This window comes from Diplotaxodon limnothrissa, linkage group LG23 (genome assembly GCF_057381915.1).
Source record: "Diplotaxodon limnothrissa isolate DT_005_m linkage group LG23, D_limnothrissa_male_GT1.1, whole genome shotgun sequence".
NCBI lineage: Eukaryota > Metazoa > Chordata > Actinopteri > Cichliformes > Cichlidae > Diplotaxodon > Diplotaxodon limnothrissa.
The window spans coordinates 30414481-30486569 of record NC_140617.1 but is presented as its reverse complement, the minus strand read 5'-3'; positions in this window follow the sequence as shown (position 1 = coordinate 30486569).

The following is a 72089-nucleotide window of genomic DNA, read 5'->3' as shown; positions in this document are numbered from 1 at the left end:
AAATCCTGTTATGTAAATCTCATTGTGTTTGCGTAGATCTTCAAGAAGAGCAATCTGTGAAGGTTCTCAGTCATTCAGGTCATGGTAGTCTTGAATACTTGAAATGAAGATAACTGGATGTTTTCACCTCTTATCCATGAGGTTTCTACACTTCTAAGATGAATGACAGTTCCTGATGGATAGTTCCAGGTATTTGTCCCAATACTCTGCCTCACTTTCAAGCGTTCAGTTTATCATGCTTGTCTGCACTGTCTTATTGTTGGTCAGGTAAAGCTTGACAATTGTTGAGCCAACATCTGGCAGTATTTTTGCAATGGTCAGATAAATCAGATAAGAAGGTCACCTATTTGGACTTTAGTTTGATACAGCGTGCAACATCAAATCTTCAACCATTCAGAAAGGCTCAGCCGAGACTGATGCCCCTGTGTTATGTGTAAGGATTGCTGAGGCTTACTGTGTATTACAGAGTACATGATCTGCAGCCTGGTGATGATCTGTTTTCATAAGCTGATCTCTTTTTGCAGACATGACACATACAAGATGTAAATTTTAGAATGTGTAAGAAGAAATAAAACCTCCCTTAAAATTGAGCTGCTGTGCTTCTACCGGAAAACAGAGATCTTATTCAGTGTTTTTACTGCATAGCATTTTACTCCGAGTCATTTCTGTGACTCTGACTTTTTCTCCAGCAGAGCTGACAACTTTTACTGTGTTCCTACTATAGAACTGATACCTTTTACCTCAGAGTAATGACATCTCCATGGGGGCACATCTTTCTCTAATAGCTGAGTTTCTGTTGTGTAACATCCTACGGTCGTCGTCTCACAGGTGAACAAACATCTTTTATTCAGAGCAGTGTTACCGCAGTGTATCTGTCCAACTTTAATGCAACAACAGTTGCTCCAGCTGCAGGAGCTGTTTCTATCTGATTGAGTGAGAGTGCCATTGACCTTCAGCCATTTTACAGAGACTGTATTAAAAAGGCCCAGCCAGAGCCCTGATTTTATGGCCGAGCCTTCCCAAGGTCCCACTGACCTGATGGATATTACGAGGATAAATCAAACTTTCATGCCAACACACTCATCCACAGTAGGGGATGAAGCATGACTGTGTGCTGAAGAATGGCATGACTTGGAGTTAAGGAGGGGTTTGTGCATCTGTGTGTCACTGTGTGTGTAAGTGTGCCTTTTATGATGTTTCCAGTCCTGGATTCAAAGGAAAGTAGCTGGTTGGCCATTTTATTTTGATTGGCTGGGCCTGACGATTGAAGTCTTTAATTTTTGGACTTTTTTGAATCGAACAACGAAAGTACTACTTTCTTATTTACTTATAAGTAGCACTTAGTATTTATTTAATCAGAGATTTCTTTAAAATAAAAAAAATAAAAAACATATTTACTGTACATTTCAACAACTGATGTATGGACAAAGGTGATGCCGCAACTTAAAATTGCCACGTGTCATCATATACAGGCCTCTGATGATTATGACGATGCCCAGCATTGAGATGGCAGATTTTGTTTATTGATAGCTATAAAACAAAGTGACATTTGACAACTTCACCAGCACCATGAGAAGAAAGAGCCACATACTACTGTATATTGTTTTTTTCTCTAGTTTTCATGCATTGGTTTTTAATACAAATGGGAACATTTGACAAATGTACAAATACATCTAGCTGTAAAAAGTAAGACCTTGACATCACTCTGCTACGGTCTATTACAGCATGCTGGTAAACATATAAATATCTAAAAAGACTACCTGTCAACAGTGTAACCGTTTGGCTAGTGTTAGTAAGGTGAATGAGGTAATGAATGAGGTAAATACTCAGAAAAGTTACTTGGCACTCAAGGGTAAAAATCATTAAATCCAATTATTGCTGCAATAGAGTACTCAAAAAGGGGTCCATTTTGGTACTTTAATTATAAGCTTTTACTTGCCAGGATGTATTAAAAATAAGTGGTCCTTTTCAGTTCTTGAAACCTCAGGTGAACTACAAAACATGAAAGATTACATTGGATATTTATTTCTTTAACAAAAACTAAGTCAAAATGCACAAGCAATATTAAGAAAACTAAGTATACCCTTACTGATTCCGTAGAAATTAACAGGGTAAGTAGCAATCAGGTGCTGCTAATGAAATACACTTGATTACTTGATCATCAGCGAGGATTAGCACCCAGTGTGCAAACAATCTAAAGTCCATCATTCTACAGTGACAAAGATTATTTGCCAGTGGAAAACATTCAAGAGCAGTGCCAGTCTTCCCAGTAGTGGATGTCCCAGCAAATTTATCTCAAGGTCAGACTGTCCAATGCTCAGAGGAACTGCAAAAAACCCAAGAGCTACAGCTCAGACTCTACAGCACTCGATTAGCATGTCAAATATTAAAATTCATGACAGTACAATGAGATCACTGAAATGGCCTCCACAGTCGTCAGATCTCAGTCCCATATCGCACCTTTAGGATGTGTTAGGACGAGAGATTTGCACTGTACAAATCTGCAGCAATTGTGTCCAGGATTTCTGCAGAATGTTTCCTGCACCTTGTTAAATTCACGTTATGAATTAAGGCATTTCTGTTGGGGACTCCAACCCAGTACTAGCAGCATGCACTTAAGAAAATGTTTTTCTTTATTTTTCATTGTGTTTGCGGGTGCCAGTGAAACGCATTAAAAAATTAACAAGTTAGCACATAAACACTCAGATTTGACAGCTGCTGCATGTATAATTTGCCAGCAAGCAGCCTGATCTGTCCTAATTGTGTTAACTGGTGCCGTGGACCACCTAAAGGAGCGGTGTCATTACTGTAAAAGCATTGAAGAAAAATGTTCTTTAATGTGGATACATCAAGTTAACATTAACAATGCTGACACACAGGGTGAGTGAGAGGACAGTGGTGGATGGCAGCTCTATTTTCAAACTGTCCAGAGTCTCACATTCAGGGGCATTCAGGGTTTGTTATTCTGGGATTTAAGCTTCAGTGTGTGTTGACAGCTTGATAATGCTGCCCTGATTCAGACAGCAAGCTGTGCTCCTCTGGATTTACCAAGAGCAGATAGTCTTAATGAGATGTAACTGTAACTTCCAGTTTCCTGATTATCACTCCTAAAAGTCTTCTTGTGGCTACAATATCAGACATGAGCAAGTGTTAGATGAGAGGAGAATACTTGTTAGACATCTGACAAAACCAACAGTTTTGGTCAAAACTAATTTTATGAAAGTTGGGTAAAACATTAAATGATGATGTTGAAGCTAGAGGATTAAGCAATCCAAAGGCTACCATCTGCTGCATGCTGTCCACATATACTGTTAAGGACTCGCGCTTCCAAGTAATTATAATGTCTTTGTTTTTTTCCATAGGGTAAAAGTGCTCTTATATTGCATAAACACAAAAGCAGAAGAAAAAGAAAGCCTAGAAAAAAACATCATTAGTGAAAAATAAATTGAATCTGTTGCAAGACTTTAAAAAAAAGAAAAGATTTACTGATTTTAAGCTGAACTTCAGATTTTCACCACAGTGTCAGACGGGTTCACTCAGAACTCGGTGGTCAAGTGCTTTAAACATATGATTACTGATAATGTACTCCCAGCCGGCTTTGCTAATCGTGGCCTCTCTCAGCATCATGTGTGCTTCCTCTGCTTCCCTCCGTGTGTCATTCGCAGAGATGAGAACAGAAGAGAGAGAGAGAGAGACAGACACAGACGAAGTGATGATAATGTTTCTTGAGCTGATGACAGCTTGTTCCGAGGTTATGTAGAAGCTTAACAACTTTTAATCCATTGAAATGGTTTGTTTGTCAAGACACTTATTTAGCCTCAAATTCCACCCATTTAATGCACATAAGAAACTTTTGGTATGTGTACTAGTTTTTCATGCCTCTTTTCCTCCTGTGTTTCTGCTGGAACCTCCTGATGTACCACGTAGCATTGAGCTGGTGCTATGTCTCCCTGCATATAGCAAAAGAACTTCTGAGTGGGACTCACAGATGTGGAGATAGTGATCCTATGTTGTTGTGTTGTGGATGCAAGAATATTCATAAATGAGGCTGAGGTTTTCAGCACTGTGCAAAAATTTTGAGCCACCCGTCATTTCTTTATTTTTTGCTTTCCAGAAGCCAGACTTTCTAGACTTTTTAAGTGGTTTTTGGGATTAATTAATTATCCAGACCTGGATCAGATTTTGACCCACCATTCAAGACCAACAGCTTCATTTTACAGCATGACAATGATCCCAAACACATTGCAAGTGCAGTAAAACCATACCTAGATAGAAAAAAACCCCGTAGTGGAACACTATCAGTCATGGATTGGCCTCCCCAGAGTCCAGACCTCAACTTTATTGAAGCAGTGTGGGATCATGTTGACAGAGAACAGAACAAAAGGCAGAAACATCCAAAGAAGAGCTTTGAATGTCCTTCAAGAAGTCTTGAGAATTATTCCTGAAGACTACTTAAAGAAATGACTATGTTAAAGAATAAAGGTGGTCATACCAAATACTGACTTTCTGACAGTTTTTGCCTTATATACTGTTTTTTGATGTATGTTTGCATGTTTCAATAAATCACTGCACCTATTTCTGAGCAGAATCTCAAAAAATGAGGAGTGGATCAAGATATTTGTACAGCACTGTAGATTGACAGCTAAGCCATTTAAATGTTTAAACTTTTTATTTCATAGAAAATATTTAAAAATATGGGACTTTGATGAAAAGCTGTGTAATGTCAGAGTGGTCGCCTCTACAAACAAATCCTCATCAAGCAACTTCGCATTGCGCCTCTCGGCTCAATATTGTCATGGATCGCTGTGTGGCAAGCAGGAGGAGGACCCAAATGCATAACTCACAGACACGGGGATGAACTCGAGAAACACAGCTTTAATGCTGGCACGGCAGAACACAGGAACGTGAACACATGAGAACTAAGAATACTGGGCCAACATGGCCCAGGATCATGACAAATATATTGTTATAGCTTATTCTTCCTCAAAGCATCACCATCACTTTTGCGTCCTTGGCACTGTGGCAAATAAATGAGAGCTATCATTTCTTGTTTTGTTTGTTTGTATTTTTGGTGTTGGAGCAGGGAGGCTGGGGGAATAATTTGAATAATAATAATGGCTAGTAATCTTTTACTAAAACAGTCTGTTTTGCAAGCAAAAAATATATATAATTAGCTTCAAAAATTCCTGTCCATAGTTCACTTCCTTTCCCCAAAGACGCTCTCTCTTAGTCGCTCAGTTTCCCATAGCAGCATTTCCTGTACCTTTTTATCATAAATCCATTTCTGTTGTTATTGGGTCAGACTTACTCTCCAATGGGACTTCATGTTGCTGTAAAAACCAATAAAAGAGAGCCCCTGGCAAGTTTCCAGACAATTTATCATTGCTGCTAAATGTAAGCAGGGCACTGTGGTGTTTTTTTTTTTTACAAATTTAAAGGCAGGTTATGGAAGACTGTGAGTCTGTGTGTGGAAGCTCACACAATTTCAAACACTGTTTAAATGTGTCAGTCAGGCAATGTTTAAGGACTGATCAGCACAGACTCACAGTGTATCAGAAAGATGTGGAGATATCAAGGGGTATCAGCTGGGGAAGGGTGACATACTTTTCTGTGCAGCTTCTAAAAAAGTACATGTTACTTGGGTAAAAAAAAGATTTCTTGAAATAATGTTAACATTGAGGCAAAGACAGTAAATATTCCACAAAGACCAAAAACTACTGCACCGCTTGTTGCTTGGATTGATGACAATTAATTGAGAGTTTACTATTTAATGAAAAATTCTTTTGATCTAACTTCAGATTTCTTTTTTAATTCCAAACATGGGTCAAGCTGTAAAAAATGCTGGATCCTACAACTTTCCTAATCCTACTCAGCAGCCCCTTTTATTATGCGGTGCTCCTATCATATCAGTATTTTCATTATTATGACTTCCTTGCTCATAGATAGTATTCATATCTTTGCCCAAGTCATAATTACTCCAGGTAATCTTGGAAGGAATGGTGGGTATGCTGAATATGGATGCATGATGTCAGTTAAGTCCAGTGCTGAATACAATTAAGGAAGACGTTTCACATATAGATACATTGGCTAGCAAATTACAATAAGTTACACATATTCACCATTTAATAAATTCTTATTAAGTGACACATTAGTGTTCTGTAAGTCATTTGTAGATTGTGATATCTGATACTGTTAATAAACTGTCTCTTTGTGTCTCCCTGCATCAGGTTAACCACCTGTCCAGAATGTACCCTGCCTTTCACTCTATGGTAGCTGGGATAGGCTCCAGCCCCCAACAACCCCGATAAGGATAAGCAGAAGAGGATGGATGGATAATAAGCACCCAGGTTTCATATTTTAAAGTTGCCTTCTTTTCAAACGAAACTACTACACTTACTAGAGTGTATTCTTGAGTGATAGGTAACACCTTTAAAAGAGAGTGAGAGAGTGCTCTTCAGATGTACACATTCTGTTGCCATTCAGTGGCAGAAAACAGCAGGGGGAAACTACTACTACTTTATTACTGAAACACTTTGGTTTCTTGACATTATCTGTTGGAAAAAAAAATCAAGGGTTTTTTTTTCTGTAAGAATAAATGAGCAGCCTAGATGTGGAGCTGTATAAGATTTTATATGTAAAGTTAAGTTGTGGGCAGAGGTTTTCATACACTCATCATGAGCATGACCTGTTCTTTTTCCAGGGTGATTGTGCAGCATACACCTTTAATGACTTAAAAAGCTAAAATTGGGTGAACAAGTATTTGTTCTAATCTGCACAGTGTCAAAACTACACATACAGACTCTAATATATGTATACACTCAATTTTTTAATAAATGGTTCTGAGCTGAAAGGTCAAGGCCTATTAATTTCTCATTCTCAACTGGTAGTTTGTCTTTGCCAGCATAAAAAGGATTTGTTTGACAGCATTTACTGGACTGATCAATGCTTAAAACAATGGGAAAGTCTAAGGAACTCATTGAAGATCTAAGGTCTAATGTGAAGACCTTCCAAATGTCTCTTTGAGCCATTTCCAAAAAACTGCAGGTTCAAAAGATCATCAGTTTAAACAGAAAGAAGCTTTTGCTCCAAAACCTTTAAGCTTGACTAAAACTTCAAATGCCTTCCAAATGCCTTCTGGAGAAAGGTTTTATGGTCAGGCAAGACAAAGATTTTAGTTATGTTTGAGAAGGTGAGGCTTTCAAACCTAAGAACACTGCATCAGCTGTCGAGCATGGTGATGGGAGCATCATGCTCTGGGGTTGTTTTGTTGCAAGTGGTACTGGTACATTGCATAAAGTAGATGCAATAATGCAAAAGAAGGACTATTTACAATTTCTTCAATTTGACCTCAAATCAAAAGACAATTAAAAGTTTGACACAGTTTGGTGATCCAACAGGACAATGATCCCAAACAAAAATCAAACCTAATCATGAAATGGAAAAAGCAGACTATCATTAAGCTTCTGGAGTGGTCTTCCCAAAGTTCCAACTTCAATTTATTGAAAATGTTTGAGACTGCATGTGTACTTTTGATTAGAGAAAATTCAAAATACATTCAAACTTGTGCACCTAATTCTTGTTTTTCAAAGTCATAAATGATGTATACTGAACAATCATTCCACCAAAAAAAAAAAAAAAAAAAAAAAAACAATTCAAAGAAATCTTTAAAAAACCAAAGATAAGCATGACACTCATGCCCATTAAACTTTTGACCACAGCTGTATCTCTAAATATTGTGATACTGGACTTATGGATTAAATGGTGTCAAGGTGGACTGGTTAAAAAAGATGTTATGTTTCTGAAACCTAATCACAAATTGCTTCATTTTAAACTGACTATTAAGATTTATGATAAATACAAAGATGTCATATTTAAAAAAAATATAAAAGAGTAATGGCTGCTCTTGTGGTACTTCCGCCTTATGAGAGTCACACTGAACAAGCCATGGTATTAATTCATGTATAAAAGTATGCTATGAGTGCTCTGCTTGGGTTTAGAGATATTTAATAAATACATGGTATGGGTGACTCAGTTTGTTGACCCATCTGTACGCTACAGTTCAACAGCTATGATTTCAAAGAACTAAAACAGGGATGGCTACTCGTCAGTGGTGCCTGCAGCAGCAGTTAAAAGGCTTTTCAGGGAACACGTTTAGTTATTGGGCTAACAGATGCAGAGCATGGTAGCGCAGAATACAACGTATACAATTTTAGCTGTCTGATGTAGATGTGAACACACAGCCATTATGTTTGTCTCTCTTCATCAATATCACCCATCCGATGTGAGACCATGTGCTTCATCATGACACTAGTATCACAAACTGGGGTTCAAGTGAAGTCGCACACTACAATAACCAAAAGGTGATGAATAGTCCTTAAATAACAAAAAGTCCACAACGATGAATAAAATTCAATTGAAATAAGGCATGAGATCAAACCAGGAACCTTAGGAGAACCTGAGATTAAAGAAAGGTGGGGGATCACAAATATTTCCAAAAGTTTCACATTTATAATGAATACTGGCCTGACAAATATCATTGTAGTCAATTTTTTTAATCAAAAATTGAAATTATTCCATGTTTTCAGCCTTTCAAACGTGAGGATTTTCTGCTTCCATTGTTTTGAATAATAGTAGCTTTATTACCTCAATTAGCTTTGGATGGTTGGTTGGACAACAAATAATCTGAATATGTTATCTTCAGCTGGGGGAAACCATGATCGGCATTTTTACAATTTTCTGACATTTTGCTGATGATCCATGGTCAATTAAACGTTTAATTGCACCCCTAAATGATACACTTGACCTAATCATTTAATCAAGTATTTTCTTATTTCATGATTTAAAATTAGGCCCTTGTAAGAACATGTTTCTGATAACATGTAGTAGAATATACAGTACAGAACATTCAGCATGGACTCCTTTAACAGAAACAGACATTATATATCAGTAATCCATATTCAAATGAAAATGCAGCTCTGAGATGAGGAAAAACTTACAGATAATGTTTGAAACTGTTTTCAAGTCTGAGTTAAGTCAAGTCAATGTCATTCATACACAATCGCACGCTCGCTTAAATGTGAGAATATCAGCAAAGTCCACAGGAAGGAATGTATAAGGAAACTATTCTTAGTCGTTCTTGGAAATAGTTTTACAGCAAAACAAATCAAGCACAACCTTGGAGTTCTGCTGTGGCACAGTGAAATGCTTCCTCGTTGCATGGGTGGAGGAATGAACATGACATGAACACCAAAGAAGGAAAATTATGATAAAGAGTGCGGACAGGTCCATCATGGTTAGTTAAAGTAACACAGGCTCAAATTGAATTTGTTTTGACTCCTCCTGTCAAGAAAATCACTAATTCAGGGAGGATGGCTAAACTCTTGCTAATGAAACAAGTGTGAGTCCATGTGCCTTTGGTTTATAAGCACAGTTCTGTTTTTTATCGTGGCTCAAGAGTTGGGCGTTCGTCTTGTAATCGGAAGGTTGCCTTTTCGAGCCCCGACTCCGACAGTCTCGGTCGTTGTGTCCTTGGGCAAGACACTTCACCCGTTGCCTACTGGTGGTGGTCAGAGGGCCCGGTGGCGCCAGTGTCCGGCAGCCTCGCCTCTGTCAGTGCGCCCCAGTGCGGCTGTGGCTACAACGTAGCTTGCCATCACCAGTGAGTGAATGGGTGGATGATTGTGTATAGTGTAAAGCGCTTTGGGGTCCTTAGGACCAAGTAAAGCGCTATACAAATACAGACCATTTAATGCGGCAGTGTGAAAGTGAATGAATCAAATCTGAAAAAAAAAAGTTTTTTCCAAAACAGAAAACAAAAGTGTGATCACACACAAACAGGATCAAAGTCCCGTGGTGAACTGCACCAACGAATAACCTGCATTCAGCTGCCAAGACGGAGATGTAGCCCTGCTTTGACATTTGAGAAGAAACAAAGCCAAAATACTGTATGCATGACTGACAGGATGTTGGGGATTTGCCCTTTGTGAGAGCTTCTCTTATTGGCTCGATGATTTTCAAAGAGGTTAGAGAATGTCAAGCAAGGAAGCTATAGTAGGCTCTGGCACTGCTCGAGAATAACACCAACTTGTGCTACAGACTTATCAAAGCGTTGTTTTTATTAGTTGAAAAGAAAGTTGAACGCTGTAGCTAAAATGAATAAAAGATCAAATACGTGATTATATCTGGTCGGGTGATTATATCCAGCCTTAACTGCACTGTTATATTGCACAATGATCCAAAATATTGAATGTGAAATGTCACCAAGACTAACGACTCCATTTCCAGTTAACTGTGAACATTTTCTGGTCATGATGGATGTGTTTATAGTGTGGCAAATGACCTTGACAACAGATGGTGATTATACTTTCACTATTTTTTCCCCCTTTTCTCTGTAGCCTTCTCGCAGGCCAGCAACACAAAGCAATTAACGGAAATACACAGCGAGCTTCAGAGAGATAGCGCCATGTTAAATACTTGACAAAAGAATTAAAGTCTTCAGTGTTTCATAGAGTTAGCCAGAAATAAATTCACCTGTCTTCACATGTTTATATGCACTGCTGGGTTTAAACAAAAGAGTTTAGGTTCTCATTGCAAAATCACCAGCCAGCCTAGAAACCAAAGCTTTTTGCTAATGTCATCTTCTTTTTTTTACAGATTGGACCAACATGACTGGGGGATAGGACAGGGAGAAAGAATGAAAGAAAGAGAGGGAGACGAAGAAAAATAGAGGGGAGAAGAGATGGTGAGAAAGGGGGGAAGAAAAAAAAAGAAAAACAAACAAAACACCAGGATCACCTGTATGGAGATAACAAAACAGAAGAGAAAAATAAAAAAAGAGCAACATAATAAACACAACACCATCACAATAAACTAGCTAACAGTGGATAACAGTAGATACTAAATATTAAATGTTATTTTGCAGCACGCAAGATTGACAGAGCCCAATGTGCTTTGAGGTAGCAGCCAAGAAAGGTGTGTGCAGGAGGAGATCCAGGCACCAGACATCCAGAGGCCCCAGAATACAAGGACCCAAGGAGGACCACCAAAGGGGCAACTGTGCCACCCTCCTAGGAAGAGCTGAGGAGAGCCCCAAACGAGTGGTCACCCAGCAGCCACGGAGCAGAGGCCAGAGGGGGTTGCAGTGACGTGCCCGCGGGCTCTGCCGGCAGCCAGCTGTGCCCAGGGACCAGGCCCAGGGGCCAGAGGCCTGAGAGCACCCCACCCCCCCGGAAGCTATTTATTTAGCTTTATTTATTTAAAGCTAAATAAATAAAAGCTCTAAAACATAGTAGAAACACCTTTGTGGAGCCTGAAATGAAGTTAGTTGGTTCTGATGGCTGGCAAAATAACACAACGGCTGAGAATTAAGAGCTGAAAACTTTGTTTAAACTGTTTCTTTGTAAATATGCATAAATATTTACATATTTAAATATTTATATATTCATAAATATCGAATCAGCAAATCAAAAGCTAGCTAGCTACATACATTGCCAAAATTGCTAGCCAATACGATGTTATCCCATTTTAATGCCTCGACTGTTGTATTTTAGACATTGCTATATTTATTTTTGGGACCGAGAATTAACTGTAGTTGGACCAGACGCTGGAGTGCTAATTTGTAAGGAAATGCTACCAGATGTGTGGGCAACATAGTCGATGAAAAACAAAGCCAACGCAGAGGTGCTTTAAAACAGCATTCTTTATGAAGACCATCAGATGGCTGGTGGTTGGAATTGATTTTCAGTCCTATGGAAAATGTCTTGACCTCTGTCAACACTGTCATGATGAGTCAGTCATTCATTTTGACTATTATATGATATAATATAATAATAATATAATAATTATAATAATGATATTAGTCAATAATGTCGCAAGTGGTTTTACAGTCAACCCTGCCCTTTCTCATCACATCTGTTTTTAATTTTAATTTTTTTAACCAAGATAGTCTCCAGACTTCAAAATGGAACACATCGATCTCATGAAGATAGGTATAGCCAGCTTTTACAATGTCTGTGGTTAGCAAAGTGTTCCCCATAGAGACACAGATACCTTCTATTACTATGTAATATGCGAATTTAATTCTATTTAATGCAACAAAACATAAACACAACTTGGTCTGTTAGTGTTGTAGTATTTGTCTCAGCTGCTCTGTTATTCAGATGGGGTAAACAGCGGGTAGCTCTGCATTTTTGATTTGGCAGACTTTTATGCCCATGCCCTTCCTGACACAGCCCCAAAGGGATTTGTGTTTCCTACTGGAACCAAACCAGGGATCTTTTACTCATTAGGTGAATGTGAACACAATACTATTGATACTTGAATAAACACTGCTCCAAAGGGCAACGGCATCACCAACAGAACTGATCGCTTCTGGCCTTGGTGGCGTGGACACTGAAAGGCTTAATACAATTTAAATAAGTGGGACCATCCCCCCAATATAACAGGCTATAACATGTTTATTTCTGTGTAAAGTAGATTACACATTAGAATCTACAGGGATTGACTCACTTAATTAGCCATTCAGGGAACTGCTGCTTTTGCGGTTTTGTACCTGCGTGCTGTTATTTCACTGCGAAACAATTACTGGCAGTCAGGGTTGCTTTCTTGGAGTTAACTTACCCTCATCCACTCAATTTGAACTATGAGGGCCACAGTCATTGCCTGCCTCAAGGCAATTTTCAGCTACATTTCTAGGGAGGTACAAATGAGGTTGCGGCATAGGCTTTCAGAAGGGTTTGGGATTACGATGTACACATGGTGAAGATTTAACACAAAAGTTATGGTTTAGCTTCATTTTGCAGCCCTGGAAGTTGTGGCTTTGGCACAAAGACAAGCTGAGAGAGATGGTAATGTCATTAGTTTAAGTTATGAACCAAAACAACAGAATAATTTCATAGCATTTTACCGTGCAGTTATAGAGAAGTTCAGTCAAAACCACATATATCAACCACAAAATAATGCTAAAGGAACTCAACGGATTACAGCAGTCTGTAGGGCTGTCTGTGAATTAACTGTCTGTGAATCATAAATGTCTCCATAAAATACCATGGCGATTTATCTAGTAATAGCTCAGAAATTTCAGTCTTGACCAAACTGGTGGACCACCCAACAGCTTCGTATTGACGTCCCCAGAGCCATGCCACTAGCATGGAAAAAGAATTAGGTAATTTACTGTGCCTGAATGTCACTTGATCAGATTGCTTGTGATTGTGCATCTTCTTTTCAAGCAATTTGCCTCTTAACCCAAGCCTTTCATATATTTCAACACAAAAAAGCAACCATAGAGAAGCAAAGCAGCTTTTCATACACTTAGGTTTATATGTATTTGGACAATGAGACACATTTTGCAGTTTTTCCTTTGTACACTGTGACAGTGGGTTTTTAACTCAAACAATCAAGATGAGATTTAAGTGGAAAATTAAGAGTGTTTTCAGCCTCTAAAGCAATTGGTCAAACTACCATAATATTAAATAGAAGTACTGTTTTTAATACTTTGACTGCAAAGGGTTTTCCTCCTTGTTTGTGGGTCTCTCGGCCATCAGTTCTTCAGTAACTAAAAAGCATGCTTTATTGGGTTGAGATCCGGTGACTGAGTTTGCCATTGAAGATTATCCAATTTCTTCCCTGGAGAACATTTTGGGTTCCTTTTGCAGTGTGCTTTGACTCAATATGTTACATTTTCTGGACTTCCTGGTGGAATTCATTTTAAAATTGTATTAATAACATTTAAAGCTCTACATGTACAAGTATATAGCAGAGCTACTGACACCTTATAAATGCAGCTGGCCTCTCCAATCATCTGATCAGCTTCTCCTAACTGTTCCACAATCTTTTAAAACCAAAGGTGATCACATCTTTAAGGTTGTAACACCTAAACTCTGGAACAGCCTTCCTCAGGTCAGCTTAACCTGTGGTTCATTTCAAAGGACTCCTGAAAACTCATTTTGTAGCTTAGCTTTTCTTTAATCTTTTGCCCATTGTGTGTGGCCTTTTGTTCTCCTAATATGTATGATCATGAGGTGTTTCTCTCTTTCTTTGTATTAAGACAGACTGTTTTTTTTTAGATATTTTCCACCAAAGTTAATTAATGTTGGAGTCTTGGACATTGATATGCCACCTCTAGTGTTCTTATCTTGGCAAGATATTATGAAGAGTTTCTTTTTACCCATTTTTATTTGCAACATCTGTTTGGAAAATTCCAGGAAAGAGCTTGTGCACGTTCAATACTTGTAATCAACTCTACTTATAATCAACCCTGTGGCTTAAGTTGTCATTGATTAATGAGGAGACGGACATCACCTGGCCACTAAAGCGCTTGTCAGTCAATTTTCCAATAATTATTGAGTCTGAAAACTGGAGAGTATTTAGAAAAAGTCTGTCATTCCTAAAGGTTTAATGCAATTCTTTTGTCAGAACCCTTGAATTAAAGCTAAAAGTCTGTAATTCAATCATGCCTTAACTGTTTAAATCCAAGTTAACTCTGGTGGTTTACAGAAACAAAATTATAAAACTTGCATCACTGTCAAAAAATAGATGGACCTAACTGCTTTTTGGGGTATTTTAAATGGTGAACATGCCCATGGTTGATACAATTGCTGAATAAAAATATAGAAGTTAATTTACATGTAAACCAAAGTAGCATGGCAAAAATTGCTTGTTTTTTTTTTTAATGTGTGTGATGTGTGAACCTAATTTAAACGGGCTAGTAAAACTCATGTTTAATTACAGATGTCACTAATAAGCAGCCAAATGTCAAAGACTGTGTGTGATATGCCCCTCATTTTCTCCCCTTTCTCTCCTTACATGCCTCATTTACTGATTAAATATTGATAGCTCATTAACCAGCTTCACGTGTAAGTGTTTATGTTAATCCCAGCACATCATGATAGTGTATTTTTTTTTTAATCTTAAAATGTTAAATTTAGTATTTGTCTTGTGATGCCAACTGTTAATACAATATATAATTACTCACATGGAAGTTCAGTGATGACCGCACTGATTTGAGATATTTTGCCCCATAAAAATATGATGTTTTGAGGTGATTTCTTATTTTGGTCCACTCTTTCAGGCTGACATCCATACCCAAGCTGAAAAATGGCTGGGAATGGGTGTAAAAGCAGTGTGTAAACACTAGATGTTTGTCACATCACAAATAATTAGCTTCCCCCGTGCCTCAAGTTCAAACATATTCAAACAGTAACTCACCTCACCTTTATTTGATAAAATGCAGCAAACCTGGAGTCATTTACTGGAGCATGTTTATGTGGAACAGTGCGTTCCAGACACTGATGTCAGGTAAAGAAAATGACTTTAAAAACTATAAATAAACAAGTCTTCACTCTTTTTGGAAAACAATTTCTGCTGCTGCCAGGCAACTAATGAAGAGGGCAGAAATGTGTAGGAGAAATCTAATTTCATTTAAAATTTCAACACTACACCTTAAGAAAACACAAGGCATTCAATTTAATTCACTATGTGCTCCCGGATAAACAAATTGTAAAGTTTTTCAAAAAACAACCCCCCCCCCCCCCCCCCCCCCCCAAAAAAAAAAAAAAACCCAAAACAAAACAAAACATCGCTGAATAAAAGAAAATGAAAAATATAGCCAGTTACCATGGCGCTTTTTGTTGTTGTTGTTGTTGTTATTCAGCAGAGTTTCTGATTATGAATCAGGATTGGGCTTCATTATTTAGCACACAAAGACTGAGAGCAAGCAAAACATCCACCCACCTCCTGGCCTGTGTGTTACCAATAAACAACACAGTCAAAAGGCTTTTCACTCCAATAAAAGACCTCAGAATACACAGCAGACAAGCTTGTGCATAAACAAGAGGATGCAGAGCAGAAAGCCTGATTATTACCTTCACTTGAAGAAATATTCTGCAAGTGGAGGCTGAGCTAAAACCGCTGATTTTTGTCCCTAATAGTATTGAGATCTAAACAATTAGAAATAGATTTTTGGATATAAACAGCATGCTGAGTTGTGGTAAGAATATTTCCCATTGGCTACAATGTTAACCAGAGGCAGAGGCAGACATTTGATACACCCGGGGCTTAGCCCTAAAGGGTAGTATGCATGTGGGATTTGAGGGGGGTGGGGTGGGGGGGGGGGGGGGGGGGTAGAAATGACTGAAAAAATCAGAATCAGAATCAGAACTACATGATAGTAGCACTAAAATCATAGATCATCATAGACCTGCACTACACTTATTTTTTTAATTCTACCAAAGTACAATATTTAGATTGAGAAAAGTTTATATAATTATTGAGCCTTGTTGTGCAAACAAGCCTGCATAACTTAATAAATGTAGAATTTGAAAAATAACAAACCTAAAAAGAAACACTAGGTACGAGATACATGAGTACCTATGATACGGTGATACTTTTGGTAAACAACCATTTGACTAACATCTGTCTCACCTGCTCTCTCTCCCTCTCTGTTCCTCTCTCTCCCTCTCTGTTCCTCTCTCTCCCTCTTTGTGCTGACAATCAAGCCAAACACCAACATCATCAAGTTTAATTGTAAATGGCACCAAATTGTATTCAAACTTGAGCCACACTTATGGAGCTCCACAATTCTTTTCCTGGTGTTTTGGTTGATATCTCTTGATTTTCCCATGTCAAAGAAACTGCTCTGTGTTTTGCCTTATATGCATCCACAGCTGTGCCACCAGTTTACTCTCATGGACTCTACTAACCTATCAGAAGCTTCTTCACCTCAGAATGGAATCGTCTGGAGTTTTCTTATTAATTAACAATAAACTTGGTGTATATGTACTCCTAAATTTGATGAAAGTGATAAAAATAGACAGCTCGCTCTCTTTATTCTGACATTTAACTAATTCAAAAGATATTCCAATATTTATTTATCCAAAACAAAACAGGTTTACTCTAAATTCATGTTGTACAGTAAAAAAATGTTCTTGTGTTTTCCATAAAGTGTATGTAAGTATCTGGTTTAAACTGTGGATATACTGCTGTGTATTGAAATTCCTCTTGTTTTACAAAGGAATGTACTGAACAACATACAAAGCATAATATATAAAATAACATCTACCAGAGGTTTTTCTTTGAAAGAAGCCCCTTATTCTTGTGTATCAGTGCATTACTTAAACCGATTTATTTAGCTGTGGAGGGTAACAACTGAAAATATGAAATAAACACACATGTAAGCTAAGACTCTCTAAAGAAACAGCATTGTTGTTGTTCGGCTTTTCATTTCGCCATTTGTTGATTCACTTGAAGAGCAAGTAACGTAATATGGGTGAAGTGATCAGTTTGATATCAATCTTTCGTGATACACCGTCATATTTACATTATTTGTACAGTACGAATGATTTGCTTTGGTACCTGGTAAACTTCACTCTGCCTGGCTGCGCTTCTCCAACAGCGCACTCGCAGGCAGCAGCTCCCCCCGCCCCCTCGCTCCGTGTCTAAGCTCGGATCATACCAATATTAGGGCGGATTTACGCACAGTCGTAAATTCCCACAGTGTGCACTATGTGCTTCGAATATTGTGTGTAGTTTTTGTTTTATACAGTTGTCAGTCAGGCATCTAGCTATGAAAAAATTACACTCCAAAAGACCCCGGGCTTCTGAAAAAACAACCCGGGCTTAAGCCCAGTAAGCCACCCCCCCGCTCCGCCACTGATGTTAACATAGACACTAAAGCCCTAAAATGCAGAGCTATAGATAGCCTTAAGCTTGATATTCAGGCATAAACATTTCACCTGTCTTTATCAGATATGTTCAGCAATATAGGATAAATCTTTGAGGGTGTTCCAGAGGTGTTATGTTGAAGCCATTCAGCTTCCTCAACTTGGGAATCACGCCAAAGTTGGAAAATTTGTTCTTATTTTTCTGAAATATACTTTACACCAAATGGTAAATGGCCTGCATTTGTATAGCGCTTTTCTAGTCCCTAAGGACCCCAAAGCGCTTCACACTACATTCAGTCATTCACCCTTAAATTCCCACACTGGCAATGGCAAGCTACATTGAAGCCACAGCTGCCCTGGGGCGCACTGACAGAGGCGAGGCTGCCGGACACTGGCGCCACCAGGCCCTCTGACCACCACCAGTAGGCAAACTTGGGGTTAGTATCTTGCCCAAGGATATTTGGCATGCAGCCAGGAGGTAGCCTGGGATCGAACCACCGACCTTCTGATTAGCGGTTGACCTGCTCTGCCACCTGAGCTACAGCCACCCCATCACTTTTTTTATTAACGGCTCAAAACTATATGTGTTTTGAAAAATGCAAGTGAAATACACAGTACAGAGGGGATTTTGGAGCAGCTCTCTTATACTTTGGAAAGTCGAATGGATGTTGAATTAGCCTAAGCATAGCTTTGGATAGGCAAAATCAAATCAACGAATATAAGAATCAATGGGAAAAATGGGAAATAGATTGTCAATTATACTTGAATAGGTATTTTACTGTGAAAAAACAATGAAATGGTAATTAATGAATTTGTTTGGTAACATTTATAATATAGCCTGTGACAAAGGGTGCTATTCCCTCTAATTTACTTTGTCTTTTGTGTGTGGTTTTTTTGTTGTTGTTGTTGTTGTTGTTTTTTTTTTTTACTAAAGTTACTACTTTGTTATCCTTGTTACACTAGGGTAACAATTCAATATTTCACAGAAAAAAAAAGTCTAATTAATTATAAGTAATGTGTCACTTCTGGATATTTTTTGGGAAAAAACAAATGTTTTACACCTTGAATACTTTCAAGTTCTGGCTGTAATATGGAGTGCTTTTACCTTGCTTTGATACATTTATGCATTATATTAATGTACTTGATAGGGGTTTAATTATTAACTATTTAATCCTTGTTTTACAAATAATAATGTGATCAAGACTGTCCTTCATACTTACAGAAAAAACTAAACACAGCATGGATCAATTTGATCTTCTAATAATCAACTTTTATAAAAAGAAACCAAACAAAAAAATGGACTTCTTATGGATATCTTATTTGTGTGGTGCTTCCACAAATAAGCAAATAAGATATTTATTGTAGATTATTTTTCAAGCACGTCAATAATTTAACATAGCAAACCCTTTAAAACATACAACTCTTTTTTTCCTTTTCAGTAAAAACCTGAATTATTTACTTGATTGTACACTCAAAAGTATTTATGTCCAAAATGCTGACGTCAAGTAACTTGATTACATGTAAATTGTTACTTGTAGAAAATGTTAAATATATTGGCATCAGGTTAAATGAAATGCACTGATTTTATACGTTCAGTTTATACCAAGCAAATTTCCCCTAATCATCAATTATTTGACTAAATAAATAAATCAGCTTTTTAAGTTTTTATATTTCAGCTGCATTTTATTCCAAATTATTGCTTTAAATAAATTAAAATATTCCCTTTATTCTTTTTTTTCTTTTAAAAAAAAACCATACTTATTAATTCCACTTTAAATCGGGGTCTTTAATCTTGGGTAGTATTATAAAGTTCCCTCTAGCACAGATGCTGTGACTGTCACTGTAGTAGTGACATTTCTCACATTTAGATCCAAACTATGTTCTTTTCCTACATCCAGCCAAACAGCTAGCTTTAAAGCAGTGTAAACAAGCTTACATGAACACAAAACTGTCTGAGCTAAAGGTTAGTGGTTTGTATATGATGGTTTTTATAAAGCGTTACCAAAGTTATGTAGTCAGGACTTGGCCAGATAGTGGCTGGTGTCAGTGTGGCCCATCACTTTTGTAATCTAATAATGTTTTCAGAATATGAAATAAAATGGTAAGAAGAGAGGAATTTCAATATGTAATATAATTATGTAACTAGTTTGCATAATTTTCAACGTTTTTGTCAGATGTATTACTTACAGATAGTAGTCTTATATTATCATGCTACTACTTAATTTCCATAGAGGTTTATTTTTTCGTTCTTACAGCTAAACTATGTTAATAATGTTAGCACTTGAATTACGCAATAGTATTTCACTCTGCATTCACACCCTCATCATATTTGCAGTGGTGCATTGCACTTCTTAAGTTAAATCTGTTGTACTGTAATGTGGGAGAGAGAGTGAGGTCTGGGAAGTGTGGCTAACTGAAGCTGGTAATGAGCCAGGAGGAGAATCATCCTATTCCTGTACTTTAAGTGATGTTTTGAGCAGAAACTTTGATGAGTCAGAGCTGACTCATTTTTGCCCATTTACCTTTCATGCTTAATAAAATGTGTCCAAATATTCCTCTTTCAGTATTAACACTTTGCAGTAATACAGGAGAACCTGCTGAAGAGACATGAGTCAAGGGAGAAGCAATTACAAGTATTTTACACAACAGTGATCTTAAGGTAGCAAGGTCAGGCAAAAATACAAACTGTAGTTTTAGAAAACTGAGTCAAAAACACAGACAAACCCGGAAAGGAAGACTGATTTTATTAGACAGAAAATAAGATAGGGGTCTTAGGAAGAAAAAGGGGGAGAGAAATCAGATAGGACAACACACACTAGAGAGAAGGCCAGGGACTATTTTAGATGAAGGTCTTTCCATTTGTCTCTCTTCATTGTGGCCGCTGCTACACAAGAAAAATCATGCAGGTCAGAGCTGTTTCAGACCAGGTGAAGTCTACAACTGATTTTAGAAAATGAGTTTGTAATTATCTCTCCACATAAGCTCAGGGCAGATGTTTGTAATAGGGTTGTCCTTTTTTTATTTTTCCATAATGAAAAAGGAGCTTTGACACACACACAAACATAAAACGTCCAACAATACTTTTGAACAGAGAGTCCTTGACTTCAACCCAGTTTGCCTCTGGATGTTGCCATGAGGGCTTTAGCAATAACTACATGGCCACGTTTCCAATAGATGTTCTTTTGTTGTCATGACTTTTAGTGCATTTGGCAAATGAAAAGAGAGGGGAAAAATGTTTCTGCAGGCTTGTACAGAAGCTTTAATGTTTTACAGATTCATGACTACTTCAAGCTAAAATGCACTCATTTCATTACATAAACCTGTTCTGCTGCACATTTACATAAACATCTAATCCATCAATCAAACAGCATGGACGTGCTTATCACCTGCTGAAGTTCAAATCAAGCATCAGAGTAGTGAAGAAAGGTGATTTAAGTGGCTTTCAACCTGACCTGGATTTCGGCACCAGATAAGTTGGTCTGAGTATTTCAGAAACTGCTGATCCGTTGGGATCTTCCCATACAACCAGTCTGTAGGGTTTGCATATAGAAGAAAAATATCCAGTGAGCTGTAGTTGGCCAGAATGCTTTGAGCAGACAAGAAGTTGACAATAACTCAAAATAACACATGTACAACCAAAGTGTGCAGAAGAGACTGCACAACGTCTCGAACCTTGAAACGGAGGCGGAAGACCACACCAGGTACCACTCCTGCCAGCTAAGAACAGGAAACTGAGGTTTCAATTCACACGGACTCCTCAAAATTGGACAAGAGAAGATTGGAACAATGTTGCTTGCTTTGATAAATTTCTCACTCTGGTGTGGTAGGATTGGATTTGGTGCAAACAATGGATCCATACAGTTGAGCTGGTGCTGGTAGTGTAACGGTGTGAGGACTGTTTTCTAGGCACACTTTGGCCACCACTAACTCATCATTCGAGCTGAGTAGTGCTCCCGACCACGTCTTTCCCTCTATCACTTCAGTGTACCATCTTCTGATAGCTGCTACCAGCAGGATAACACACAATATCACAAAGATCAAATCATCTCAAACTGGTCACCAGATTTCATTGAAATATGTGCTTTTATTTTCACGTTTAGCTAAACTCAATCCCTCAGTTTGATTTTGCCTATCCAATCCCTAATCTGAGTTTAATCACCAGCATCCCACCTTTAATGAGCCTTTTTTACATTAGATATTTGAACATGTCATTACAGAAAAAGCAGACACATTAAGAAAGACTTCACTCTAAATGGGTGTGTGTGTTTCAGAGCTCTGTTTATTCTCACTCAGTCTTGCTGGGACACTTAATGGAACTGAGCCATCACTAATGTTATTAGTTACACCTGTGCTTGTCTGAAACAGCCAACGTGCCTGCTGTGAAAAAGGCTTCCTGATCTGCCACAAACATATAAACATACACTTTTAAAATTTCTGATTTGGAAGATCAGAACAGATTGTTTTTTCCCCTCTTTTTTTTGTTTTTCACAACTTTCTTACTGTCTGACATTTGATACTAGGCAGGCAGTGTGCAGTCGATTTAGCTGGTGTGTTTTTTTCTCGGCTTGCTTTAGCTTGAAACAAGGCTGATAAGAACAGTTACACTAAACCAAAACAATAAAGTTGTGGGTTATAAAACTAAAAGACTCAGCTGAAACCCACCAGAACATTTAGTTCCTTTCAGAAGTGCAGAGTCAGATCATAATCATCTGTAGGTTTGCTACTTTAGGCTTTCTCTTATCTGATACAAACAACATAAGCTCTTTTCAGACATCAGACATTGCTGGCTGATCCTACAATGGCCTTGATTGCTGGAACTATCCAGAGTATTCAAGAATTTGAGACTTCCTCATTACTCATTATCGCAGGATTTCATGATCAAAGTTATTGTCAAAAGCCAACCTTCAACAGGAGCTGAAGTTTTGTTTGCTGCCTCCAGCAGCATAGCAGTCTTTCCTCTGAGTTTATTTAACACCGACAAAAAGGATTGCTGATGATCTTCAGCGTGGTCATTTATGGATGTAACCCAACACAGCAGGGACTCCTTTAATTACTCGTAATTATCAATTATCCACAACATGAAGGCGGGACCTGTCAGGATCTAGGCATACACATTGGGTAGTCTCTTTGCCACCAACACACACAGAGGCGTTGTTCTGAGAGAACAAAGCATACTGACTTGACGTACAGTAAATTCAAGGTTAAGCATGTATTAATGTCAGTGCACCTGACGTGTGCTGTATTTGCATTGGCTTCCTGTGTAAGCTTTACACCTTCTCTTAATCTTACCCTCTGCCCTAGGAGGTTATCCTTCAGTTCTTAATAACTACAGGCCCAATGTGAAGATACATTTATATAATAAATGCTGCATTCCATTTTTCTCTCAAAAGGTCTCTCTTGAAAAAGATTAAAAAGCTCTTTGACCATTTTACCTGTAAAATACAGAAATAAAGATTATGATCATTAGCAAGGCCATATTTATTTACTGATACAAACTTTATTAAACTTTAGTGAATGGATCAGACAATATGCGATGCATAAAGTCTGATGAAAGTTCATCTGTTTGTTGCTGCTCAATGAGCCTGTCTCCATGTTGGAAATGATGTTTTTATCAGTTATTGCTGATGGCTATAGCATTCCTGTGTCTCATGTGTAAATGCAGAAACTCTCCTATCACTCTGTATAGGCTCATGCTAAAGCTTGAAAACTACTTTAAAGTCTATCTGTATTCTGGAGTGATGACCGCACCAGTGAATGATGGAACACTCGACATCAAAGGAGAACGTGTTGGATATTCACGAAGGCTCTGGGGTGTGTATGGACTCATATAGGTGCTGAAAAGTGGGAAAAGCCTCATATTCAGACAAAACTGACTACATAAATAAAATAAATGAAAACACAAATAATTAACTAAGAATTTATTCTTCTTCCTGCTCCTTTTCATGCATGGAAACAGTGTTACTTTAATTGAAAGGAAGGTTGTGTATGGGAATGCATTACTGCTGTACCATGTGTGAAACAAAAAAATAAAATAAAAAATTTAAAAAAATTAATAAAATAATACAATTATAATAACAAATAAAATGTCTGTTAAACTTACATGCCAAACTCAAACGAAGTAAGCCTGAAATGTGTGATTTGACGAGTGCAATTTCCAAAACAATTGTGTTTTTGATGAGCTCAGTAACTCACAGAGATGTACACACTGCATGTCTGAGTAATAGTTTATGCAAAAAATAAAAAGATTAAAGAAGCCTTAAGAAACCATGCCTTTGCATGCATACAGTCTGCTTTTATAGCTGTTTTTAACATTCGCCACCATCCACACGCTGCCAACACTCAACTTTAGTGATTACATAATTTTTAGTCGTCTGACCTTTTCCCAGGGGTTTTCTAGAGTTAAATGCCTGACTGAATTTACTTGCTCGGTCAAGCCCTCTGTGTGCCTGCTTGTATGCAGATGTGTCGCCGCGTTTCTTCTTTTCAACATCTCTCTAAGTCGATCACTGCGCACACCATCTGTAATTAGATGCCAGTCATAATGATGAGAATCTTTGTAGTCGTGTTTGAATTAGATTAAGGTAGTGTGTGAATTAGATTTAAATCTCCCAATAGCCCGGTGTAGGCGAACGTCATTAGGCCTGCTTATGAAGCCCTCAGCCATTCCATTAAGTTGTTTTCTAATTAATTTCAGAGTGTGTGTTCAGTGTGTAAATATCACAGAAAGAGGAGACGTTAAGTTTGAAAAGTCATCTGCAGCAGCTAATGTATTCTCATTGAGTCTCCGCATACAGAAAAGATATAGCACAGAAAAAATCCATCCTGGCCTGTCTTCAGCTCCTAGAAGACGCAGAGGAATAACACATATATCTTTATTGGACCTGAGTGAAGGAACACTTTATTCTACATGTGACTTTCTGATGTGGATATGTGCGTGCAGTACTAGCCGACCCTCCTGTTTCACAAGCCCTGCGATGATCCACAATAATTTGCATGTTATAGCAGTAAAAGAAAAGAGATGTGTTCGAGTACTTTACATAAGGTGCAGTCTGCCTCATCAATCAGAATAAACACACCAACAGAGCTCCAAGGAGGCCGCTTATTAATGTTAACTGAGTGTTCTCTAAAAGCTGGATAAAGATGTTTTTGCACATATCTACAAATGTGTTTAGTGGAATAACAAATGAGTCATAAAAATGTGCTTTAGATGCCATTTCCAGAGGGAAAATGCACACTAGACACTAACAGGTGACGGAGCTTGCATTTCTGAGACTATTTTGTGGTTGGTGGTGCAGATAACTTGGCAAAGGGGCAACATGACATTACATTAAGACATTTCCAGAGGAGCATTTGATGGCAGAAAATGATTCTAACAAACATCTGCAGAAGGAGCAGCAGTTCTTTTTTCTTTTTTTTAGCATCAGTCTTTCAGAATCAAAGAACGAGAGCTTCTTCCCAACACCGTCATTTCACACGAGCATTCAGTGATCACACGGGGAGACATTTATCACAGAGGAGGTACCGCCAGCAATTTCCTCACTGGCAGCAGCCTCAACAGACCGAGATGCAATGCAGCAACTGCTGCTATTAATGTTTTCCTTCAGTTTGTAGTTTTTAAATTTGCATCGAGCCATTTATTTATTTATTTCACTTTGTATGTTGATAGTAGAGCTGTCACATCTGATTACTTATCTCTTTTTTTTTTTTTAAATCTAACTGATAAAGTTATAGTAAAAGACAAATTCAGAACAAAGCAGTAATTTATGGTGTAGATTAACATCACAGTGCAGGGTGTATCAAAGAGAATTTCAATTTCTGATTTCAAAAGGATATTTTTTTTAAAGTAATGGCTTGGAGTGAATTTTAAGTTTTACATAAAAATGCTTACAATGTTGACAAACGCTCAATATGTCCCCCTCAAGATAATCAAACTCATCATGCACCTTTTGTTGATATGAGCCAAATATTTTACTGCTACTATTCATAACCATCATCATTACCATGGCATTAATAACATAATCTACAGCATTGATATTGCATTCAGATGTTTAAACATAATGGCACCATGTTAACCTTTATTAAAGGTGCAGTTATAACTATTTTTATACACACGTTACAGTTTGTGCTTATTAAAGAGTTAAAGCTCAGTCAGTAATTGAAGGTCAGAAGCTTCGTCCGGCGCTATGTCCAGACGATCTATTGTGCAAAGTGACTTAGAGCTATGGAAGGATTGCCTACACGCTTACAAGACACATATGCCATATTATTCATTATTATCTTGTATTCGTTTATATTCTTTTTATTAAGCTTTGAGTGGTGGCATTTGATTAAAGCATTTATTCAATATATTACATATATAGTTTCAGTTAGGTTGTTACACATATGAGAGTGGCTCTGTCTGGTGAGAGGTCATGAGTCGGCGAGGTGAGACAGAGTGCATTTGAGGTCAGACACACACCCACACACACACATCGTAGGTAGATTCATTTCTAGGTAAGAGTTTAGACATATTTTGCAAGCTTGCAACTGCATTTTGTGCCTGCATAAGTGATAGTTTGTTGTAGGATGTGCTCTGATGTTCCGGAGATAAGTGAGGGTAAGATGAGCTACCGGATGCGCCTGGCATGGAGATGAAGAGAATGTTCCTTTCAAATGTGTCAAAAGTCGTTAACAGAACATTTGTGGTTTTAACTTATGCATGTGATGTATCTGCTTGACGCATGAGGGGGCGTAGGAATACCCTGATGTTATAAAAACAACTGCTTGTGTATTTTTGGGCGAAGATTGATGCTGAGTGTGTGACAGTCTTCATCTCCCCACACGTGTGTTCATTAAAATCATCGTTTGACCTAAACTCTCCTGGACCATCGTTGTTTTTTTCTCATCCTCAATATTCTGGACACGCGACACTTTGCAAGCATGCCTGGAGTCACTGATGTTTTTTTCTACCTACCGGCAACCGCGTGAAACTCCCAAATCTGCTCTTTCTAACATTACATGTTTAGATCGTTACTGCAGAATTAAAGCACTTTAAAATGGATGACTGTGTTTGATAACCACAGTATAACATGGTAAAATATTACAATTATTGTGGCATTATTGAAGAAAAAAAAGGGGGAAAAAAGGGGGGGGAAAGGAAAAAAAAGGAAAAAAAAAAGGAGAAAAAAGAAAAAAAAGAAAAAAAAGAAAAAAAGAGAAAAAAAGAAAAAAAAAAGGAAAAAAAAAGAGAGAAAAAAAAACAATTATTGTGGCACCCTAGTAGGTAGTGCAAGTTGTACTAAAACAGCATGTGGCTGTCATGATGTTAGTTTCTTGTCAAGTATGTGTTGAGTTTTGGTTCTTGTTTTTAAATGATCTCTTTTCTCGTGACACTAAAACGTGTTGACATTCTCCTGGTGCCTGTGCTTTTCCTTCTTTGTCTCCCTGTGTTACTTCTAACAGTGTCTTGTATGTGGCATTCTCTTCTGGCTGCTATTCTTCCTTTGTTTTCACCCTCCTTTTTATTTCTTACCACTGTTGTAGTCTGCTCCACCCTAATTGTTTCCACCTATGTCTCAGTTTCAATCAACCCAGAGTGTGCATACATACTTTGTCCCATGTTCCCCCCTCATTTTCCTTGGTCTTTGTTTCTAGTGCCATATTTTCAATTTGGGTTATTCATTTTGGGCAATGCTTTTTGCTTTTTGTTCTTTGTCCTCATGTGTTCTGCATTCAAGCCCCCCATTTATATCAAATCACAAAAGAGGGAATCCTAGCAAAGAAATGTTTGCTGTAGTCACTTCCATATGCTATCACTTCATTGTGTTAAACTGCATGTTAACAGAAATATCTAATCCAACAATCAGATGGTAGGCTTTAAAAGGAAAAAGATGCTTGTCTGTGCCTCTGCCTTTGTCTATGAATTTGTTCATTTTACATGTTGTATTAGTTTTATTGTTACATTTATGTCTAGTGTCACCTCCCTGTGGACATATGATTGTCATATAATACTGGCGATCAAATCTGTCATGGATATTTTCAAAACTGGGGAGTATTACCTCCTTCTGTCCTGTCTGGAGCTCTCACCAACATTGATCCATCACTGCTGTCTATTATTAACAGCTCATGAGGCAAGGTTGCATGCTACTTTAAACATGCTGAGGGAACACCTTCACAAATAACACTTAATCTTGATGACAGTTAATTTGGTAATTTTTTTTCAAAGTGTAGAACATCAGTTTAAGTCATTATTAAGCAAATTACAGATTTTTAACCCTTTTCAGTCTGGTTTCAAAAGCAGCACTCCACCGACACTGCTCTATAGCAATCTTTTATTGGCTTCTGACACAGGGTCAAGGTCAAGTTTATTTATATAGCACATTTCCAAACAGTCAATGTTGCACAAAGTGCTTAACAATGTAAATAGTAAGAGGATATGTTCTTTAATCATGTTTTAATCTCAGTGCAGCCTTTAATACTGTTGAGCATAATATTTACAGATATTTTACTTACTAAGATTTTGGTATCTCTGGCTCTAAGTTACATTGGTTTTCTTACTATTTAGAGTTTCTCTGTCATCGAGAAAGTTCATCTTTAACATTGCCTGTCAACCTGTGGGGCCTTCCACAAGGTTCAGTCCTGGGTCCACTATTATTTTCTTTCCACATGCTTTCCTTAGCTGCCAACATTCAATCTGTTATTAACGTTCCTTATCAATTCTACATTTGTCTGTATAAGACTGATCTCCCTAGTTATCTGTTTAACCTGAACTAGTAATTGACTCTCTAGAAGTTACCTTGTTTTAAACACCAACAACACTGAGACCATTATTACTGCCTCTCTTACTGCTATATCCTGAATCAGTCAGGCTCTTGCTTCTTTTAGTTTATTTGCTAAGTCTAGCATTCAAAATCTTGGCATAGTTCTAATCTGGACCTATAGCCTATGTGTCTGCATCTTTCATTTAAGAAACCTTTCTAAATTGTGAATTATTCATCATATGTATCATCGGCCTTAGACTACTGTCATGTCCTGTATAAACAAATCATCTCTATAACTCCAAGCTATACAAAATGCCGCAGCATAATGTGTATTATTAACACATTCTAGCAAGCGAGCTCACATCACTCCCATTTTATGCTCTTTACATTGACTCCCAGTTGATTTTGAATTCTTTTTCAAATTCTTACATTCAGAGTACTAAATGGCCAGGCTTCAGATTATCTGTCTCAGGTTCTTGCAAAATGCACATCTGCTTGCAGTCTTCTTCACAGGCTAAGAATTTGTTAAATGTTTCTTATGCACAACTGAATACTATAGGGACACAGTTTGTAGCACCAAGGCTTTGGACCAATCTACCATTGCAACTTCAACTCTGTGGACTCTTAAATAGCAGTTAAAAACCTTTTTGTATAAACAGGCTTCCTGTTGAGAATTTTATTGATTGTATTTCATTGTCTTATTTTAAACTACCTGTTTATTTTATTGTGTCTATTTGTTTCTTTTTATCGGCATCACTTATTTTCTTATTTATTTTACTCTTTTCAGTTGTCACTGTGAAAGGGGCTCAATAGATACATTTACTTACTAATAGCGAGTTTTTTCATTACTTAATGATTAATCTTTTTCAATGTCCTGTGTATCGATTTTTTGTGTGGCTCCTGTGACTGTAACTAAATAAAATAACTAAGTGTTGTATAGTAAAGTAGGACAGCTTATAATTAAGATCCTTAATTATAAGCAATAGTACATAAATAATAATAATAATTAATCATAATACTATATTCTATATTTAAAATATACATTATCAATAATATTATTCATAATGCATTCAATGTTACCAGCAGACAATATTTTAATATAAAATGTAACTTGTTTTGACTGATTTTATTCAGCTGGGTAGTTAATCTTTAATATTGTCTAGAATAAATTTTTGTAATTTAAAAGCCTGACGGGAAAGACTTCATAGTAGATTCAGCTGGATGTCTTGTAAACATAGCATTACTTCTTCCTATAATGATGTTCATATCTACTGTCCCAAACAACCTAAAAAGGAAATAAAATACAAATAATCACAGGCTGATGAAATATATGTATGCATCTGTAGCTGCAAGGGAAAAGCCAGGGCAATCCTTCAGTCTGAAATCCTATAGAGAAGAATTGTAAAGCTGGAATTGAAATACCTAAATATGAAAGTACACATACATCAAACTGGGATTCACAACACAAAGTTACTTTTCTCCGCTGGAGACAAACAAACAGATACGAACTAAATCAGAACACGAGCATGACGGATGAAGGTGCACCGAAATAAGTGGGCCAGGTGCCACAGGAGAAACTCACTGACGCTTCCCTTCACAAATTCAAGAGAGAGCGGTTCTTGTTTTGAAGTTTGAATTACTGAAAAAAATGTAAATGAAGGTGCTTTTATTAATAGATGAGTAGGAGAACACAGTGACTTCACTCGGGAAATGTGAATGTCCATTAATGGAGCATAGAGCATTAGTCAGCAGCATGAGGAAGCCCCACAAGTTCAGAGAGCTTTGTGAATAGTCCGATTGTTTTTATAATGTCAATCTGTTACAGTAGCTAAGCAGTAAATAATCTTTTTGTATTTTATGTAGCAGTGCATACTATTTCTACATTCAAAACAAAGTGCAGCTTATATAGGAATATTTTACAAGCATAATTTCTGTTTTAAAATGCAGAGATTAACAGAAGTAAAAACAGGAAGGTATTATAGTGCTTTTGATGATATTTAATCACTGTTTGCACTTGTGTGACAGAATATGGTATACTTAATTGCTTTTCCTTTTAAGAAAACAATGCAGCTTTGGGTTTTCTTTAGGTTTTCTTCTGCAAGGTACCCTTTTTTGTTTATCTGATATGAATGTGAAGCTATCCTGCATATAATTAGCGTAGTTTAGCATTAATACCTGGAAACAGTGGAAATAGCTACTCTGTGTCTAAACCTAGATAAGGATGCCATCAGAACTGATACTTAAAATACCTTTTGATACCAAAAGTCTGATAATGTAATGCTACTGTTTTATGTACCAAGTAAGGTTGTTAAAAAAATATACTTGGATACTAATTGATATTAAAAGTAACTATTGAAATAGATTCTTGTTTGCAAAGGTATTGATCCCACCAGTGCCATCTCGTCCAGCTGGCAGAGAGGTGCATACAGGCAGACATACAGCAGCTCACTAACAGCTGAACACATGAACAGCAGCAAAACAAACTTGGCAAACTATTTCAAAGACTGATAGCCCCGTCTTCATGTGAATTTTCATGACCATTAAAATGTTAAAATGTTAACATATTGTTAGCAATTTAACTATTAACAATTACCTTGTAGCCACTTTAGCATATAACATATAACACAATTATTTGTGTCTAAAAAGTGGAAAGTTTCTCTTAAAATTCCAGATAAAGATAAAAAAAAAAAACCCTCTACCAGCTCTATTTGATGAGCAACAAAAACATGGAGACCAGTCACAAGAAGGACAAATGAATTCAGCATGGACCAGCATTGTTCTAAAATTCTATGGTATGAGCATTTTACTGGGCATCGGTATCAACTTTGAAATTTTAATATTATGACCACCCTAAAAGTGAATATGTTTTATACCCTTTTATTTAGTTACTATATTATGCACAACATTCACATATCTATGCAGAGGGATATATAGGTGTATATAAGCAATAAGCTTTGCTGGGGCTGCAAAGACATGGTAAGGAACAAACCAGCACAAACAAGAATGCTGGAAATTACCTAATCACTGGAAATTTCTAGCTAATAAACTGATTGTCTTTTCCCCCTTTTATGCATCAAGTTTGATTTATGCTAGGGGAGGTATTAAGGTTTATTTGTCCTGCATTCATCAAGGTGCATAAGCGCTTTGGTTATTTGTATGAAAGAGACAAACTACTTGGTGAGTGTGGGAATCCTAGAAAGGCTTTTAGAGTGATTTATGTGTATTTAAATGTAAGTATATTTGGGTACAAATATAGAAAAATGCTAAAAGAATCTATTATTCAATGACAAATACTCAGTTGCTGTCAAAAAATATATTTTTTATGTCTAAGGTTAAAAATATTTTGGTACTGATGGCTCCTCTCTTACCTAAATTTACATACGGATTTGTTTTGCATAAATGCCAAGTACTTGAGCAAAAGGATTTTTATGCACTTTGTAGGCAGGCAGATGCATTTGTCTCTTTTTTGAAAAGCAACACTAAATGTCAGTGATGCAATGCAAGGGAGATAGAAAAACATTTCCAATTAACATAAATTGTAGTTTCAGTGCGCACACATCAATTTCTGAGTAGTGAACCCACATGACCAGCAGCATAATCTCACTGTCTACTAACCTCATAGTCATTTTACAAGAGAAATGACCAACACAGAGAAAAAAAAGGATACTGGGGCAAGTTTCGTCAATTATGATGATAGATATAGAAAAGAAGTTAAATGAAGCATGCCACAAGAAAAATCAAAAACATGGATGAAATGTTATGCACCACAAAATGCAACTGGTATTTAAATGGCAACCTCAGGGAGGATGATGAAAATGTTAACAATTTAGTCACCTGAAAAATAACATCATGATGATCATAAAAGGCTTTGCAATCAGTGTGATTAATTCTTACAAAGCATGAAAGGCAGAGTTGCAGGTTGCAGAGCGGCTTGCAAATGCTTAATGGCTATGGTCAGAATAAAGGAACTGGGATAGAGTTCAAAGGGTGACATCGAGGCCACCAGTTGATGTGAACTGCCCACTAGCAGACTGCCATGGTCACTCACGGTTTACAAGGAAGATAGCAATTGGTAGATAGCTAACCACCAAGTAGTAGAAAAACTGTGAAGGAAAAAATGTGAAGGAAACTGAAACAGAAACCGTTTGTCTTCACAGTAAAAGTTATGCCTTTTCACTAAAACCAAAACATTTCAAAAGGCACAGCTTTTACTCAGAAGATGAACAGTCTCCTTTTCTAGTTTGGGTTGGGCTCTTTGCCATTTTAGAACAGCTTAGCAAGCAGTAAACAAGTGTTTGTAATCCAGTCAGTGCTGTCCATACAAACTATGGGCAACCGTGGTAATCTCCTAGCAGCCAAAGCAATAGAAAAGAGGTTTTTGGTTCAACATAGTATACAACTTTGCAACCAATTTCACCTAGTGACTCCAAGTAAGCACTTGCAGCCACTCACTAGTCAGTCGGGGAATAATAACTTTTCCCTAGGAACTAGTAGCCACCAACTAGTCTATTGGCCTGTGTGACTGGAGTCAACGATCGGTTGTTATCAGCTCTGTTTATTTTGTGTCTGAGCTGAATTATGTAAGCTTGTAATATAACATGTGTTTTATGTCTACTGCTAATTCTGACATTGGAAAGGTAAAAACCTGGCAGATTAGACAGACTTAAAATAGAAACCCTGTTAGACCACATTTCAAAACTGGAAGGTGATTAACGGGGAGAGATGTAATAGCTATATTTTTCCTCCCTTTGGCCAATTGGCTGTTTTGTTAGAAAAGAGATACCAGAATTAGAGGATATTCTATCTGGAGTCAGGCTTCCTCAGGGCCATGTCTGTTTCAATGCGGCTGCCTTAATGCCTGGTTCAAAGACTGAACAAAGATAAAAGCCTGGAGAGTGGGGAAGCACAGGAGGGGTGGGAAGTAGATGATGTTGTTTGTCATTGCTTGTTAAAAACAAACTGCTGAAGATCATTGAAGGTCCGGCGCTTTCAAAACTCAGACCTCAGGCCTTGAACAAAGCAAGTGAGGGAATGAGTCCCTCCTAATCAAAATGAGAGTCCTCTCGCCCCCATATTGTTTCCCTCTTGGGTGGTGACTGATGTTGCATGGGTCTGAAAATGCATCGTGCAGTCCATTTCGAGGCATCCTCAGGCCATCTTGCCATCATGTTGTGGGTCAAAACAGCTCTTAAAACAACATCTTCATAAATTTAGGACATCATTGGAATGTCCCGGACACCTGAAAATGTTTTATCTTCAGGCATCTAGCCATCTGAGTTAAAAAAAAAAAAAAAAGGTAGCGATGTCCAGTGGCTGCAGGAAAGAGCATTACTGAATGTCTGAACACCTCAGCTCAGCACAGCAGCAGCAGCCGTGTTAGAGGTATAAGACTGAGACTATTGGAGGCAAAAATGATGTAAATTATGGAAAAGTGCTATTCAAAAGCAGCATCCAAAATCAATGGAAATGACTTTTGGGGGACATTAACTTGGTACGATTTCATATGTTGGTTAAAAGGCAATTTCCATTAGTGTGTGGTCAAAGTGGAAAGAAGAAAAAAACCCTGCCCTGTCAATCTACATCAGCCTGAGATTCATTGGAAATTCAAGCCATGAAAATGTAAATGGGAATTTTTCCTTTTTATTAAATGGTTGTAATTAATTCCTTAAACAACAGAGGACTTCTTCCTCCACACATTAATTTCATTGGTCTTCAGAGGGATATCTTAGCCTTTCCAGAATTAGCACAATTAACCACCGCTGAATAACGATCACCGGGCCATTTGAGATTGCTTCTGGCTTTTTCTTCTCTATTTCAGCAACATTATATCTAAGTGCCCGACAATAGTGAGCCCATATTTGTTCAATATATGAATGCATGAATTATTGATGCTAGCTGCTATATCTGTTGCCACATCCCATGGGTACTGTCACTTCTTCATAATATTAGATAATGAAAAGAGTGAAGAGAAAGATCTACAATTTTTCTTTTAAAAGGCCTGTCTCCAGCTGTCTAAAATCTTTCTTAAAAGCGCTATCTCCTCCGCTTCCTTCTTCTACTAACGAAGCAAAGGCAAAGGCTCTCATAAAAAATGAAAAAGCGTAGTGTTGAGATGGAAAAGAATATTTTTACTGTCACAATCTGCAAAATGTTGACAATCCAAGTAGGTTCATGCTGTTCTATAGTATTATGCAGCAAAATCCCTGATGTAGATTGTTTTTGTCATACTTCAAAGAAACACCATCTTTAGCAGGATTTTGACATTGAAGGGGACGTGTGTGAATTTTAACAGGACTGGGAGAGGCTCTGTTTAGTTTGGGCTGAGTTTACAATAACGCACTTTCAAAAGTAGCTGGTTTACCCCACACTGTAGCTGACCCCATGGCCTGTGTGATGCATTGAAAACGTCAGCTGTGACATGCCTGTAGCCACTGCTGAACATTAAACAATAAGGCTCCCAGGTGGGAGAACTGTCTCATGCATGACAAGACAAGCTCTATGTTACTCCGACCTCTTGTGCTTGAAAAACGTCTGAACTTCTGTGTAGAAGTGACTAAAGAAAGATACTTTCTCTTTATATATTCTTTTTTCTAGTGTTCCAGACCTCTTGTACAAGAATTGAGCATTCAGATTATTAAATCATAAACACTATGCTGTAAAAGATGTATGTTTTCTCCCACTGGTTTTGAACTCCATAAATTGAAGCTTAAATATTAGCATTTTTACTTTTAGACTGTTAGTTCTTTGGACTAAGAAGCTTACATGGATGGAGTGCTAATTTACCATTAAATACTACACTGTAAAAAAAATTGTAATATAAAAGTATTTTACTGTGTATTTTACAGTTTTGTACTGTTTTTCTAGAATATCATTAAATTTACATAAATAGGCTGTGATTTTAAATTTTAAATGTAAATTAATGTAAAATCACTGTAAATGTAATAAAACATAATTTTCTAGTTTGTTAAATGTATCTTTCTGTACATATGCATATTTAGATTGTTAAAATAAATTCACAAATGTATCATAATTTCACAAATATTTGTTCGTTATTTGAAAGACCGAACTGTTAAATTCAAATGTAATGCTATGGAAAAATATATAAAATGATTCTTATAAACTTTTTTTACACCAAATAATTATTATTATTGTTGTTCTTTAGGGCGATTGTGGCTCAAGAGTTGGCAGTTTGCCTTGTAATCAGAAGGGTGCTGGTTCGAGCCCCGGCTTGGACACTCTCGGTCGCTGTGTCCTTGGGCAAGACACTCCACCTACTGGTGATAGCCAGGGGGGATTATTAAAATGGAATTGTAAAGCGCTTTGAGGGTGTCAAAGAGCGCTATATGAATGCAATCCATTATTATTTAAACCAACTGTTAACTGTACATTTAAGTATTATTATGAAGCGCCTTGAGGCGACTTTTGTTGTGATTTGGCACTATATAAATAAAATTTAATTGAATTGAATTATTCACATTGCCGCATTCATTGACCTTGTTTATAGGTAATTTCATTGTTTAATCACATTAAAATGTTCCTAATTTAATGTTTAAAAGCACTTGAAAAAGGCAAAATCCCATGTAAAATTAGGGCAACAAACTGTATTGTCATTACTGAAAATAACCCTATTTTCTGTTATTTTATGGTATTATTTTGGCGCTCCAGCTCCCGGAATATTACTGTTTTTTTTTAGGATTTTTTTTTTACGGTGTAGCTAACACTGCACATGGATGTTTGTACTCTGCTTTTTAAAGAGAAAATGATTCTGACTGGGCCGCCACTATGTGGATTTTATGGGCCCAGATATAACCAAGCGTGGTCTAAAATATGGAGTCGCAAGTTATCAGTTAACACTAGCTACTTTGATTAGCAAGCTGTATTAATAAACTGTGCAGGTGCAATACATGGGACAGATACTCTGGTATATCTGTAAATGACTAGCAAAATGCTCCAAACTTACTTACCACAGTTGAAGCACAGACTTCTGGGATGGTCTCTACCACACATTAAGCTATAATATTAATCAGATAATCCATTAAAAATGATCAGAAAGAACCGGACATTGTATACACAGTGGAGAGCTCCAGTTTAAATATACCTGTGGGCTACCTGGCTTTGTCAGCTAAATGTCAATCAATATGGCCACACCTCTAACCCAGAGGTTTTATGAAGAGGCCAAAGCCTCTTTTTAACATGCTTTATTAATACTCTAAATTTAGCTATTTTAATATGAGACACTGGTGATAGCCTCCCCTTTTAAGCTAGTGTTTACTTCAGTTTTGAGCTCTGAACGTTCAAATGTTTGCTGTAGCTAGTTAGATCAACTAGATACAGAAATAGATAAATAACTAAATAACTTCTCTAAGACCAGCAAATTTGTTTTTTTAGCAGCATTTCAATGTATGCATCTCATTGTCGACATAAACATAAATTCATAAATTGCACATGATGCCACTTTCTGTATAATACTCTTAATGCTTGTTTGTTTTAATTTGGGTTTATATAGGATCCAACTACAACTAAAGAGAATAGACTTCATAAAAAATATGCAGAGACTAGTATTTTAAAACCTTGTCTTTTGGATTTGGGGATCTATCAAAAGTAACACACGAGTAAAACACTACAATTTACTCACTAAAACTGTCTTCTTAAGCTTTTGCATTAGCAGAGATGAAGCCAGCAAGTAGCCAAATACTCAACACTGTCACATCCCTAAATAGGTGAGGTTAATAGCAATTGACAGTACAGTAATTGACATGTACAGTTGTCACAAAGTGTCAAATTTGCCAAAGAGCAAGGCTTTATTTTATTATACCATGCTGTAAACATTATGGGATAACTTCTGAAACTAGTCAAGTGGCCATGTAAGGAACTGCAGTGGTTAGTGCTTCTCTTTAACCCTCTCAGGCTCAAATTAAGTTTTTTGTTGCTAATGCACAACCAAGTCCTGCAGAGGTACTTCTGAGTAAAAAAAACCTCATAAAATATGTATGTGGGGTAAGTGGTAATCAGGGTAAACTTTTGCAAATTGGCAACGTCTGCCTTGAGAGGGTTAAAAGGATAGCACTTTTCTAATAGCATGTCAGGGCAGCTGTATTTCTGTTTTATAAGAGGTTCCAAATGGGTTTGTAGATTTACGGTCCTCAGTCCTTCCTTAATAACCGCTAATTCAATACTGAGAGATCATCTGAAAGAGGATTTATTGAAATACAGAGATCGAGTAATAAACTATTTGGCAGAGCGGAGTCCAGCAATGGTAGGAAGTAGGACAGGTGCCCCAGGAGTCTAAACGCTGGTGGTGGCAGAGATGAAACAAGTGGAGATTTGGATGAGAATCTCTATCTGGAATGGATGAGGTGGAGACAAGGTGGAGTCTTATCTCAGCCAGACAGAAGAAGCACTGAGATTTAAAGCACACGGGACACAGGCTGATTGGTTCACTGAAGACGGGCAAGAAAATGATTGGACCAGAGTGATGATGACAGAATTAAGGTTGACAGCATGGGAAAGTGCGAGTTATGTAAAGAATAGAGTAGCAGCCCAGACACCAAGCCACGCAGGCGGATGAGTGAATACAGTTCTTCCTTAATGAACTTACACGTGAGCTTCATTAACACTTGTGTGAGAAAAACATCAGAAACAACAGGTTTAGGTAGCAGCTTTGGTGTGTCAATTATAATAACAGAGAAATTTCACAGATGCACGGCTCATCATGAACCTTGGGAATTCATCTTGAGGAAATGAGTAATAAAAGTATAAAACAAAGCTGAATGCACCTCTGTGCAATGTCACTGAAATGATCTAAAAGTTTCTTATGATCACATAATCGATTTATTTAGAGGGTTTTGATCGAATTAAAAAACAACAACTATATTATTCACGTTTTTAGCATTTAAAGTCATGATGATGAGTTGTGCTTGTTAATCCAGTGACATCAGTCAGAGACAATTCAACAGGCACTGCTGAGAGAGCAAATTCCCACATGTGTGGTTTGAGGGATCTGAATGGTGTGGGCATCAGAGTAGGCTCAAATGAGTAACTGTGAAAGGTTATAACTTCCACTCTGTACACCTGCACAGATAAGACAGGATGTTTTCCATCTACATATAGCCACTCTGAATGCCAATCGGCAAGTGCATGTGGACTCCAGTGCCCTACCTGAACTAAATCCTTGCTTAATTTGCAATTTCTTAACGCACTTTTTTGCGATTATACCTTCTTTTCCCGCTCTCTTGTTTTTACATTTGAATCATTTGTGGTTCAGCTTGATTGGCTCTTGTCAGATTTATTGAAAGTACAGTTTATCTGCTGTCAAGCAACGCTGATGTTGAACTCAAAGCAACCTCTAATTATTTTTTACTTTGCCAAGCCCAAGTCATCAGTTTCATCCGTCTTGGTTTCAGTGGATGGGTTCCAGGACCTTACGTGCCTTTTTTTTCTGCTTCTATAATCGCAGACGACGAGACATCGCATTACGCCACTTCAGGCACGTAAGTGAAGTTTCACCCATCTCATACATCAAAGATAAATACCAGGCTTTGACATCAACCATCAGAATAAAAGAGCAGGGGCATCTTTCTAGACTCATCCCTTTACACCAATATTCATGTGGATGGAAATCCATCTTAGACGAACCAATTCCTCCACCGACAGCTGCCTCCGTAGACCATAATGCAACACAGCAAGAGCAAATTTATTTATTTTTTTACTGTCATCTGTTCTGAGAAAAAAAGCCATCTTTGACAGCTTTTCTTGTAATTTGAAGAACCTGGGGCAGCCCAAAGCATCATCACCATCTTATCTATTTGATGCTTTTGAAATCTGTCATTCCCTCCACCTCTACAACAGGTTATTGCTCATTCAGGGCTTGGGAAAGGATAAAGTTCAACTGAGTTTGGGGCGATACTGACTGCAATATGCCTGATAGAGGCAAACTGGTGTCAAGGAGCAGGTCTGTGAAGCATCTGAGTTGGAAAAGTACAAGGTACTTAAAGCCTTTCATTGTGGGTGAAGTCAATGCTGTTAGCACAAACAGCCTCATTGCCTGGTGGATTTTGTGGGTGTGAGGCGAGAAGAAGAGGTCAAGTACATAAAAAGCATCTGCTCGCATGTAGATTGAACAGCATCGTCAGTTTGGTTAACTCTTATCAGCATTCCCGTCATCGTTTCAACAGCAGCTACTAATTTGAATATATTTATGAGATTTCAAATGAAGAGATCCAGCTTTATAAAAATGTACCCACACGTTTCTTCAGAATCCTAATTTATTATAATCATGCCTAAAATCTCCTCAATGACTCCCTCCACTTATCTACAAATGCCTGTGAATTTGCAGTGCTTATGTCATTATGCTGTTATAAAGTGGAACATCAGTTCAAAATATCTAGACATAAAAAGGAAAAGAGCTCTTAGTCTCATTTTACCTGGCTTCTATAGATCTACTCCTGCTATCCTTCTTCATTTTTCCCCAAGGAACCTGGATCTTGATAGACTCAGACAACCGTATCAAGCCACCGAATGACACAGTCTTTATTACATGCATGGCAACTCGGGGGAGGTGTCCACAGAGAGGATATGATGAGTTAATGGCAAGAAACTATGTTTGATATGGGATGGCAGTTGTTGTTCAGTGTACCTCCATCACACTGTGAATCTTGCAGCAACTGTTTGATCAGCAGAGACTTGACCACCTGGGAGGCTGGGGCTTTAAATTTCCACCCGCAGTCAGTTGGTAGAGAACATGGAGTCAACTAGCTGGACATCCAGATCCCACGAGGTCACCGACTGCATGAGGCTGAACACCAAAACACAATGCAAGCCAATTACCAAAGAGAGTAATAACAGAATAACATTTAGAAACATTCATGGGAATACATTTAGAACAGCTGTGATAAAGTTGTAGACTATTTAACTACTAACAAAAGCTCACAGTGTAGGCAATTAAATGATAAAGAGGGTTATTAGTGGACATTAGTTTTTGATGTATGTGCTTCAGCTTCTTTAATGACAGAAAGGTGTTGTATAAAGGTGTCCATCTACCTAAAGAAGTTAAATTCGAGACTTTTTAAGACATTTTTAAGACATTTTTAAGACCTCTTTAAATGAAACTAAAGACAATCGATTAAAAGTTATGAAAATACACATTAAAAGTGAAAATATACTCTTTGCATGTAAACACATTGATATCACGTTAATATAACCGTTAAGGTGAAGCAAGTTGGGTTCAAATCTTGTGAAGGCAGTCGGCCTCCTGAAAGCAGTGGCTGTTGTATCAAACTAGCTTTTACGTTTTTTCGGGTCCTAATACAGAGCTCCTCCCACCTTATAACAGGAAATGACTTGACCTTCTTGGGAATCTATGCAAGTTGGTTTTGGCTCTCTTTGTTCATCTTTAAAGAAGGCTGGTGCCAAATTTGTTCTCATTTGCCTTTTTAAATTGTGCATCTATCCCTTGTTTAATGAGCATTGTGTTTTTGCGTTTTTTCTCATATTTAGTTTATACTTTATTTAGCTGCTATATATACATTTTATGCAACAGGATGGAAACCCATTCAGGGTGTACACCGTCTCTCTCCCTGTGGTAGCTGGGAGAGGCTCCAGCCAACCCACCCCCTAAACCTTAAATTGTAAAAGTAGAACAGAATGGATGGATGGATTAACATCTTGGCTCAGATAAATTGCTATTATGTGGATCTCCTTCCTTTTTACATGCTCTTAAAATAACATTTCCACTGACAGGAAGCCAATACTTATACTAAGGCTAGTGGGACATTAAAACTCCTTCTTTCCATCTACAGGGTGTTAGGATGCCTGGGTCGTTGACCCAGGATTTTGAGTTTATTATATTATTTATCATTTCTAGTCTTTGGTTTCTTTGAGTTCTGTCTTATGGTTTATGTCTCTGTGTTCTCTAGTTGCTCTGTCTCCCCTGTCAGCTGTATCCCCTTGTCAAGTTCGCGTCTCTGTGTTATGTTTCCTGTTTTACTTTGAAAGTCCGTGTCTCATGTAAATGCGTCTGGTTTTGCTTCCTTTGTCTCGTTAGGCCTGATTTGCCCCAGCTCTGTTTCCCTCCTGTTACCCATTCCCTGATTGCGCCCTCTGTGTATTTGCCCTGTGTTTCTCTGTGTCCGTGTTGCGATCTACCGTTTTCTATGCTGTATTCTGTCTGCTTGCCTGAGTTTGGAGTTTGGAGTCTCAGTTTTGTTACCTTTTTTGAGTTCAGCATTAAAGCTGTTTTGAGTTTACATTATGCCTCCGAGCGTCTGCACTTTGGGTCCACCATTCCTGCCTGCACACAGCCTTCACATAACACAGGGTGGGCCATTTATATGGATACACCGTAATAAAATGGGAATGGTTGGCGATATTAAAGTCCTGTTTGTGGCACATTAGTATATGTGAGGGGGCAAACTCCTCAAGATGGGTGGTGACCATGGAGGCCATTTAGAAGTCGGCCATCTTGGATACAACTTTTGTTTTTTCAATAGGAACAGGGCCATGTGACACATCAAACTTATTGGTAATGTCACAAGAAAAACAATGGTGTGCTTGGTTTCAACGTAACTTTATTCTTTCATGAGTTATTTACAAGTTTCTGACCACTTATAAAATGTGTTCAATGTGCTGCCCATTGTGTTGGATTGCCAATGCAACCCTCTTCTCCCACTTTTCACACACTGATAGCAAAACCGCAGGAGAAATGCCAGCACAGGCATCCAATATCCATAGTTTCAGGTGCTGCACATCTCATATCTTCACACCATAGACAATTACCTTCAGATGACCCAAAAGATAAAAGTCTAAGGGGGTCAGATCGGGAGACCTTGTGGGCCATTCAACTGGCCCACGACGACCAATCCACTTTCCAGGAAACTGTTCACCTAGGAATGCTTGGACCTGGCACCCATAATGTGGTGGTGCACCATCTTGCTGGAAAAACTCAGGGAACGTGCCAGCTTCAGTGCATAAAGAGGGAAACACATCATCATGTAGCAATTTCAAATATCCAGTGGCCTTGAGGTTTCCATTGATGAAGAACGGACCCACTATCGTTGTACCCCATATACCACACCAAACCATCACTTTTGTTGTTCCAACAGTCTTGGAGGGATCCATCCAATGTGGGCTAGTGTTAGGGATGGGTACCGGTATCCGGTGCCATTATGGCACCGGTTCTGACATAAACGGTAGTAACCAGACCGAAAAGCAGCGCATATTTCGGTGCTTTATTTCTGTGTTCTTTTTTCCCCTGAGATGTCATACACTTTGGATTCTAGCCAATCATTTTACCTTTGCAAGCGTAGTAGGCGGACCCAGGTACGTATGTTCTTTTAGAGCAGAGCTACATATTAAAAATGCCCAAGGCGAAGCAGCCAAAAGTCTGGCTGTACTTCACAGCAAAAGATGCAAACTCAGCAGCCTGCAACAAGTGCTTTAAGGTGATACTGTGCAAAGGAGGTAACACCTCGAATCTGATGAAATGCCTGGCGACACATAGCGGGGGGGTTTTAAGCCGAGAAATGCACCGTATTTGATAGCTTGCTGCAAGACCAAGCACATCTTCTGCGGGTGTTGTGCCTGTTATCGGAACCGGAGTTAGCAACATCCCTCAAGAACCCGAAGAGGAGAGTCAGTGTAGCAGAAATGATGACGGGTGATGATGGCAACAGCAGCCGTTCTTCTCTGAGTGAGTAGCTTAATGTTGTTTGTGTGTAATTTACGTTGAGTAAGCTAACCACGTGATTAAATTAATGCATGTAAGGTGAACTAGCAAACACCATCGTAGTTACATGCGGCTGTCTTCTTGTTTGATGGCAGATACTCCCTTCACCCTGGCCAAAAAGGCTAAAATGACCAAAGGAAAAGTGGGAAACAGCTAAACATGAGAGGTTTTTGGACAAAGTTTGTGTTTTTTCCATTGTTTAAGCACTACTTCCAGCCAAGAGTGATATTATATATGCCCTATAGCTACAGAAAAGGCTAACATTGTTATCTTTTTACAAAAAAAACAGCTAGAAATGAGAGGTTTTAGGACAAGTTTGTGTTCTCCATTCTTTAAGCACCGATTCAAGCACCGTTTTAGCATCGGCACCGTTTCAAAAGTACCGGTTTGGTACTGGTATCGGATAAAACTTAAACGATACCCATCCCTAGTTAGTGTCAGACCAATAGCGGTGGTTTTGTTTGTTACCTTCACCATTCACATAAAAGTTTGCCTCATCACTGAACAAAATCTTCTGCGTGAACTGAGGGTCCTGTTCCAATTTTTGTTTTGCCCATTCTGCAAATTCTGTGCGCCGATCTGGGTCATCCTCGTTCAGACGTAGCTGTAGTTTGTAAGGGTGCCATTTGTGAGTAGCTAATATCCACCACCGAAGGGATGTTCAACTAATGCAACTCCCAGTGACATGCAGCGAGTGCTACGCTGTGGGCTCTTGCTGAATGAAGCTAGGACAGCCACTGATGTTTCTTCATTAGTGACAGTTTTCTTGCATCCACATTTTGGCAAATCCAACACTAAACCAGTTTCACGAAACTTAGCAAGCAGTTTGCTAAATGTAGCATGGGAGATGGGTGGTCTCGTAGGGTATCTTGCATTGAAATCTGCTGCAATGATTCGATCCACTCCTCACGTGTTAACCTCTTCGACATGTTAATGGCTGTGAACAAAGAGAAACTTGTAAATAACTCATGAACGAATAAAGTTACGTTGAAACCAAGCACACCATTGTTTTTCTTGTGACATTACCAATAAGTATGATGTGTCACATGGCCCTGTTCCTATTGAAAAAACAAAAGTCCAAGATGGCCGACTTCTAAATGCGTTACTTCTTCCATGGTCACCACCCATCTTGAGGAGTTTGCCCCCTCACATATACTAATGTGCCACAGGACTTTAATATCACCAACCATTCCCATTTTATTATGGTGTATCCATATAAATGGCCCACCCTGTACATGCGGCTAACAGAGTCCTGGTTTTTATCGTCAGTTTCCCAAGGAGTATTGCAAGCCCTACAATGACCCTACAGGGAATTTTTTTTTTTTTTTACACAACCTCCAAGTAATGGTTGGCTAATGTATTTTACCTTACTACTATCACTCTGATATAGCTGATATGGTATAGACATCTAAACTTGTTCCAAAAATAATGTGACCTTAATGCGTTATAGATTAAAAAAAAACAATTAGGAAGCTCTCTCTCTGTATATAAATGTATATGTATATACAGTATGTATGTATAGAGAGAGGGGGGGGGAGAGAGAGAGAGCGCCCAGAGTGATATAGCCAAGCTGTATGCCAAGAGTGAACAAGACATCGATTCAGTGATCCACACCACCAGGATATACAGCAATGATATCGGAATGTCATTCGGACTGGTAACAAAGAGAGGGAAGGTAGTCAGAACTGAGGAACTGAGGAGATCGAACTAACAGAAGGCAACATTGCAGACATAGAGGACAGCTACAAGTACCTGGGGATCCCACAGGCAAATGGGAACCATGAAGAGGTCGCTAGAGAAGCTGCAACCAAGTACCTGCAGAGACCCTCTGCGATGGTAAGAACAAGAGCCAGGCTACCAATACCTACGCCCTCCTTGTGATCAGGTACCCAGCTGGGTAACAACAAGAAAGTGCTGCAGTAATGTCACCAAAGGAGGAGATCTGACATCAAGACAAGGAAGCTCCTGACCATGCATAGAGGGTTTCACCCCAAGTCCAGCACCCTGAGGCTGTCCGCTAAGCGGAAGGAAGGAGGCCAGGGACTGGTGAGTGTCAGCATCACGGCCCAGGATGAGACAACGAACATCCACAAATACATCAGTAAGATGGCCCCAACCGACCATGTGCTCAGTGAATACCTCAGACAGCAGAAACCCAAGAATGAGGAGGAAGAGGAGGCACCATCATGGAAGGACAGGCCCATGCACGGTATGTACTACCGGCAGATAGCGGAGGTGGCTGATATCCAGAAATCCTACCAGTGGCTGGACAAAGCTGGACTCAAAGACAGCACAGAGGAACTAATCATGGCAGCACAGGAACAACAAGCTCTGAGCACAAGATCCATAGAGGCTGGGGTCTATCACACCAGGCAAGACCCCAGGTGCAGGCTATGTAAAGATGCCCCTTAAACAATCCAGCACATAACAGCAGGGTGTAAGATGCTAGCAGGCAGGGCATACATGGAACGCCATAACCAAGTGGCCGGCATAGCATACAGAAACATCCATGCCGAATATGGCCTGGAAGTCCCGAGGTCAAAATGGGATACGCCCCCTAGGGTGGTGGAGAATGAGCGAGCTAAGATCCTGTGGGACTTCCAGACACAGATGGACAAAATGGTGGTGGCTAACTAACCAGACATAATGGTGGTAGACAAACAGAAGAAGACACAAAGTGTGTAGATCAACTGAGGCTGAAATAAAGTAACAAACTGTTAGTCTGTTACTGAAAGAAGTAACCTGATCCTTTTTTGACATTATTATTTTTAGTAGTAGAAGTAGTGGTTGTGGTATTCTCCTTATTATATATGGATATAGGCACACACATCTTTGGTTGATATATGACTGCAAATTGTAAAGAAAATGCACAAAATAAATGCTGTATTTACTTTTTTTACGTCAGTATATTGAAAGCCATTTTGCTACCTCTTTCGCACAAAACATGACAATCACTTCGATTTTGGTGACATTACTGCAGCACTTTCTTGTTGTTAATGTTTTTAATGTCTGTCATCATAATGTCTTCATTGTTGTGGTTATAGTTGTCTGACAATCTCCACGAGACACAAATGTTCGGAAATGAGAATAAACTATAAACAATATTTAAGGCTGAAAATTCATTGTTGACCTCAGAAACAATATTTTTCTAAACAATCACACAAGGAATACCTCCCAACTACCTGCTACCTAATTATCTTACCCATTCACATCTGAACATCATAAGCATTTTCTATATGTTTTTTCTTTAACTTGGAAGAGCAGTTTGCCGTCAGACAAGGCAACTTGCTTGGGGCCCCAGGCTCCTCTGAAGGCTGAAAGGCTTGAAACTAAAGCAGGGGCTATGTGCAAAGTTTGTATTGACAGTCAGAGCAACCTGATATCACGGCAAAGAGTATGATAGACAAGCCAGTCCACCATGTAAATTTCATGCTTGGGAGAGGTAAAGCGTGAAATGGACACAGTGTACCAGCATGTCTAATATACGTTTTACCTAGATACTGGGTTGGAAAGGTTGACCTGACCTCCCTAAGGGCGCTATGCCTGACTCCACTGCAAGTGGTATTTATGACTTAAATGTCAAAACTGATGCCAGTCAATGAAAATAAAGAGGAGCTGTCCTTATGATGAAAAAAAGGAGTGATGAGAAATGAAACGACAGTCGAGCAGTAAAGATAAGATATAATGCTATATAGCTAGATCCTGCGAGTCGCTAATGCAACTCCGACCTACACTATATCTTTCCCTTTATTTCCTTTGGCATTTAACATTAGTTAACTCAGCTCGCAGACCAGCCTGTAGCATCTCCGCTGGCTGTCATTTGATCAAGTTGAGTATGGCTAGCCAACAGTCAGAGACATGGCACCTAGCTAGCAAGCCAATAAAAGTTAAAAGCCAGTATTAAACACCGTTTAACCAGTCAGTTTGGTAATCTACCAAAACTATTACCAAAATAAATGTGATATCTGCCATTTTTAGATAAGTTTTTTATGCATCGTTTTGCAGGACACTAGTCATGGGCAAATCTTCAGTGAAAGTTTTTTGTAGCTGACTGATGAAAGCTGTGTCTGACAGAGCTAACTGTCAAGCTGCGAATGCTAAGTTATGAAAGTCTAATGTGAAGAAATCTGGACATGCACTCTACAAAGGTGAGTGCTGTAAGTTATTGTTACAGTGCTCTATGTAGAGTATGGGGTGTTCTATTATATTTTCCATATTGGCAAATATAATAAAATATTGGTAGCATAGACTTAGTGATTTTATAATATTGAACATGTTTTATGCAAACCTAAGTAGACAGTGCAGGCTCCAGCACATAAGTTTAATCCTCTGTATTTTCAAATGAAAAGGAAAAGGCGCCATCGTTTTTTTCTAAGATGGCTCCGGTGAGGACGGCTGCCGTCGCTCAGTGTCCTCCTCAAATTTGCGTTCTTCTTATGTTCGCTGTTTTATTTCTTAGTTTCTTTGTAACCTGTAATGCTTTATCACCTGTGACAAACTCTCCTGGACATTCATCAAAATTTTAATTCCGGACCTTCACCAACTGACTTTTTTGTGAATGGTGGTGACTCACCTTGGCTTCCTGGGCTGAAGAAACACTGGAGAAAAAGGGGGAGAAAGAGCCGAGATTCTGGTCAGGCTGAGAAACAGACAACATCGCACCCCGCTTCCCAGCATTCTCTAGCAAACGTCCAGTCTCTAGAAAACAAGCTGGATGAACTAAGGGCCAGGATAACATTCCAAAGGGACATTAAGAACTGTAGTGTGGCTGGACCCTTCCATCCCTGACGTGGCCATTGTCACTGAGGAACTCTCCATTCACCACCGGGATAGAACAAAGGACTTGGGTAAATGTAGGGGAGGTGGCGTGTGCGTAATGACCATCAAAGGTGGTGTACTAATGTACAGACAGTTTTGTAGAGGTGCTCTCCTGATCTTGAACATCTTATGAAGATATGCAGACCTTATTTGACCAGGGGGTTTACAGCAGTATTCTGTACTGCTGTTTATATCCCCACCAACCCCCCACGCTGAACCAGACTGGCACTGGATGAACTATTTGATATTATTGAACGGCAGGAAACGTTACACCCGGAGGCTGCTTTTATTGTGGCTGGCGACTTTAATAAAGCCAACATGAAGAACGTTTAAACTCCGTACGCAAATGCTAACAAAGCCCGCCCCCGACTGGCCTTCAGCAAACCAGATCACTCCTCGGTTATGCTTCTGGCAGCCTATAGGCAGAAGCTGAAAAGCGAACAGCCCATGGCGTGTTCGATTCAACGCTGGACCAACTAATCAGACAGTGCCCTGCGTCACTGCTTCAGCATCACAGACTGAGAAGTCTTCCGGACTGCCACTGACAACAACATCAACAATTATGCTGAGTACCTAACAGACTTTATTCACAAATGCATCAATGACATTGTACCACGGGCTATTGTACAAACTCCAACCAGAGGCCGTGGGTTAACGGAGAGGTCCGCACAGCACTCAGAGTGTGGACTGCAGCCTTTAAATCTGGAGATCCAGGTGAATACAAAACATCCCAGTATGCCCTCAGGAAAGCAATAAAGATGGCCAAGGGACAGTACAAAGAAAAGGTGGAACTCTGCTCCAGCAACTCTAACACCAGGAACATGTGGAGTGGTTTGAAGACCATCACAGACTACTGCACATGGGAAACAGCAGCAGAGTGAGGGAGGTAACTTTTCTATCTGATGAGCTTAACATCTTCTATGCATGCTTTGAAAAACATCTATCTCAGGAGCATTTGCTGGAAGAGGACAGCTGCCCTTTTCAGATATCTGAAAAGGCAGTCATGAGTAAATACTTTAGGAAAGTACACTCGGAAAGCTTCTGGACCAGACAACATTCCAGGTCGTGTTTTTAAAGCATGTGCCCACGACCTGGCAGATGTCTGCACAGACATTTTTAACCTTTCCCTGCTCCAGTCTGGTGTCCCTATGAAGTGCTTTGAGTGCATAGACAAAGCTCACATCATATCTTTACTCCCTTCTTCACTTGATCCACTCCGGTTTGCCTACAGGCCTAACAGATCTACAGACGATGCAATGTATACCAATAGTACTTCACACTGCCCTCTCCCACCTGGACCAGAAAAACACATATGTGCGGATGCTATTCATCGACTATAGCTCCGCCTTCAACACCATCATACTCCATGACCTGAACATCAGCTCCTCCCTGTGCAGCTGGATCCTGGACTTCCTGATAGACAGACCTCAGGTGGTTAGGATCGGCAGCATCACCTCATCCACACTCACACTCAGCACAGGTACCCTCCAGGGATGTGTGCTCAGCCCCCTGATGTACACCCTGTTCACCCACGACTGTACAGCAACACACAGCTCCAAACCATTATCAAATTTGCAGATGACACCACCATCATCGGCTGCATTTTGAATAGAGACGAGATGGCACACAAGGCAGAGGTGAGAGCCCTGGCATCATGGTGCCGTGTCAACAACCTGCTTCTTAACATCAGCAAAACCAAGGAGCTCATCGGGGATTACAGGAAACTGCAGAGAGGAGGCCACACCCTGATCTACATCGAAGGAGCAGAGGTGGACAGAGTCAGCTGTTTCAGATTCCTGGGCATCAATATCAGCGAGGATCTGAGTTGGTCACACCATGTTGGTGTGATCACAAAAGCAGCAAGACTGCGGCGCCTGAGAAGATTCGGCATGAACTCCAGAATACTTACAAACTTCTACAGATGCACCATTGAAAGTATTCTTACTGGCTGCATCACCACCTGGTATGGCAGCTGTAACAGCTCTGCAGAGGGTGTTGAGATCAGCACAGCGCATCACCAGGACTGAACTGCCAGCCTTGCCGGATCTCTGTAGACCGCGCTGCATGAGGAAGATGCAACAGATCCTCTCTGATCCCAGCCACAGACTTTTCACACTCCTCCTGTCTGGCAGGCGGTTGAGGAGCATTCAGACCCACACTAGCAGATACAGGGATAGTTTCTGCCCAGAAACCATCAGGCTTTTGAACTGCTGACATTCTGCACACATCATTACACACTTACTACAACTACTGGACTCTACACACGGTCACTTCAACCATTTTAAATCCTCACTGCACAAGTTTTTGCACAAACTGTAAATACCAAACAATTGTCTTAAATTCTTTAATATTTAATCCTTTGTTATTTTTTTATTATCATGATTATTCATAGCACAAGCACCAGAATTTCATTACAGGTAAATGTGGCTACGCTGTTTATTTGAAACTTGAAACTTGGGAAGTTAAGACTCTTTTTAGGGGTTTTTAACTTTCATCTTTGCAACCCTGAAAATAACTGTAGTAATAATAGTAATAACCTCTTCCTCCATCTTCCTCTTATGTTGTATTCCAGGAAACTGTCTACTAGAGAAGGTACAAGAAGGAAAACAGGTTTAAAAAGTTTTCTTGATTTCATGACTTTACATTGCACACCATCAATGCTTCCACAGTGAGGCTTGTCATTAATAATAAAACTTGTGTTGCTCATGACAGGAAGGGGAGGAAGCAACACAAAGTAATCATTAGTTTTTATAAATCTCTAGCTCTCTTCCGCAGTCTGTCTTTTGTCCTGACTTATTCCCCCCACCCCACGTCTGCTACGGCCAGTGGGGTGGGATGCCCTTCCCGAGCCTCATTCTGCCAGAGGTTTCTTCCTGTTATATATTTTTTTCTTCCCACTGTCGCCAAGTGCTTGCTCATACGGGGTCGTCTGTAGTGTCTTTACCTTACAATATAAAGTGCCTTGAGGCTTCTGCTGTTGTGATTTAAAACTATATAAATGAATTGAAGTGAACCCAAACATTAGCAAGCACGTGCAAATTGTTCTGGCATTGCAGGGTCATTACTGTGAATTAAAAGGAGTGTGATTGTGAATATTTGTTCTCTAAATTGTGTCAAAAGCATTAACTAACATAGGCCAGATTATTAGAGGTTATTAGCTAATGTCTATGAGCCATTAGTCCTCCTCCATCTTTTGGATGTCAGCACAAAAGCTGAGAGAGGAGGACAGAGAAAGGGAGATACAGGGAAGTAAAGAGAAACAGGGATGAATGGATGTGTCCATTCATCCCTGTTGTTACAATGCCAAGGAGGCGTCTGTTTTGATTTCACATAAGTCAGTAGTGTGTCATACAGTTATTAAATGTGTATTCTTCCCAACCTGATTTAATAACAACTTATGTTACAAATGTGCCTTCTTTACAGATACTGAAGTTAACTTGGAAAACCAAGCTGTTTAGTCAGTTAACAATGAGCACATTTGAATTGGAGAGCCTCATGTCCCATGTTGAGGTGGAAACAGTGTTGTGCATGTCCCTCCTCTTATCTGCTTTGCTGCAAATTGTTCTTTAACTTACTCGGGTTGATCGTAGTTCAGCTTTGCTTCAGGTTCCATAAACGGTTCACTTTAGAACATGCCCATTATATTGAAAACATCCATCAGCCTATGCTGAGTTACGAAAGTTAGATGTGAATTTAGGCCTTGGTCTACAGGGAGTGCAGAATTATTAGGCAAGTTGTATTTTTGAGGAATAATGTTATTATTGAACAACAACCATGTTCTCAATGAACCCAAAAAACTCATTAATATCAAAGCTGAAGGTTTTTGGAAGTAGTTTTTAGTTTGTTTTTAGTTTTAGCTATTTTAGGGGGATATCTGTGTGTGCAGGTGACTATTACTGTGCATAATTATTAGCCAACTTAACAAAAAACAAATATATACCCATTTCAATTATTTATTTTTACCAGTGAAACCAATATAACATCTCCACATTCACAAATATACATTTCTGACATTCAAAACCAAAACAAAAACAAATCAGCGACCAATATAGCCAAGTGCGCATGCGCCAACCAGCGTGCAGCCTGTTACAGTCGCTCCTGCTTTTCTCTTAGTTTAGCTCTTTTTTTCTTACGTATTCTTTTTTTTTTCTGACTTGTATTTTCCTCCGTTTTCTATCTCTTACTCAATCATGTGGATTGAGAGAGTTTTTGTTCTTCTGGTGGCCGTGGAACTGTTACTTTTATCATGGAACGGGACCGCGGCACATCTCCTACACGCACGGACTGTTTACTCCAGAGATCAGCTGATCGCCCTGATGCCGGCCGGCTCGCTGGCCAGGCCCGCAGAAGTACCAGCTGAAATTTGGAGGAAAACACATCGGGGATGCAGAGGTCAAGGACAGAAGAGAAGAAAAAAGGTGACGGTGAGACAGCGGAGGCTCGAAGCGAGGAGGAGGTTTAAACCGTGTCTGCCGTCTATCATGATGGGAAATGTGCGATCGTTGGCAATTAAAATCGACGAGCTCTCAGCACTGGTACGGAGTCAGAGGGAATACCGAGAGTGTAGCCTGATGTGTTTCACCGAATCATGGCTGCACCAGGACATTCCCGATGAGAATGCTTCCGTGGAAGGCTTCCACACTGTTCGGGCGGACAGGGACAGCATCGCTAGCGGTAAGCGTAAAGGAGGTGGGCTTGCTGTTTTAGTTAACAACCGGTGGTGTAACCCTGCCAACATAACAATCAAAGAAAGGATTTGTTGCCCGGACACTGAACTGTGTGCTGTTGGACTCAGGCCGTATTATTTACCCAGGGAATTCTCTCACGTCATCTTGGTGGCTGTCTATGTTCCCCCCTCTGCTAACCCCACAGCTGCATGTGACACTATCCACTCTGCCATAGCTCGGCTACAGACTCAGCACCCGAGTGCCTTTATTGTGATCTCGGGTGACTTCAACCATGTATCACTGGACAATACACTACCAACATTCAAACAATATGTGGACTGTCCCACCAGGGGAGAGAAAACTTTAGACTTACTGTATGCTAACGTCAAGGATGCATACAGCTCCTCCTCCCTCCCCCCACTTGGTAGGTCAGATCATAACCTGATTCACCTCACCCCCCGCTATGTGCCAATTGTGAGGAGGGAACCTGTGACCACCAGGACTGTTAGGAGGTGGTCAGAGGAGGCAATAGCGGAACTACAGGGCTGTTTCGAGGTGACCGACTGGGAAACACTCTGTGAGCCTCACGCCGAGGACATCAATGGGCTTACTGAGTGTATCACAGGCTACATAACTTTCTGCACCGACTCCATTGTTCCAGCTCAGACTGTTCATTGTTACCCAAATAACAAGCCGTGGGTGACTAAGGACATCAAAGCCCTCCTCAACAACAAGAAGAGGGCTTTCAGAGGGGGCAACAAAGAGGAGGTGAGGAAGATCCAGGTGTTACTAAAGGACAAGATCAGAGAGGCTAAGGACAATTACAGGAGGAAGCTGGAGTGGAAACTCCAGCAGAACAGCATGAGAGAGGTGTGGAGGGGCATGAAGACCATCACTGGATTCAGGCCAACCAACAGCAGGGGAGCTGAGGGAGGTGAGAATAGAGCCGACGAGTTGAATCTGTTTTTCAATAGATTCGACACCACAGTGTCTGCTCCCACCCCCACAACCTCACCTGCAGTCAGCCTGGAATCCAGAGCCACACCACTGTGCCAGCCTCTCTCTTCACATGTTGCCTCCTGTGAGATTCCTGACACCCCTCCCCCACCCATCACCTTCACTCAATACCAGGTTGAGATGCAAATGAGGAGACTTCACTCAGGCAAGTCTGCTGGACCAGACGGAGTGAGTCCCCTTGTCCTCAAGACCTGTGCCCCCCAGCTGTGTGGAGTCTTTCATAAACTGTTTATGCTGAGTCTGAGTCTGCAGAGGGTCCCGGTGATGTGGAAGACATCATGCCTCGTCCCTGTACCAAAGACGCCTCGTCCCAGTGGCCCCCAGGATTACAGGCCCGTGGCACTGACCTCCCACATCATGAAGACCCTGGAAAGGCTCATCCTGGACCAGCTGCGACCCATAGTAAGACCACACCTGGATCCCCTTCAGTTCGCTTATCAGCCTCGTCTCGGAACAGAGGACGCCATCATCTACCTGCTCAATCGTGTTTACACCCATCTGGACCAGCCGGCGAGCACTGTGAGGGTCATGTTTTTTGACTTTTCCAGTGCTTTCAACACCATCAGGCCGACCCTCCTGGGTGATAAGTTAGCAGCGATGCAGGTGGATGCTTCTCTGGTGTCCTGGATTGTTGATTACCTGACAGGAAGACCACAATATGTACGTCTCCCACAGTGTGTGTCTGACAAGGTGATTAGCAACACAGGGGCACCACAGGGGACTGTCCTCTCCCCCTTCCTCTTCACCCTCTACACCACAGACTTCAGCCACTGCACAGAGACCTGCCATCTTCAGAAGTTTTCTGATGACTCTGCGGTGGTTGGATGCATCAGCAGGGATGATGAGACAGAGTACCGGGCTGTGGTCGACTCCTTTGTCACGTGGTGTGAGCAGAATCATCTGCAGCTCAACGTGGCAAAGACCAAGGAACTGATCGTGGACTTCAGGAAGACCAGGAAACACTTGACCCCTGTTTCAATCCAGGGGGTCAGTGTTGACATTGTGGAGGACTATAAATACCTTGGAGTACACATTGACAATAAACTGGACTGGGCTAAAAACACCACAGCACTTTACAGGAAGGGCCAGAGTCGTCTCTATTTTTTGAGGCGACTGAGGTCCTTCAACATCTGCCAGAAAATGCTGAGGATTTTCTATGAGTCTGTTGTGGCCAGTGCGATCCTCTATGCTGTTGCATGCTGGGGGAGCAGGCTGAGGGTCGCAGATGCCAACAGACTTAATAAACTGATCCGTAAGGCCAGCAATGTTGTGGGGATGGAGCTGGACTCCCTCAAGGTGGTGTCGGAGAGGCGGATGCTGTCCAAGATAAAGACAATGTTGGATAACACCTCCCACCCACTCCATGACATGTTGGTCAGTCACAGGAGCTCGTTCAGTGAGAGACTGAGATTACCGAAAAGCACCACTGAACGACACAGGAAATCATTCCTGCCTGTGGCCATCTCCCTGTACAACGCATCCACTTAACACACTGTTTGCTGCTACAACTACACATGTTTCTTTTCCAACTATTTATTTATAAGTGACTTATGTATGTATGTATGTATATATATGTATATATTGTACTATTCTTAGTTAGCGTATTGTCTGTCTTGTCTTAATGTTGGTTTAAAATGGAGCACTGTAACAAAAAATAATTTCCCCCAGGGATCAATAAAGTATTCTGATTCTGATTCTGATGATTCTGATTTCTTTGCAAGGACACTCAAAAGCCTGCCATCCATGGATTCTGTCAGTGTTTTGATCTGTTCACCATCAACATGGTGTGCAGCAGCAACCACAGCCTCCCAGACACTGTTCAGAGAGGTGTACTGTTTTCCCTCCTTGTAAATCTCACATTTGATGATGGACCACAGGTTCTCAATGGGGTTCAGATCAGGTGAACAAGGAGGCCATGTCATTAGTTTTTCTTCTTTTATACCCTTTCTTGCCAGCCACGCTGTGGAGTACTTGGACGCGTGTGATGGAGCATTGTCCTGCATGAAAATCATGTTTTTCTTGAAGGATGCAGACTTCTTCCTGTACCACTGCTTGAAGAAGGTGTCTTCCATAAACTGGCAGTAGGACTGGGAGTTGAGCTTGACTCCATCCTCAACCCGAAAAGGCCCCACAAGCTCATCTTTGATGATACCAGCCCAAACCAGTACTCCACCTCCACCTTGCTGGCATCTGAGTCGGACTGGAGCTCTCTGCCCTTTACCAATCCAGCCACGGGCCCATCCATCTGGCCCATCAAGACTCACTCTCATTTCATCAGTCCATAAAACCTTAGAAAAACCAGTCTTGAGATATTTCTTGGCCCAGTCTTGACGTTTCAGCTTGTGTGTCTTGTTATTGTTATTGTTGGGCTTTTTTCAGTGTTTTGTTTGTTTGTGAGTAAATCGGTTTGGCTGAGATTAAAGTTATTAGATTAGATTAGAAAAAATAAAACTTTATTAATCCCCGGGTGGGTTCCTTCTTGGTTTTTACACAGCTGACTAAACGTCAAACAGAAAACTGATTAAACAGAAGTATGAGACAGTCGAGAATTTATGCCAGTGTCCTGTTATATTTTAGATAGCAAGGAGCAGACTGCCGAGTTTATTAAACTCCACCGAGACAGCGGTGACGCTAATCAGAAGGCTAGACTGTCCAATTTCCCCAGCCGTTTACTTCCTTGGACTTGTCAAGTTAAAAGAGGCTGTAAAAACCTTCAGCACAATTGATGTTTGTATAATTTTGACCCTGTGTGGATTAGAGAAAACCCAAAGTAAATTCAAACCTGTGCACCCAGTTCTTGTTTTAAAAGTGTAAGCTCTACAATCATTCCACCCTGGAAAAGAACAGTTCAAAGAAATCATCGAAAGCCCAAAATTACCATGAGATTCACGCCCATGATCTCAAACCTTTTAGCATAACTGTATGGTAAATGGCCTGCATTTGTATAGCGCTTTTCTAGTCCATAGGACCCCAAAGCGCTTTACACTACATTCAGTCATTCACCCATTCACACACATAAGGCATAACTGTATGCCAACTGTAAATTGGAAAGGTAGATTGATGCAGCACTACTCACTGCAGAGATAACTGCAGTGTAACTGCTCCCTCATTGGAGAAAAGATGCACTGTGCCAGTGTTCCTCTTAAAGAAAGGCATATGCAAGCCTTCCTTTGGCATGTAGTAGCATATGGTATAGTGCAGCGAATGTTTAATGTAAAAAGCCAAGTTTCTCACATTGGCCTGCAGGTTTTCTCTTTAAGAACTATAAGGAGAGAACTACATCATAAAAAAAAGAAAGTTTTTGTGGCCTGGGGTGGGGATGTTCCAGGAACTAAGTCAGAGAATACACTTTTCTAAACCAGCAAAACACCCGCTGAGCCACAGAGGATAGAGTCAGAATGCTACTGGTGCCAGTATTACTTTTGCTGTCACTAAAAATAACTGCCATACTGAAGCAATAATTTACTAGGTGATTGAGACACAAGCAAAACAGGGAAAAGGCAGCCAGGCTAAATATTATAATTAAGCAAATAAGAATCACAACAAGAACATAACAGGACAGGAGATTAAGTCGCTCAGAGAAAAGGTTGCAGAGAAAGGCTTTGACTCAGTGGGGATTTACAGAAAATGTAAGGTAAGGCAGATCATCTGTGTTGTATTACAAAATCTGGAAGGGGGATGTTAGAAGTCAGTAATGGAGCTGCTGCAGTGACTGACATGGATGTTACATGATGCTGATTATGAATTCTCACCAGCACACTGGCAGTGTCAAAACCAGCTTCTCTGAGTCACACTCAAGTGGGATGGAGTTTGGAAAAGCTGTGTGCAATTTTCTTTCCTTCTTCATTTTCTTCTTATCCCCCTGTGTGGCAGCAGATGGGGCTCCCCTTCCTGGAGACACAGACAGAGACACAAAAACATGATGCTGCTGAACAACCCTCTAGACAACCCTAGTAACCAAAACCCCGGGGAAGCTGCTGGAGTTCAGTTCCCCTCGTAATGAAGTGGAAGCCTCATTTGAACATGCCTGAATGATGGATTTACTGTTCGTTTTCATCTGCAGCATTTCAATCAGTGGCCTTAGAGCACAGATATGCCACATTTGCTGCAATATTAATTTTAGTTTTGGAAATGTTTGTTTCAATTTTCAATTTTTTCTTTTTTATATATAGCTTGGAGACGGTCTGACAATTTCGTGATTATAAGGGCCAACCTTCAAAAGAATCAACCCAGGGTCAAGCTCAACATGCTGGCAGCGATCCAGTCTGCTCCACTGTCCTTTAGAAAGAAGCCTTATTAGCTCCTGGCGTGTTTTTCTGTAGCTGACCCTGTGCGCCGACCTTCCAGCAGAGAGGGACAGGCAAAAACAGAATTTCTCAGCAGGGATCACTAAAGCATGTAATTCATTCATTAATCCTTCTCGCCTCTGATTAAGAATATGTGTGACTGCTAAGTGAGTTAAATATGCATGTATTATAAATGTTATGAAAATACTGAGGCTTTTTGTATTTCCCTAGTTAAACTTTAAGCAAGTCAGAAAATGAAATCGTGCAATGGGCTTTGGCTTTTTTCAAAGTTTATGGAGAGCAAAAATATATTTCACTAATACAGTTGTGTTACCATACATGGAAGAAATAATTACAGCTTATATATGGAAGAAAACAAATAGTAAACACTGTTTGTGGGTCACCATCAGACCAGGCATGATTGTTTTTTAATGTTTTGCTGTAAAATTTTGTTGAGACCAAGGCCTAATATCCTGTTCTTGGCTGACATGAGAAGGGACCCAGTGTGGTCTTCTGCTTCAAGGTTCGATGTGTTGTGCATTTAGATGCTCTTCTGCCTTCCTTGCTTTTAAAGACCTCTGATGTCAAGGATTGTGTCCCATAGAACTGCTGCACAGTGGACATTTTCACAGAAAGGAAAGTAGAAAAACCAAGTTAGTAGAAGAGACTAAATAAACACAGGTAAAAGCATTAACACACAAGAAAAAAAAACCTACTAAAATAAAACAATGAAATATGGAAGATGTTGGAATGATACTGACTCCCAAGAAATGACCCATAGAAAAAGTAAGAACATGGCAGTACAGTATTATTAAAGTGTTTTTTTCTTTTTTTAGAATTAGATTGTTCCACATTTGATGTCAAACATCTACTGTTACACCTCAAAACCCCTATCTGTAGTTTTTACAGCTTGTTACAAATTAATCCGAGATGATTATGACAGCAATAAATCTAGTGAAGTGATATTCTCTACCCTTCAATTTTAATTGGCAATGGCATGTTGATGAAATGTAGACACTAAAATATGCAAAGAACGTATATACCGCAAAGGTGTGAGGTCAGGACAGACAGATGGTTTCACAGTGTGAACTGGAATGTGCTACAGCATAAAAATCTGGCACCAAGACTCATCCCCTTAAAGCCCAATCAAGTTCTTCTCTCCAAGATGTAACTCATCGCATAATGTGAGTCACTGTGGCTGACTTATCCCAGCAAACACTGACATCAGTAACCTATACCCTCCAGGCTGCCTAATTGTGATGACTTTGCAACAAAAGACACGTCACTGCCTTTAATTTAATTAGCTTCCATCTTTATTGGCGTAATTGTTTGTGACAAGACGTTCGCCTAGACATAGACTAGGAGGGTGACGGGGTAAATTATATGGTGATGAGTAACTAATGTGTTTCTTAATCAAACTGGAAGCTGATGGGTTATATATGGATCAGCAGCTCGTTTCAACAGAGTTATCTTGGGTGAATCTATGAAGAGATTCCTGTGTGTCTTCTATAAAAACATGTTAGTTTTTTTCCTCCAGTGAGCTTCTGTGCAGTTTGGATTTGAAGACAGGTTGAAATTTGGTTTTATGATTTGTTTATTTCTTTAGAGCTTTTCAGATGTGCCAAGCTAACAAACCTGACTACCTCTGATGTGTTGTATGCATTAAAGCAGTCCACTGGGCTCCTCCAACTGGCTTGTTTGTGATAACCCAAGAGGACTGTGAGCACTGAAGAGATACAGCAGCTTAATTCTAGGGGTTTTGCCTTCTGTTTAATTAAAGCCCCCTTTTCACATGAAGAAAGCTTTGAAAAACTTAAATATTAAATAGCGCATTTGTCTTCAACAAATGTGCCTGTTTAAAAACATCCAATCAATTCAATATACTTTGCGGGTAAAACTGAAGGAAGGCATTCATCAAATATGTAGCCTGTCTAAGTGCTATTGAAATGATTGGTTTGGTGTTTAGTCAGGAGAAAGTGATTCTAATTTAAACTGTCTGGCATGTTCTTTGCTTCTCAAAGCAAACACTGCTCTGAGCAGCGACACTGAGGTCTTAAAGGGAAAGTTCACTTCATAAAGAAGCCTTCTGTCAGTACGGAGTGGGAGTTTTAAGGGAAAGACAAAAGGCTGTGTCAAAGCTACTGTCTGATTTGCAGCACTGTCAGTGGGGCGCACTAAAAATGCCTCATTCACAGTTTGAAACAATATGCCATGTGGTTTTCTCTGGACAGTGAGAACATCTTTTGAGTTGTTTCTTTAGAGGGTTTCTTATTTAAAGGCACAATCTGCCATACAAAACAAACAAAGTTGCTGCCCTTTCACAAAATGTGCTAACTTTCAAATTGTTTTCTAATGCATAGTTTAAATAATAAAGCAAAAAATAAATAAATGGAGTTATAAATTATGTTCCTATGATTTTATGTCAAGAATGATAATGAGGCTTAGATATAATAATGCCTTCATTCAATAAAATAACTTAATAATAGGCTTGAGCACTAGCCAGTGACACTCAGTAACCATGGTCACTAAAATATGTGTATTCCCCAAGTGGCTGGCAAATGGTTGTGTGAGGTTGCTTGAAGTAAAAAAATTAACCTTTTAAAACATGTTGGTAGCATTAAGGCACACCTTCAGAAGGAATATTGCATCAATTAGTTATACTAATGCTTAGTTGTTAGCCTGTCTGCAGACAAGTTCCACGCAAACTATGGCTGACTGTGGCATGCTAGCATTTTTGGTGCGTACCCTCTGAGTGACAGACTTCATCCAGCAACAGCCAGCAACCTCCATCACCCACTACAGGCCAAGTGGTTGGCTAATACATATTTTCTCTTGTGACTGGAGGTTACTAGGGGATTGCCAACTGGTCTCTAGGCCAGTGTGATGGAGTCCTAAGATTAAAAGCAATATACAAAAATACCCATGCTGTAACATGCATGTCCTATTTTCCATGAACGTTTGAACAGTGCCAGCATTTAGATGCAACCTTAATACTAAAACCCCTTGGCAATCTAAAAATTGTGTACATTATGTGTGAAGTTTACCATGGCTTTGAAGTGTAAGTAATTACACCTCACCATCAGTGAAACAGTGTTGAGTCATTTCATGTATTTCTGCTATGGAATGAAACACTTTACATTCAACAAAAAACTTTCAGTGATTGGTGAAATGACAACTTAAGCTAGAATTTATTTATTTATTTTACCGGTTAGGTGAGTATGTCTCCAACTCCAGCAGAAGATGGTGCTGTAGCAATATTCTTGGACAGAAAACACATTTTTATACCGATATTTTAATCAAGACAAGACAAACAGACTAAAGCTGCTACAGATTGAAAGCGATTAGCTCGTTGAATATTGCTTGGCAGTTCCTGGACATTCCAGACTTTCTTGCCTAGGTAATGTCTAATCTATTTAGTATCACATCAGTCAAGGGTATTCTTCATTTGCACTGCTAGATGTTTCATACACTCAGCTGGAAGTTGATAAAAGTTCATCTCGGGTCCCACCCGCTTCCTGTCTTTCTGGAAGACAGGAAGTGGGTGGGACCCGAAAATCGCTTGCAGTCGCAGGATGTCCTTCACTTTCTGTTGTGTCTGGTCATCACATCACTTTCAATGTGGATGCAGCTTAAAGGTATGGGAAATTTTTGACCAAATTTGTAGATGTAAACTTCCACAAACCAAAAGAAGAGGACAATCTAGCATCTTGAATTTGTGATTATAGTCCTTGAATAGGCCAGGCACTTGATGTGCTTGATGGCTTTTGGAGCACACAGATTTCCTGCAACAGTGAAGTATGCGTTGATGGTAGTTGCTAGACAGAGCTGACTTACTTCTGACCCTGAGGTTGTGATCTTGTCATACAATGAAGCAAGCAGTGGATTTAATCCAGTGTCAAAAGAGAAATGTCTTGCTTCACTGGACTGATGATCACTGAACTGAAAGATCTGACGCCTGCCAGATTCTGACAATGCTATCAAGCCTCCACTGATGTTGGCTAGCTGTAATGCAACAGGTGATTTTAGCTCTGTGAAGATACCAGCTAATCCCTACAGGCGTTATATTGTTATAAAATTTTGTCCTGGTTTCTATGAATAGATACCTATTCTTTTTCCTTAGAGGAAATATGACAATAGACAGGACTTAAGGATAACAAGGCCGACCAGCAGTAGAAAGCTGAGATAACGAGGTTCCTGACAGACAGCTAAGGTAAGAAATCGCAGAGAACTCGGAGCTCCCCTCTCATTACCAGTTCTCACCCTCTGATTCCAGAGCTAACTGTGTTTGCTTGATGTAGAGAATATGCTGGTGTGCAAGCTGTGACATCTCCTCGACAATGAGCTGAGGATGCCAGGAGCTTGTTTTCCATTTTCATGACAGGCTCGGATCAAGTCGAGCTGACAGCAGTCAGTTTTAAGATCAAATGCTATGGACATAAATAATGTGGTTGTTGGGATCAAACACAACAAGATCATGAGTAGATTTCTGGCAGTAAGTTATTTTTCATTTGACTGAAAAAGCTTTCTCACTATTGCGGACAGATCGTTTCTGTATGGGCGAAGACCAAGAGAAAAGAACGTCTGGGCAATAAAGTTCTCTCTTTTCCATTACTAGTTGGATGAAAATAGTTTCCTAACATTAAGAGGGGGGAGCACTATATGTGGTTATCTTTGTTCTTATTTAGTTTAACGATGAGTGTGTCAAGATTCCAATTTAAATGCAAATAAATCTATCCAGTGTCGACTGAATTAACAAAAATTGTTTGTGTTTATAGAAGAATCAACAAATACCATAAAAAGAAAAAAAACAATTGGTCTTTAGCTAATTGTGATTAATCTTGTCAGTCTTGCAGTCATTTTTTAAGGGTGCTCTCCACTTCCAACTTCATCTGTCTTTCTGTACTTCCAGAAAATATAATTCTAACTAAAAGCAACACAGTTGCTGAAGCCAAAGTCAGTGAGGAAGCTAGCCAAAATGCCAAATCTGTGCATAAGTAGGTCTGACGACAAAGTATTATCTGGGAAAACTACAGATTTTGAAATGCTTAACAGCAGCCAACAACTATGGCATGTTTAAAGTCACTTAAGTCAACTTTCATGTGCATTCTGATCTTTCTGCTCATTCCAAGCAGACTGCTTTGAGTTAAATAATAAACAGACTGGTAATGTAGCACTTTTCTACTCTACCAGAGCACTCAAAGCATTTATACAACTTGCTCATTCACACAAACACTTTTTCTATGCCTAAGTGCTTTCTATCTAACATTCACACACAATTGTACTCCAATGGATGCATCAGAGATCAACTTGGGGTTAGTATCTTGCCCAAGGATATTTGGCATGCAGCCTGGAGCAGCCAGGGATGGAACCACCAACCTTCCAATTAGCAGATGATCTGCAGTACCTCCTGAGCTACAGCCACCCCAGTTGTTGCCACAGATACTTGCATTAACAAGCAGTTGAATGGGTCTACATAATAATGTAGCCAGTGATCATATATCTCGCATAATCTATAGATCCTTGACAGGAAAAAAAAACATTGCATCACCATCTACAAAAGATGATAGCATTTTTCAAGATAACCAAGAGTCAATAGGCTGTGTTTTATCTGTTACCCTAAACATAACCTAATTTAGACCAGGTTAGGCTGTGTAGCATTGGTCACCAACACGATGCTCCCCGACAAGAAGCAAATCACCATTATGACAATGAAAGCCAATAGTTCAGTCACAAATCCTGCTTTGCTGTTTGGGCCAAACACCAACAGACAATTTAGGGCCTTTAGTTTTATAAAGATGAATATCTTTAGGGTTAAACAGTAGTGAGATCAACTACAGTAGTGAGAGAAAGCTTGCACAGGCATGTGGAAAACTGAGAAATTTCTCACAGAGAGCCAGAGCCTTCTCTTCTTAAGTCAACAGTGCCAACATCATTGCACCACTATCCCACCTGACCATTTTATATTCAAGACAAGGGTCAATTATCTGCCTGTTATGTCAAAACCAAACCTTTTTACAGCTTTTAAAGGAGAACAGGTTGCTGAAAGTGACAATATTGCTCAATGTCTGTGAGGGAGAGGTAATGCTGAGAAAAGCATGTATGTGTTGGTGTATCTTTTCTAAAAGCCTCCTGGTCCATTGGCACTGAAATGAACCAATATGTCTCTTCACAAACATTGAGGGGTTAATAGGATGTTCACCTTGGGGATGCCAAGCTGAGAAAAAGCCCTCTGGGGAAAAATCGTAAGCACCCCCCCACCTTTAGATGATTCTCTGCGCAGGGTGCCTGATTCATGAGGGCAGCAGACATTAAACTGTAATGGCCTCGCCTCGGTTTCTTACATTTCTTCTGCTAAACTCTATAATTCTAGCACTTGTTAGACTTTCTTACCGAGTGAACAAGAAGCAAATCAGGACTTGTGTTTTAGTGCCTACCGCGAGAAAATAATTTGAAACAGATGAGCGCTTGTATTGAGCTTATTTTCTCTCACCCTGACATGTTTGTAAATGGAAACATGTTATTTTGTAGCTTAAAATTGAAAACCTTGTTTAGTCTTACTATAACCAATATTTTAGAACAGCAGTCCTGAGTTAAAGTTTACATACACTCATTGTGAGCGTGAATGTCATGGTAATTGGGGTTTTAATGATTTCTTTGAACAGTTCCTTTTCCAGGGTGGAATGATTGTATAGTGTGCATCTTTAGTTACCTTATAAAACAAGAATTTCATGCACTGGTTTGAATTTATTATAGATTTTCTCTAATCTGCACATGGTCAAAATATATACAGAGGAATTCAAAGTTGATTCAGTGAATGGAAGGACTGCAAGGTGCCTAGGTCATGTGGCTGCAAAATAAGTCCAAAGCATTACCACGAACATGTTAGACAGTTGCTGTGTATGCTGTGTTTGGCTTTCTCCAAATGTGGCACTGTGCATTATAACCAAACATCTCCACTTTAATCTGATCTGTCAAAGGACGTTACTCCAGAAGTCTTGTGGTTTTGTTCAAATACAACTATTATTTGTCATTAGTAGTTGTATTGTAGAGGTATTTATGATATAAAACGTCTTGACATGACTGCTCTTGCTGCTGCTGGACTGGTGCTATATAAACAAAACTGCACTGAATTAAGTTGAATTAAATATATTATTTTAAGGGAATAGAAGTCTAGAATCTAAAATACATTACCTGTGACCTATAAATGTGTGGATTCTCCCATCTGGTAGATGGGTGAACTTTACTAGACAACCTTGTCCTAATCACAGCCACCTTTAATTTATTTTAAAGCAATCATGTAACACAGTGAGGATTAGTGGTGGACTGCAACTGACAGAGGCCCCTTTGACACACACAGAAACTCCAGCCAGTTTGGAGAGAAGATAAAAGGTGCTTCTCAATATTTGCCTGGTCACAGGTGTGACAAAATGTGGTAAACTACAGAACTGTTCCAGTAATGTTTCGTGGCAGCATCATGACCAAAACCTGCTACTTTTACAGGATGGTTTCAGAGACTATACAGAACTGCTTCAGTACAATACAATACATGTGTGAACACCATATAAAATATGCAATAATTTCTTTACTGCACTGTGGCTATGTGCAGCAAAATGTATGGAAATTGATTCATGTCTTAAAATACTCTTTTGAGATTTGCTGACAGGAAGAGAAACTAAGATGAACTAGTTTATACAGTGTAGACAGCAGTACTGTAATTAATGTGAATTTTATGTTTATTGATTTAATAAAAAAAAAAACATTCTCCCCCTGCAGCTGTGTACATAAAACCTGTTTGACAAACAGGTTTCATTTTAAATTTGGTGGATAATCTCGTCTGAGCAGACTGCATGTTTATGTCACTGCTATATTAATTAAGTTAATGATTAACATGAGGATATAGGCGTTAATTTGATAGAATCACTGTTTGATGTATGCAAACTCGTGGATACAGTGTGATAGCTAGTGATATTAATTAGTTTTCTTTATGAAGCAAAACTGGCATCATTCATCTCAATAACTAATGTCTGTGGCATTTGTCCCTGTAATTTAAAACTATAATGTGCAGCCAGTAATTGCTGTTATTGCCAAGAAGGTAAAATAAAAAGCAGGTTCATAATTTATAGGTTGAATATAATTTCTTTAGGTTGACAGGTTTTGCTACAACTTACCACACCTTAATAGGGTGAAAGAAACAAAAAGATGGCTTAATTATTCAGTTTTTCTTGTTCTTTTAATGTCTCTGTGATTATAATGGAAGAACAGCAGCAGAAAATATAATAACTTACTGGATTTTTCATAAGAATGGAACTCTTTTTAAATAGGTCTCATTAGCGCTTAATTTTGATGGGTAGTGATTTAGTAGATACTGGTAGAGAAAAGTCTGTGGCCTAAAAAACCTTTTTGCAGGGCTTGCAAAGAGGTTAGCAACACCTGACCATTTTCAATTCCAAAACAATTGTACGGGTCACCTGGTGGGAGTCTGTTTCCAGACAATTGCGATCTGACTCTGACTGCAATCACTCTCAGGTTAGCCAAGGTTTGCAAATAAAACACCTATGAGCAGAGCTCACCTGTGACACATCTCTTTGCAGTAGTGAACTCAACTCAACTGGTTCCCAATTGGTTGCATTCTGGTTGTATTCATGTAATAAAGCAAGGCTGCTAAGCAAATGTGTTATTTTGAAGTTAAATTTAAGTCCTACAAAAACGATGTCTCTGTTTGTAGGCAAATTTCTGGATTTCTATTTCAGATTTTTGAAGTTCCAGCTGGACTTTGAATGTAAGTAGTTAGTATAACTTATGACTGTGCATTTCTATGTAGTTGGCAACATATCTGCAACAGACAGCAAACAAGCATGTCCATGTAATATCCAACTTCACCCAAGAAGTGATAGCTGACTGAGTCTGATTGTCATAATGCCATCTTAACACAAGTTGCTTTCAAAATAGCAACCGTCAAATCTGAGTGGTCTCAGATCTGGTCTCCATCTTTGAAGCAACCATTTGAAAGGCAAGATGATCGCAAGTTGTTTGCATTCGGTCCTAAGGTTCCCAACCACTGTTCTCTCTAGTGTGACTGTTGCATCAGCAGTCCACAGGAGAGCAAAGATGGGAATACATCTACTGAAATTCTGTCTCATAACCATCTGAGTGAATTAGCTTTTTTTTTTTTTTTTTTTTTTTGCTTAACAGTAACCAGAGGATGGAACAGAAAGTCAAAGTTGTGTGACACTGGCTGTCAGTCCACAGAGGTTAAGTCAGAAATTAGCTCTGGAATTCCCAAGAAAAGTACAAATAATTTACTATATCTGCTGGTTTAACAATAGAATGTCCTCTTTTTAACGTATTTCATGTTTCCCCTAACAGATGCAACTTTCCGATGTTGAGGCTTTTGCCATTTTTAAGCACCTAAGGAGCTGTCTTGTGATAATTTTTCCAGTTTTTGATTAATTAGTAAAGTAATGAAGTAATTTTTTCAATTAGTAATGAGTAACCAAGCACGTATATCAACAAACCCATCCAATATTGCTAATGGAATGCTGGGCATTTAAAAAAGCCACATGGCTCTCCACCACTGACCTCTGGGAATTTTATAAAATCATTATGGCCCACGATTAAAAATTCTGAATGATTGTTAGTGCCTGTGTGGAGTACTTCTCCAGTTGACACAGTTAATTTGGCCTGTTTTGGGAAATAAAGTTCATAGGAAGCATAATGTCTTGTCAGCACCATTGGCTAATACAGACCTTCCCAAAGTGTGGGGCCCAGAGCCATTGCAGGGGGGGCGCGGTATGAAAGGAGGGGGGGGGGGGGACAAAACGCATAGCTGAATATGTTTCCAAACCAACTTCATTCTAAGCCAAAGACTAGAAAATATGGTGAAGCATATCTTCCCTTTGGTTTCACCTGCACAAGTGCCGAGGTAGGTCTCCCCTGCAGAATTGGTTTTCCCTTTGTCGGGAGCAGCGCTGGGCTCTTCAAATCACGGACAAACAGTATCCCACAGTTGTTTATGTTTTTAAACCCATTTTGCACAGAGAGGCATTTTTTGAAAAATGCATTGATAGCAATGTTGAATATTATTACACATGAAAAAAAAAACATCCATCCATCCATCCATCCATCCATCTTCATCCGCTTTGTCCGGGGCCGGGTCGCGGGGGCAGCAGCCTAAGCAAAGAGGCCCAGACCTCCCTCTCCCCAGCCACCTCCTCCAGCTTATCCGGGGGAATACCAAGGCGTTCCCAGGCCAGCCGAGAGATATAATCTCTCCAGCGTGTCCTGGGTCTGCCCCGGGGCCTCCTCCCGGTGGGACATGCCTGGAACACCTCACCCAGGAGGCGCCCAGGGGGCATCCTTGTCAGATGCCCGAACCACCTCAGCTGGCTCCTTTCGATGTGGAGCAGCAGCTGCTCTACTCTGAGCCCCTCCCGGATGGCCGAACTTCTCACCCTATCTCTAAGGGAGAGGCCAGCCACCCTTCGGAGGAAGCTCATTTCTGCTGCTTGTATCCGCGATCTCGTTCTTTCGGTCACTACCCACAGCTCGTGGCCATAGGTGAGGGTAGGGACGTAGATCGACCGGTAAGAAACAACTACAGTAAAATAATCACACCGTGACGCCTCTGCCTTTCTAAATGGAGGGACAGTAACTGCGTGTATATGTAAGCGTGTAAAACCTGAAGATAGTAAGATTAACAGTATTTTGTCTCTATCTGCCATTCTGCAATTCATCTCATGTAAATGTGGCACACAGCGTGACGTGAAAAAAGGCAAATACCTTTGATGTTGCAACGAACTCTGTATTCCTCGTCCACACGTAAGCGGAAAAAATTAGTTTAAAAAAATCTCAGTTTTCGGTGATAGGAAACGCCGTTTATGTGTGGACGAAACAGCTGCGTTTTCAAAAATACCCGTGTATGTTTGAAGGTAGCCTAAAAGAGTTAGTAGTTTATTTTATTACTACCTGTCATTTATTGCAGATTACTTGTATTTGCTTAATTGTTTACTAAATGTTTGAGGTGTGAAAGAAACCGCAATGGAGCAAAATATGGGTGTGTGTGGTTGGAGGATGTGTTCGTGCATGTGCGTACGCACGTGCGAGAAAGGGGGGCGCGAACATTTTTCTTGTAAAACAAAGGGGGGCCTAGCAAAAAAAGTATGGGAACCACTGGCCTAATATATCAGTCCATCCATGCGAACAGAGCGACAGGCAACCCCACACTCACCCTCCTATAATCATTTTAACACTTAACATAATGAGGATCTCTTGGGTGGGGTAAAGCTGGAGTAAACCCATGTAGGCACAGGGAGAACAACTAACGTGGTGATTCCCACCCAAGTCCTTTTAGTGACAGTGCTAACCAAAGCACCTCTTTGTTGCCCATTGTAGACCATGTAAAGCTTTATATATGAACGTGTGTAATGATGGAAACCTGTGGCAACTGTCATTCCTGCTCGCCCACGCTCCCTGGTGCCCACAGTTTTTGTCCTTGTTATACAAAAGGTTTAGGGTAAAGTACATGATCTGACCCAATGACCACTGTGTGTGAATAATAGCAGCTAACTGTGTATGTTTTAATTTACAGGCAGTTCTCAGAGAAATGACGGGTGCAGTCAGTTTTATAATTTTACTATACAAGATCATCCTCCTACATTAACATGCCCTGAGATATGTCAGGCAACAACAGGGGCACAACTTGGTGGAGAGGGAGCACTGCATGACTGAGTCCTTTGCTATTCAAGTCACTACTTTATTCAAAATCAGTGCTGAGCATCTGCAAGCAGTGTAGGGGATAACAATTCCCAAAACCACTTAAAGCCATTATATTATAATTACTTATTCAGATATTGCTGTGTTACCACAACCTGATTTTCTAGGTAGGTACATGTGCTGCAGGTCACAACAGATCCAACGAAAACTGGAGGAGGAGCGAGACGTGTGCTTTCACCAGCTTGGAAGTTTAAGATACAAAGAGCATTTCGTGCAGTGGAAACTTTGTAATGCTTTCGACCGTGAAAAACAGATTTAATTTATTGACGCGTCTCATTTGGCAGCATGTCTACAATGTGCAACTTACCCAGCAGGTAACTTTATTTCTCAGAAGCAACTAATAACAGCTCTGCTCATGGGAAACAACGTTGACATATCTTTCATTTGCTTTCATTTATTTTGCTTGGTTATCAAGCCTTAAAGGAAACCCTGGTAACATCACATTCCAACCAGAGCATGCACATTTTTAAATTATTATTAGTTTATTATTTAATTTCTTTTCCTGAGAATTCTGCCCTGAAAGAAAAACCTTTCACTTGTTGAAATTATAGTCATCTGCTGCCATTCAAATACAGGTTATAATCTGTAACACTTTTCATGCCTTTTCAACAAATTCAGTCAAGGTTTAAGAGGGAGCTCTGTGAATCCGTTCACCTTCAGATAAGAAAAACAACGCCAGCTTTTCTATGCTGCTGAAAGCTAAAGGAAGACCTCCCAGTTTCTGGTCCACACAATTTATTTCACTCCAACTCAGGTTCATTAAATTCAAAGATTTGTACTTCAGGTAGCATGATAACAATAGACCACTAGAAACCATAGTTATTCTGTGCTGTACTGCTAGATTTTCAGCTAATACTCCCTAGTTCAATCTTATGTGAATTGGACCTTTATTAAAAGATATATATAATTTTGCAATAAATCACAGGTTGCAAGGTTGTCAACTTTTGTTAAGTTTCCTGGCAAATGGGTGATTGACACCACATAAATAAGCAGCTTTAACAGGCCTGCATATTAAACATCACCAGTTAACTCCATGAGCTTTGGATTAAGATACATTTCTTATCCCTCTGTGCAATACCACATCACATTTTAAATCAGACAATAAAGATGTGATTGAAGTGCAGACTTTCAGATTTCATTCAAGGGATTTAAAAAAAAAAAAAACTACATTAACTGTTTATGAATTACACCTGTTTTTATGCACATTCCTCCCATTTCCAGAGGTGTAAAAGTATTTGTGCAAGCTAACATAACAGGACACATTACATGAATGAAAATACTTTGTAATTAATGACTGCCTGTGTCTAGAAACCATGGAGATCGCCAAATGCTTTTTCCTCCTTTGAGATGGTTTGTTGGGCTGAGATCAGGTGACTTCGCCATTGAACAATTTCCAATTTCTTTGTCTTTAAGAAACTCCTGGGTTGCTTTTGCAGTATGCTTTAGCTCATTATCTATTTGCTGTGAGATACTATCCGATCAGCTTTGCAGGTTTTGGCTGAATCTGTGCAGAGAGTATAGCCCTGTACACTTCAAAATTCATCCTGCTGCTTCTATCAGCAGTCACATCTTCAATAAACATCTGTGGCCTGGTTCCACTGGCAGCCATACATGCAACATCCGTGTCCCCAGCATGAACTTTTATTTATACTTCTCTCTTTCCACAAACTGTGGTACAAGTACATTTAGGTTTCATCAGAATTTTTCCATAACTGTGCATGTGAATGTCTTTGGTTTTGTGGGGTTTTCTGTTTCATTCCAGTACATGTTGTAAGGGGAGCAAATGTATTAATATGAAGAAATAATTGTTTTTATCTGTCATTTCCCCTAACACTCATGAGATTGAATTAGAAAAGATTCAGGGTTCATGAACTCATAGAAGAGATTTGTTGCTCTTTGAGATGTTTTCTGGCAAAGTCTAATCTGGAGTTTCTGTTCTTCCAGAGGTTTTCACCTTCTCATAAATCCTCTCTATTTGCATTCATTGTAAACTTTCACAGTGATACACCTACCTCCTTCCGAGTTTTCTTGTCTTGGTTAGATGCTGCGAAGAGAAAGAAGGCTGCGATCACATGCATTGGTTGCCTCCTGCGCTCTATCAGGCCTCTTACTGTTGCTGAGCTGGCCAACATAGTCCTTCTTTTTAACAATGTGCCACAATGGCGTCCCCTGCCTCCCTCACTTGCACTGAAAACCTCATATTGATAATTCAATTAAAAATACAACAAATCCAAGTTCAGCACTTTAGAAGATAAAAGATTAACGATCTTTTATTTGCAAAGAAATAATGAGGAAAGAGGCCTCACCTGACCATGAGAAAGGTTGTCGGTCGATTGTCTAGTTACTTTTGAGCCTTTAAAATAGAGGGGACTGTGCTCTCATTCGTTGCGAGTACATTGCTTCAGTGCCTT